The following is a 72,089-nucleotide window of genomic DNA, read 5'->3' on the forward strand; positions in this document are numbered from 1 at the left end:
TCAGGGGCTTTAGCCGAAGGCAGATTCTGAAGTTTGGTGAAGCTTGGTGAAGCTGTGCCCCCACCCAGCTGTTTGGAAGAGGATTCTCTATCGATTTCTTTCACATCATTACCACTTAAAAATCACCCAGTTTTCATGAGCCTTTGCAGAAGAGCTTACCAAAGCCATGTTCTCACAGGATACCCACTCTGGAGGCAAAGCCAGCTGAAGGAGCTGCCCTCCCCTCCTCAGCTCTCTCCTCTGCCTGCTTATTCCTGTCCCTGGTTCCTGTCTCAGCTGAGCTAGCTCAAGTGCTTCCAGGGCTGTTCTGAATTTCAGGTAACAAAATCAGCTCAGTTTAGAATAAATCCTTTTCAGATTTAGTTCTGGAAAACACTGAATGCAATCTTCAAGTAATTGTCCCAGCACAGCTGATTGTGCCAGCCAGCTGGGAGCAAGGGGAGTACATGGATGGCTGTGGGTAGTGAGGGGAAGAGACAGGAAAACTTTCAAATCACTAAAATCAATAAAAAAAAAAAACTTTCAAATCACTAAAATCAATAAAACTAGTATCTCTCTGCACTGCACCTGACTGTTGCAGGAATAACCCAGCAGCAAATTACTGTTCTCTGAAGCCAGGGAGAATCACAAAGATAATTATACTTACAAAAAATAATCTTTCCTTGAGTGTGGTTTGGCTGCTGCCATTTGTGCCAGGCTCTTTTGGAGGCAGTGGCCATCCCTCACGTTTCCCACATGCATGTAGAAATTGAGTGTGGGGCTAATTTTTCTGTAGGAGCAGCCTGGTAGGTTTGATGTGTGGCCAGGCAGAGCATCACAGTGTTGCTGCCTGCACTGCCATCACCTGTGCCAGTGGCTGAGGGGCCTGGCTGCTGGGACTGCTGTCACTGAGGCACAGGTCAGAATGAGTTCTGGCACGTCCCCATCTGTGGCTTCTCAGGTCCTCCACACCAGCCCAGGATGGAAAATGTCTCCTGGACAGAAACCCCAGTCCCCTTCTCCTAGCTTTTCCTCCCCATTCTCTCCATCCCTCTTTTCTTTCTCTATTGATTTTCTGCTCCCCACCTTTCCTGTAAGAGCTGGGATGTGACTGTCCCACCTGGTGCAGCACTGATAGCTCCTCAGCCAGAGTGTCAGGTCAGTTATTTGGCATCTCTGCCTTGGTGCCACACCTGTTTCATCTAAACCCAGACCAGCAGTTATATTGTGGGGTCCTAGCCCCATTCAGCCCTCTTCTACCCTCTCTGTGTGGGAGTTTAAGCCAGGCACTCTTGGCCACCTCAGCAGGCCAAATTTAATGACAAGGGAGAAATCACCCTGACAAAATGCATACACAGCTCCCTACACTAAATCACAGATGCTAAATCACACACTCTGCCAGTCAAGCTCAGGATGAGAATTCACTTCATGAGCACTCCCCTTGATTTAAATAGAGGGGTATGCCAGGTATTTTTAATTTATGAGTCCACCACAGGGTTGCTGCTGGTGGCCACTGTTTGTGGTATATTGCTGTGATGCACTAAGCATATACTAAAATTTCCCAGCACATCCTGTCACAGAAATTCTCTGTGTCTGTACTGTGTTACTTTGACAGTCATCACTTGTGTGGGGTCTGAAACTTGTCATTCTTCATCTTTTCATCAGATGAAACTTCAGAAAATTTATATCTGTCTAGGAGGTTGTAATCTTCATTATTTTTTGCAGGGTATACTGATGGCATAAACAGCATTTATGACAGACTAACTACACTAACAATTTAATCATGTTCTCTGCTAAGAAAGATAGAAGCTGAGTTTCCATCTCAGACAAATATGGTGAGTTTTTTTGCCACTTCAGCTGTGTCTGTATAATGGTGTCCTTAACAAATGTTTGCTTGTTAAGGACTGCACCTCAATTAACCCGAATGGTTTTCAAATTGAAACAGAAAAAGAAATGCATGAAAAGGCCACTTATAAGCAATTCAGAATGAATTGCTGCAATTTATTGCCAGCTTGAAAGTCTGAGATGGACCAAAGGTAAATCACTGCATTCTGAATCTAAGCAAAATGATCCGCAAATTTTTCCCTCCTTGTTGAATTTGAAGAGAAAACAAACTGGCTCCTGAATACATAGGAGTGTGCTGTTCTACCACCACAGAACATTTTTAGCTTTTTACAGACATGATTTTGTCCTTATGCTGATAGGCCTTCCCATCTTGAATCAAGAGCTGAGTCTCTTCAGAGACTCTTTATGGCATCTTAGCCATTGCTGAGCTGCAGACCCAGTATGTTCCCTCATCAGAGCAGCAGGAGCTGCTTCTGCCAGGGCCTTTTCACAGCTGCCTGGCTTCAGCACCAGGTAAAATTCACTCCAATAGAAGAGACCAATGTTCCTCTTGTGAGAGGAGTCTAGCTGGGGGAACCTGACACTCAAAAAAAAAAAATGCTGCAATGTGCATTAAACTGAAATAATTCAGTCCCCAGAGGGTCCCTTCAACCATAACACAGAGTTTATTTTGAAAGTCTTACTGTGTTTTAAGCTCTCATAATTAGCTCTGATAAGCAGTTTCCTGTCTGTATAAAAGCCACAACTGCAGGGCAACGAGGAGCAGGGCATCAGAGCAGGGCAGCCCCTGCTGAAGGGAAGATGGGGACAAACTGACTCAGTAGCTCCATTCCAATAAGCAAAGTGTGATCAAAACATGCAAAAAATTTGCTGTCTTTTTTTCAATTTGAAGATGGACATAATATTATTACTGTATTAATGTAATTGTTGCACATCTTTATTGATCAATTGTTGCACATCTTTATTGATCAATTAAGAGAAGCAAGGCACCTTAGAATCAGAAATGTAAAGCTGTGATGTCTGTAGCAACCAAAACTGCACTAAATATGCTAAAGATCTCAAAAGAAAATCTTTAATCTAAAAATCTTCTGATCTGGAACACTATGAGTTTAAGTTTTTGCCTACATTCTAAACATGGGAGAATTGGATGAGAATCAGATACTTTAAAAATATGTATAACTTATCCAAATGTACAGCACACTACTCTGCTTGCATGCAGTGGAGTCCTCCTAGGTAGGGTCAAGCTGGAATTTCCTGGCTTTGTTATGAAGTGCTGACCCATAAAACCTTGTTGATAATTCATGTGCTTTCAAGAACAAGTTGCTGCAAAGGGAAAAATCCCTTTTCCCTAATGATTAGACAGCTTTTCTTGAATGGTAGCAGCACATTTGCTCCACGGGTCTTTCTTTGCCATAGAATCCTGCTCACTAAATGCTTCCAGTTATCAGTTGGGTAAAATCCAGCTTTGTTATCTGGGATCCTACAGAACATCATTTTTTCTATGTCAGTTCACTGCTGTTTATTATAAGTTATTTCCAGACTTCCTTCTTGGCTTTCCCAAAAGATCCTTGCACTCAGCAGGAGCTGCCCCGTGTGACTGCACTGCAGTTACTCTGTGTTTACTGAGACAGAGAGGCGGCATGAGCAGGAAATGAGACAATAACAAAGGAGGAATATGACTTGAGGAAATTCCAGGAATTTCAAGGAAACAATGAGAAAATATTAATTAAAGAATGTCTGTTTGTCTGGCTCCAGTCAGATTAGCAAATAAACCCCAAACCTTGATGTTCTGATCTAGAGAAGAGAAAGGAGAAAGTGCAGATGGCTATTGCTAGAAATGAATGTTTAGTTATGAGAGGAACATAGGTGGAATTGGGTGGGATGTAATTTCAAAAGAAGTCAGAGTGAGAGAATTTACCTAAGGTGATGTACTACTACTGTGTACTAAGAATATACAGATTTGCTGCTGGGATTTTTCCTTGGGTTTTCCTTTTTCTTTTTCTTTTTCTTTTTCTTTTTCTTTTTCTTTTTCTTTTTCTTTTTCTTTTTCTTTTTCTTTTTCTTTTTCTTTTTCTTTTTCTTTTTCTTTCTTTTCTTTTTGTACTTAAAGGAGTAGGCAATGACTTCATAAGTGGTTTTTAGCCTTATTCTCCTCCACTGTTCAGACACTCTTGAGAACAAGTGCTTGGTAGTGATGGGAGCTGAAGAAACAATTATGGTCCCACAGCTGGAACTGTCTGCTGGGTGGCACTGAGGGCATCTGAACCTTGGAATTCCAATTGAGCACAGACACAATGATGAATGAGGCTGAGTTTGACACAAGGGAAATGCACTTGAATCATCCTCAAAACTAATCCTCAATGCTGGTTCTGAAGACCCTCCAATCATACTTCCTTTGTAGCTATCATGCCCTACTTTAATTTCTGTCCTCACCATCTTTCTCTTTCATTTTAACAGGAGTAAAGGAAGTGCCATCAATGGGATTTTGTGCATAATGCTAAGCTGCATAGCAAGGAAACAATGTCTAGGAATGCTGGACAAAACATGACCTTTCTAAGTAATCTATGGACATAAGAGAAACTTGGATTGTTGAAGTGCAGTTCCTGATTCTAGAACTGCTATTTCCCTGCACTTATGTTGCTGCTTTTATCAAAGTCTTGAGAAACAGTTAAGTCTGATGAATACATCTAAGTTTCTGCACAAAAAGAAAATAACTTCAATTCAAATCTTAGCTGGTGCTGATCACACTGGAAATTTCTGGCCTCAGAGCAGTACTGGTAGCTCTTGTCCCAACCAGTTTTGTATCTGTATTGTTTTCAGGTTTGGGCAAATGACTTACTGGGTTTTGTGTATCTTATGAAATTCTCTATCTGTATTTCTTCCCATTAATTTTACAAAACATTGGCAAATGTGGACACAGCTGTGCCTCCTGCTATGTGATGGTACATAATGGCATGTAGCCACTTCTAATTTCTATTAAAACTCAGCACACTGAAAAACACATAAAAGGCACACCAATCAAGACAGAGAGGAAGAGCAATCAAGTTTTGGCTAAGCTTGTTTTTGTGCTCAGTGTTGTTCCCCTCTGTGTTTGCACATTACTAATATTTCTAGTAGCAGATGAAGAATTATTAGATTCCTCCTCCCACTTTGCTTCCCCCTCATCTTCTTACTTTTGTCCTCTAAAGTCCAGAAACTGAGAGCTTTCTACCTTATTCCAGAAGTAAACTGTGTTACTGTTGGTGAGTGAGGCTTTGCAGCAAGCAGGCTCAGGAAAGCCATGGCACAGAGTGGATTCTTCCCTCTTTTTCACTGTTACAAACTGGGGAAATCCTTCACTGCTTGTGCTGAAGTGAAGGAAAAATCAACACCACATTCACTGCTCTGCATGGATCATCCACTATCTATTATGAGCTGAAAATACCATCATAGGAAGCATTAAGAAGGCACAGCTACTAGTAATGAGCATATATGTATCTCTATTATACCGATTTTAAGATAACAAGGTATAGTGAATGCAAAGGGCCTCACTGAGTCTGCCAGAAAAAAAAAAAAAAAAAAGAAAAAAACCAGTAAAAAAGTAGAGAAGAAAAAGAAAACCTTGCCCTAAGTAGTTATTTTTCTTCTTGAAGGCTGTTAATGAAAAGGGAAAAAAACTAACACTTGAAATGAAAGACATTGAGGACCTGCTTGTCCTTACACACATTCACTGTGTGCTGAAGCCTGTAACAATGAAAGGAAATGATAGCAGAGCAGGATTGCCCGCCCTCAGACTGAGAAACTTTCACTGCAAAAGCATTTTGAAAGAATAACCCAGAGTACAGTAATTAAAGCTGATTCGGTTTCTCAAAAGACGGCTTCAAGCTTTTGTGCTGAACCTTCACAAATTCCACAGGGCTTTATTATTAATTGTGTTCCCCCTGCACACTGCTCTCTTTGGGATGTTTCTGCTGTCACAGGCTCAGTATTTCTCACAGGCTTTCTGTACATAACTGAGACTTGTCAGGAGAGGGAATTGTTTTTCCAAGCATTTTTCCCCTTTGTCCTGCCTCTCTTTTGCCTTGTTCCCTTGGTAATTTTTTGTTTGCTTGCTTTTTAATTTTCTTCAACATTTTCTTTCAGAAAGTCTCTGGTGGAAAGGAATGACATTGGTGCTGGATGCTTTTCTTTCACCACTCTGAGATCATATGTCACACCCACCTGGGATCATTGCTCCTGAATGTCTGAACTGGTCTCTTGCAGGAGCTGCTTGACTCACTGCAGGGCAGGCAGTGGGTGGCAGATGAATGCAGCTGTGGGTGCAACACACACACCTGGCCTTGGATTGAGATTCTACCAGATATCAGGAGAGAGAGAAACAGAATTTCAAGGCTGCTGCTAGGCAAGGGAATCGGCATTGGGAAGCAATCTGTGCTGGAGGGAAGAATCAAGCCTTCAGGCTGTATTTCTCTCACAGCCATTTTTCTTATGTTTCTCTGTGTTCCTTTTGATTGGTTTTGTGTTTTGTTACTTTTTTTTAACATGGAGAAGTGAAAGGCTGAATTTTGTAGGATTTGGAAGACAGGCTCTGTATCCTGGAGTGAAAGTGAAAGCTAGCACTCTTTATTGTAGTTAAAGGGACTATAACATGAAAGGTTATAGTGACCCACTGTCATTTAAAGATACCCTAAGTACACATGGACAACATATACTCTTGCTACTTTCCAGGTAAAACTCCACTGCTAGTATTTCTTGCTTCTTTCTGTGATCACTCATAATAGATAAAAAATGTGGGGAAGAAAAAAACAGTTTCCAATTTTTTGAACTGGTGCTTGTGCTACTTTAACTTGTGACATTCATTGCTTGATGGTAGTCAGCAGATCACCTTGCAGGGCTAGACAATCTTCCACAGCAGTTCATGGATTTCAGCAAAACAGGGTAGATTAGAAGGGGACCTGACTGTGGACTGCAGTTCTTTCCTTCTGAAGAAGAATTGTTCAAATGGAAAGAAATAGGAAGTTCCTTTGCCATCAAATATATTATTTCATCCATCTAGATTTCCTGACTAATGTATGATTCTGCTGCAGGGCAAGGCTTCTGTTTGTGGAGAAACATGAATTTTATTATCATTGTCTGCTTGTCCTTGATGGCAAAGTTGAGGGTTCTTTAAGTTCTTTGGATTTATTGAGCCAGATGTAGGTATGTACATATAGGCATCTACTTGTGACTTAGTCATCTGCCCTTCCTTTACAGTCAAAAGGAGAAGAAAATTTTCCTGCACCTTTCTTGATTTTAATGAAGAAAATATCAAAAGAACTTATGCTACGTAATGCTCCAGAAGTGCCTGTTTGTTCCCATTAACTCCTCAGAGAGATAGAATGATCAGTTTAGATATACTAAGAAATAAATGTCACTGCCTATCTTCACTAGGGGCAAGAAGGAGGATCTGAGAGACTTTGGGCTGGTTAGCATCACCATGATCCCTGGGAAGGTGTTGGAACAAATAACCCTGAAAGCATTCCCAAACCTATCAGTGACAAGAAGGTTACTGGGAGTAGTCAGCATGAATTTAGGAAGGAGAAATCAAGTCTGACCAAACCAATATCATTCTATGCTAAGATGATACTGACTCCCACTACATCCATAAATAAACTGGTAATGTATGGAGCAAATAACAGGGCAGTAAAGAAGACAGTCAGACTCTTCTCAGTTATGTTTATTGGAAGGGCAACAGGCAAAAGGCATGAGCTAATATGTGGGAAATTACTTTTAAACATAACCATAATTTTTTATTATGATGTTGTCAAACAGTGAAACTGGTTGCCCAGAGAAGTTGTTGAGCTTCAGTCCTTGGAGATACCCAGGCTGGATGCAGTCCTGGGCAATCTGTTAAAGCTGACTCCAAAAGATATCAAACATATTAAATGATTGTTTGTTTGTTTATCCAAACCCAATGTGCTACCAGAGGACAAAAATTCTGGAGTTGGCTTCTGAGTCTTTTGTCAGGTTATTTGTTTCAGCTCCACTGTAGTGGAATCAAACCAATGATCCCATTGACTGAAAGCTCTGCCCCTAGGAATGCTTAAAAAAAATCAAAACCATTAATAGAGTGTGTGGCAATGCCTTGGATTTTTCTTGGCTATGAACACAAGCAATAAAGTGTAGTTTCTTTTTTAAAGACTGACTTCCGAAGTATCAGGTAAAGATCACGAGATCTGGAGAGTTTATCAGTATAATAAATGTTGCCCAGGAAGACACAGAGGCACATTAGCATCACATAGACGTGATCTAAGACTGGGTTTGCTCATAGCATCATTGACTGGGTCCAAGAGCAGTAAAAGAGCACACAAAGTGTGGGCTGAAAGAGAGTTTGTCCATGTCTGAAGTCAATATAAAATTTTCTCCCTTCTCTCTAGCAGAGACCACTAAGCAAGAGAATTGAACTAGTTTTTAATATACCAAAGTGTTTTTTTTTCTTCTCAAGGCCCAGAGGAAAACCAGACTTCTGTAAAGTGAAAGGAACTTGAAGAATTTCTTCTATTTCTTCCAATATCTGGGGAATCTGGCCTCATCTCTCATAGCCTACCTCATTTTGAGACCAGTGGTTACAGAATACTCAGAGAGATGCACCAAGAAAAATAATAATTCCCATTGTGCTTGGGCAGAAAATAACATCCTGTGTTCTCAGTAGCAGACCTGGGCATGTGGTCCAACCTCTGCAACCTCCAGGCTTCAGTACTGAGAGTCCCAACAGCGATGAAGCACTGCCTGCCAGGGCTTCAGCTGGTACAGACTGCAGGAGCATGTCATGCTTTGTCTCATGGGTCACTGCCCCTACTCAAGTTTCTGCCCCTTCCCCAGCTCCCCAGTGGATGTGGCGTTCATTTCAGTGCCTCCAGAGTGGAGTTTGTGCCTGACATTCCAGCAGGGCTTGCTGCTTCTGAGCAGTCACTTAGGCTAAAACAAAAATGAGTTACGAAGTGACAAGATAGCTCTAGACACACCAGTGAACTAGAAATAAGTGGAAAGGTCAGTAAAATATTCTTCTGCTGAGTTAGAATGTGTGTAATTTAAGAATACATGGAAATGGAGCAGTAGTTAATGCTTTGCTATTGCAACATATATTTTATTATACAAATACAACATATTTTTATATATTTCTTATCTCATTAGCACACTGAATAGGTGTTTGAGGAAGGCATGCACCCAAAAGCCCATTCTCTGCAAAAATAAAAGAAAGGAAATGTGCAGACAATAATGTCACAAGACCCAGATGCAGAATTTTCTTTAAAATCCCTTTATTTCTCTTTTCTTGTAACTTCTGATCCTGATCTTTAGGAGCAACATTTTTCAAATTTCCTGTGTCCTAGAAGCAGTATTAATAGAACACAGAAATGTTCTTTGAGCATGCACCAGGTGCAAGACTTTTAAAATCAGATCATTTTCAATTACTGCTGCATTTTCCCCTTTTTCTTACTGCAGCATAGACATCATTTGAACAGATGATACTTTATGAACTGACCCACTTAGAGACAATACCATGCAATGTTTGAAGCTGGTTTTCTGATCTGGCACATACTTGCAAGAGTTGGTGTCTCTTCTAATAGCCCTTTACCTCTACTGAAATCTGACTGCAACGGAAATGGGCGGAAAAGGCAATACTGAATGTGATAAATGCCTCTGAAAGCACAATACACAGCTCAATGTACATAGCCCAATGTATTGTGCTCCATCCCTTAACTCAGAAGTTAATGACAATGGTTCCAGGTGCTGTGAAAAGAATTGGGAACAGAATGGTTTATTAGGAAAATTTACCTAATGAGAGGGTCACAAAATCAGGACTTGGGCTTACTCTCCCTTCCTTGGTAAGTCTCAAGTCTTCCTAGAGGCACCCCTTCATTGTGTCCCACTTCCTTTCATGGAATGTATGGATCTCAGTGCTGTCCTACCCTCTGGAGTGATGATGGTGAAGTTTTCAAAAATGGTGGCAATGATAAGATTAGGAAAATACCTATAACAATTAGGTCAGGGAGAAGGATGTAGCAGGTATCTCTTCATCAGATGTTTTTAACCTTGCAGGAAGCAAGGCATTCTTCTAGGAAATCTTTGCACAACTGCTCTGATGTTTATCTGAGGGTGACATTCTGGCTAGCTCCTGTCAGAAGCTCTGCTGGTAGCTTAGACCAGTACTTGAGATATGGAGGATGCCCAAGCACTGAATCATGGTACAATTATAACACACTGCTGAACTGTACCAGAAAACATCTCAGTTTCAAACCATCAGGTTTCTCATATTTAGTAAATTTTACTGTAACGAGCTTGTTCGTCTAACAGACTGGAAAATCTGGTAGGAACTGCCAATTTGTACACATTTGCCACTAATAGGCTTCTCAAGCACTGTGGAGGTTTCTATAGCTGTGAAGCCATTCATGTGACCTCTCAGTCACTCTCTGGGGGTGGATGTTAGAGCCATCACACCCTTCCTCAGAGCTATGATTTGTGTTATGGGTTGTAGTGGCTAGCAAAATTGTCAGTATCCAGAACTGCACTGTGCTTTGGCTGTCCAAAACCAGTGAGAAAGTCATCCCCTCTCCCGAAAACAGCGCTCTTCATGAACAGAATGAAAAGTCACCAGCTGGTGTGTGTCTGGCAGCAGACAAGTGGTGGAGGAACAGAGTCAGAGCCAAGTCTTAGTGGATGAGTTCACCAGTGAAAGGGCAGAATGGGCACAGCCTCCAAGGCACATCACACTGGGATGGATGAAAAGTGTCAGCAGACTTAGATAATTAATTAATTGATAATGTTTATTATAGGTTCCAAGGAAAGTGCAGCTCTCTTTGCATTCTCTATACTTGCAGTGTGGTTGTGTCTGCAAATGAGAATTTGTCCAGTAGAGTGAGGCCACCTGTCAGGCTGCAAGGTAGCTTCAGTACACATCACAGCTGTGTGAGCTTCCCAGTACATGTGCTGGTGGGTTAGGGACAGCAGTTCCTTCCTTGAACCCTGGGCAAGGGTGCTACAAGTTAGACAAAAACTTTTTTTTTGCTCTTGGCAGGGTGAGTTCTTATTTGCTGACAGAAAACAATTTGCTCAGTGATTTGATGCTTCCTGACCGTTTAGTTACTTTGTACACTTAAGTAGAATGAAGTTTTAATCTGAATTATTCCACTTAGATGCAAGGAAAAACTCTGCAAAATAGGACTTTGAAAGGCAATATTCTCTCAGTTTTGGTCAGTTTTTATTCCAAGCCACTGGGCCTCAGGAACAGATGCCTGCTATCCCTGAAAAATACTGTCCTTCCTCTGCTGCAGATGGGAAGCAAATATGAAAGACGTTGCTCCATTTTGCCTGCTGGCAGGGGTATTTACCCACTTGTGCCTTCTCAATGGCAGGAAAAAGGCCAGGAGGATGAGAGTCACAAGATTGTCATCATGATAGACTGTGAATAGAAGCCCAAGGTTTAACAACTTCAGAAGGTTAACCCAAGGTCAGCAACCAGTTTATCAATATGTAGTCACTTATTCAATGTGGGATCAATCTGAGGATCTCAGAAATTACTGCCCTGGGATCTAGTTTTGGTAGTTTGATTACATTTACTTAAATATGCCAAGAGTGGAAATGAATAAAGCTGGTGCTCCAGAGGGCACTCCCTAGTACTGTATCAATTTTCAACACAGTAACAAAAGTGCTTGTAATTTATCCTTAAAGTCAATTAAAGCTAAATGCAAGATGTTCAATTCTTTCTATGCAATTTGTTTCTCTAATCTGTGATTTGTTTGTGTTCTTTGTTTTGTTTTATTTGGGGCTTTGTTTGCTTGTGTGTTTGGGTTTTCTTGTTTGTTTTCTTTTGGGTTTTTTTTCTTTGTAACATCATGGTTTTTTCCGAGTTTGTTAACCAATACAGCCAAACCCCAAAGGCTAAACCATGAAATTCCTCAAACGGTTTAAAAATAATGAGAGTTTTAAATGTATCTCTTTTTTAGTTGCTATTTGAACTGTTAGAATTTAGGATTTTGATCCTTTTAGATTCAGCATTTCATTTTTCCCACTGTTAGCAAGGACTGTCATTCTCAAGAATTCCAGGAGACAGTGCTTCTACCACCAAGCACTATATAAAGTGAGAATACAAATGGTATCCAGACTGTGATAGGAAAATCCTCCTACTAGAGGTGGATTCATGCCTGTAACCTGAAAATTGCAGGCAAGAAATTTCTGGTGTCCCATGATGCAGAGAAAGAGAATTTCACAGGATTCTGACCATTCAAAAGAAGTCATTCACATATTCAGAAGTGGTCTTATTCACCTTCATAACCATTATTTGCTTCATTTCTGTATGGATATGATTGCATATAGTGAAGACCTATGCCACATATTTATGTGCTTGCATTTGAGGAGATTTAGAAATTGCAGTTGAGTGAATCTTACAGGCATTAGGCCTTAGCTCTAAAGAGATACTCAGAAGTAGCTTAAAGCCTTACTTTTATTAGGACTCTGATTTTTTTCATTAGAGCTATGCATTAAAAGCCTCAGCTTTAATAGAAATTTGGAAGTAAATTGCTGTGCTGCTTCAAAGCTACTAAAGTGGAATCTCATGTAGCTGCAAGGACTGCTTGCCCAGTGCAACAGCTCTGCTTCTCACATTGCTTTTCATTTGTCCATTTTCTCTCTTGCTTAGCACCATTGCTCCCCTGACAGCCACTTGGATGTGCAGCTGCCATCGTTCTGTCACCTCTCTAGACAGACAGCAAGAGGTAGCATCAGTCTCTACTGAAAGACTGATAATATGGCATCTTATTTTAGCTTTGAGGAGAGCACTGCATAAAGGTTGCCTTTCAGTATTATCCTGGTGGTTTTCTGAGTGATTTCTAGAGTAGGAAAAGAAGTTTGGATCTCCCTTTAGGATCTTCTAAGGTCTGATAGGCTCCTGCAGCCTGTATTAAGATGATGAAACTCCACCTGGACTGGAGAATCATAGACTCATAGAATCATTTAGTTTGCAAAATTCCTTTAAGATCATTACATCCAACCATTCACACAGCACTGCCAACTCCAGCACTGAACCATGTCCCCAGGTGCCACATCTGTAGGGTTTTAAATACCTCCAGCCATGGTTACTCCATTTGAATGTAAAGATTTTTTCTTGTTGGTTTGTTATGTGTTTGCCAAAGAGAATGCTTTTCTTATAAACAGACAGCATTTTGTCTTGCTAAGCTGAGTTATCACAGGTCCAGCTCTGCTCTTTTTCCTGAGGAGAGGTGTTGTACCAGGGCTTGAAGTAAATCCAAGGATTGGCAATAAATTGTGAGAACTGGAACCAAGGGATTAATCCTAGAGGAAAATACCACTTAGGAATAATTCAGAAAAGGGTCTGCGAGCCCTGCATCCTGCGTGGGCTTGCAGCAGGGCCAGGCACTGGCTCCCTGCCCAGTGTGACAGACACAGTGGAACTCTGGAGGAAGGTCCAGCACCACCAAGGGCTTCAGAGGAGCAATCTCTGCTCCAAGAAATCAAGTTTTACAAAAACAGGACTTAAGTTTGTGAGACAGCTATTACAGTCTTTCTTCAAGCAAAATATTTGAACATAAGCTGGGCTGTAAGGGTACAGTTAGTCTGCCAATATCAGTGAACTGCATATACTTCAGCTTCACCTGCTAAGGAAAAGAACTTATCAGGCAATTGCATTTCCACATTGTCATTCTGTTTTCCAGTTCAGTGAGAAGAAGCACCCTGATTTAACTGAGACTTCCCCTGAACAAGCAACTCATCAAAGCAATACAAGGCTATATTATGCATGGAAATTTATATTCTTTCATGTTGTACCTTGGCTTTCTCTCTTAAATGATGATTGTTGGGGGTTTTATTGATGTTCAGCAGCTATATATCAAAGACAGCAGCTCATAAGATCAGAGAAAAATTATGATTATGTATTAGTGGATGGTTATTATTTAAAAACAAAGCCTATATTAGCTACCCCTCCATCAGACACACTCTTGTGGATATTTTTTAATGATTATTCCATTTTCTGAGTCTCACAAAACAATTTAAAGCTAAGCATAGTAGAGCTTATTCTGCTTAAGATATCAAGGGAATTTACATAATGACAAATTTAAACACAAATGCACAAATTAAATAAATTCACATGTAAAGGAATATGCTTCAAAAGTTAGCACATTCTTGCTGGCTGGGATTCAGAGGATAATTAAAACCCTCAACCCTCTTGCTGATCATCAATCCAGAAAACATGTAAGTAGGTTTATAGAACAAAAGGCGAAGGCCCTGCTCTCCGTATCCTGTCTAGACAGTGAGTTGACCTTATTTAGACTGGTGCACTGGGGGCATCTCCCAGGACTTGAAATCCATAAAAGTTAAGGATCTAATTGCTGGAGATCAAATCATAGTGTCCAATAGAAAAAGTGTCCAAAATTTGTATGTACTTTGGGAATATTTTCAAAGGGAAAATAGAGCCAAAGAACCCGGGAAGGAATACTGCTTAAACTACCATCTGCAATTCCTGTCTGTTGCTTGAGCTGTCTTATTCTGTGCTAAAGTGAATCTTTCCACAGTTGTGCTGTGAGCCATTTTGAGGAACTAAGCCAGCTGAATACTGAAACTAATTTTCCTTGGTTTGTTTTCCAGACAGATCAGTTCCTCAGTGTGATTTGGTCGTGGACAGCCCCAGGAATGATGCTAGGGCAGGAAGGAACAGCAAAGAAGCTGAAATGTGATTATGCCTTTGCTGACCATTGAATGCATTATTCATCTATTGCCATGCTGAGAAATATGTTTGTTTAGCAATTTGATGTCTTCTTTACAAGGGCATATAGGACAAGGGAGAATGGCTTCAAACTAAGAGAGAGTAAGTTTGGATTAGATATTAGAAAGAAGATCTTTGCTGCAAGGGTGGTGAGACACTGGAAGAGGTTGCTCAGAGAAGCTGTGGCACATCTCTAGAATTGTTCAAGGCCATCTTGGATGGGGCTTTGATCCTGGTCTAGTGGAAGATGTCTGTGACCATGGCAGGGGGCTGGAATAAGAGGATCTTAAAAGTCTCTTCCAACCCAAATCATCCCATGATTCTGTGATTCTTGACATCTAGACTGACAGGTAATTGTAATAAACTGTGATATGGCTTATTACCCCTCCTTTCTCTTTAGTCCAAACATTAGGACCAAGATGTTCAGCATAGTGCCAGGAATAGGTGAGAGACTGAAAAATTCTGTAAAAGTTACCTCAATATTTACCTAATTAACTGCTTAATTTGATGAGGCTAAAACCACATTCAAATTGGTTGTCATCTAGTTATGGTCTGTTCACTAATATTTTTATAATACTTCTTATTTGCATGGCATAACTAATTTTATGTGAATTATGGTGATTTTTAAAAAAATCTGTAATTGTGGGAATGTGTAAAATGATCATTTATTCTTTTTCTCTGTATCTTACAGTCTGTGTTTCAAAATCAGCTATAGAATGTGACGGTAAAAAATGAAGTGTTTATCACAAGGATTTGGGCTTCTTATGATTATTCTCTACTGGGCTTTGAGGTACAGCTAACCCTCTTGGTGAAAGCATGAATCTTAGCATGGTCTTATATAGAGTTGCTATGAAGATTAAATATCAATAGCAAAAGTAATGATCAAACTTTTCACTTAAAGAAGGTCTAGATGTTTTGACTCAGCAGAAAGCACAGCACACAATTTGAAAATAAGATACATTTTAATACCTTGAAAAGTAATTTATTTCAAAATGTGAGCACTAAAGAAGTGTATGGGTAGATGTATGGATATGAAAGTACTCTGCTTATATCTGATGTCTTGTAGTTAGATTAAGTCTTGGAAAAATCTGTATGATTGTTTTAGTTAATGTTTCTTGAGACAACATAGTTCTCTGTGGGTTAAGTAATAAACAGAAAACCCTGAAAACATGATTTTTATTTTAGGCTACTGAGCCTTGAGTTTGTGCCATAAATTCCATTAGTGTGGGATAGTTGATAGATTTAAACTTGTGAGGAACTGCTTGTTCTAGATTTGTGAGTTTTAGATTCTTTTGGAGATGGCATCATCTGAGCTGGCATCCTCAATAATGTCCTTTCTTAAAACCTCTTCTTTGAAAGCCTGATCTTTAGAAACATATAATCATTTAGGGTGGAAAAACCCTGTAAGATCCTGAAGTCCGATTGTTATCTTAGCACTGCCAGGTCCATCACTTAGCAGCTTTTAAGTGACCTTAAGTGCCACATTTTCACATCTTGTTAACACCTCCAGGGTTGGTGACTCCACCACCACCTTAGGCAGCCTGTTCCAGTGCTTGATAACCCTTTCCATGAAAAAAATTTTCCTTATATTCAATATAAACCTCCCCTGGTGCAACTTGAGGCTCTTTTGTCTTGTCCTATCTTTTGTTACTTTGGAGAATAGACAGACCCCCACCTGTCTACTCCCTCTTTTCAGGGGATGGTAGAGAGTGATAAGGTCCCACTTGAACCTCCTTTTCTCCACACTAAATACCCCCAGCTCCCTCAGCTGCTCCTCATAGGACTTGAGCTCTCTTCCCCACCTGCACTGCCCTTCCCTGGACATGCTCCAGCACCAACTTTATTTTTGTGGTACATTTTTCCACTGATATGGGCTTCTTACAAAGGAGATTTTTTACTTCATGAGCAAAAGATATTAGGAATTAATGCCCACACTCTGAGAAGTGAGACAGATTGCCCTGATTTCAGAGAGTTCAGTTCAATTATATGCTCTATCACAGACAGTGGCACCTTTTCCCTCTGAGCCATTAAGGCACTTCCCTAGCCACTGAAAGGGGAATATAATAGAATTTAAAAATCCACCCAGTCCTCTGTTCAGCTTTTTGTTAGCTAATTGAATAGGAGGTAGATAGTTTTGGAGCCAAAACGAGGAAACTCACCTGTGCTTGCCTTGACACACAAACAAGGGCCTGTCAAAAAGTGACAAAACACCCTTAATTCAGGCACTCTTTTTGAAATGGGGCAGCAGTGATTCATCTGACCATGTCAGGTCCTTGTACCTGCTGGGACCACTGCCTGCGTTCTCCCACCTCCATCATGTCCTTTTTTCTCTACTCTGGCTGCTGTCTTGGCCCTACATGCTCTGGGCAAAGGCTGTTTCATACATCCTTCTATCATTTACTCTATTGCTGGACCCTTACAGTAGTTAAGGTCCTTGGGGGATCTTTGCTGCATGACACCAAACAACCAGCTGAGGTGTTTAAATCTGAAAGCTTTTTCCTCTTCACTGTGTGAGCAATCAGGGGAGGAAGAGGAGCTCTTGCCTTGCCTTTACAGGCTTATTTAGGCACGTAAATTGAGTACTTGACTGAATTGCTCTCTCTCTTCATTGACCACATAGGGAGCCTCCAGAGACTTATGTCCTGCCTTAGGCATCTAACATCAGACAACTACAAATTGGCTGTGTGCTATCATGATTACAATTTTTTTCCTCTCTAGCTTTATTTATAGCTTTAATCATTTCAGTTATTGTTTGTGTAGTTTCTATGGCCTCTTCTTTAACAGCAAGATGCAATTTTTGCTTTGTTACCTTGACCATCTAGGCTAGTTTTCTTATTCTAATAATAATAATAATTCACTTCAGGGAGCCTTCATCCAGTTTTCAATCCACTTTGCAAGCTGCTTTTATTTGCATCCTCCAAAGCCCATATGAATCACAGAATCATTGGGATTCAAAGAAACCTTCAAGATAATTTTGTCTCCAACCATCTACCCAGCACCACCATAACCACTCCTAACTCTAAGTGTCATGTCCAGACTCCTCTTGAACACTTCCAGAGACAGGGACTTCAACAAACTCCCTGGTAACTTTTTCCAATGTCTGACCACTGTTTCAGTGAAAAAAAAACATCTAATATCCAATCTGAACTTCCTCTGGTGCAACTTAAGGCCATTTTCTCTTGTCCTTTCACTTAAGACATGGCAGAAGAGACTGATCCCCACCTGGATACAACCTCCTTTCAGGGTGTTGTAGAGAGTGATAAGGTCCTCCCAAGCCTTCTCTTGTCCAGACTAAACAAACTCAGTTCCCTCAGCCACTTCTCATAACAATTATTTTCCAGACCCTTCACCAGCATCATTGTCCTTCTTTGGATAACCTCCAGTTCCTCCATAAGAGTGACACCAAGAAGATCTCACTGAAATTAACTACATCCAAGATGAAAAGCATTGTCTGTTAAATGAAAACACTGTGAATATAAAACTTCACCTAAGTTCTGCCAATTTAAAAACATCATTGGAATGAGAACTGGATTTTAGCTGAGATTGTGGAGAAAGTGAAGCCATAGTTAAAGTTAATTTGGGGGAGTTGAATTACCCATCTTTGCTCATAGAAATGCTGTGGGAGCTTCACTGACTGGAGAGCCAAGATATCCCAACTCTTGATTGCTGGCTCTACACCAAATTGTCTCCAGACAGAATTTCATGTGATTTGCTGAAACTGTCTCCAGTTTCTGGTGTGCTTGACTTTTCAAGCTGATATAAAAATAAATCCCGTCAAGTTTCTTAGCACAGTGGAAAATTACCTAGTTTTAAACACTAGCCATTTTTAATAAGTTTTGTTTTCTGGACAAAAATCTGTATTTATTTCCCTAGGCTAAGCAGACAGGTTGCACACAGTGAAGCTACACTGGTGTCATGCATGAAGCACAGCTCCCAAAATTAGCGACTATCTGTGGATACAGCCCACTGCCAGAAAACCCAAGGAGCAGAAAATGCCTAAAATGCTTTACACCAAAGAAGTGATTGTAACTAGAGTGATTGACTGACTTTTTATTTACTGGGGATTGTCTTTTCCAGGAGGAACTACCTTCTGCCTTTGTGATTGCTACTTTCCTGATAAATGGAACAAGAAAATAGTTTTGCTTGAACTCATTCATTTTACCATCTGTGAGGCTCAGGGGGAGTTTTGATCTGCTAAAAGTGATTGATATCATTATATTCTGGATAGAATGCATTCAAATATTATTATTTAAGGTCCAACCAAAATAATGAGCTTACTTTTTTTGCACAATAAGATCCTACATCCTTTACACTTTTGCATTCTTTAAACTGTGCTTCTAGAACATTTTTAAAAAGTACCCACAGCTTTCAGTTTATTTGAAAAAATATTATCATTTTCACATACATTTAATTAAAATTTGAAGAAATTTAAATGGTGGCATGAAGCAGATTTCTGCTGGAATAGAATGTGAGAAAAAACACCCCCTAAGATGCAGCAGAATTTTTTTATGCTCCTACTTTGTCATTAATTTTCTATTATTTTTAGAAAGTGTACTCTGGTATGTATTTTCTTATTCAGTAATTATTAGAAGTACAGATCTATTTATAGAACTTCAAATAAAGAAGTTAACCACCTTAATCTGATCACTGTCAGCACTGGGGACAGCACAGACCCGCCACCACAAATTGTTCTTTTGCTCCACAACCTCCAAATTCTGAATATTTTTTATTCCATACAATTCCATGCCATATCATAGTTTGTATTCCATATCATACTAAAATACCACAGCTTGACTTCACTTCTGGTTTAAAAATTATCTGTACTGAAATAAGAGTTAGAAATGAAACCTAAGCATGAGAGACCTGCTCTGTTTCTTCAGCATCAAATCTGTTGATTGCAGTTACTACGGTAGATTTTATCTTCCTTCACATTTGGAGAATTAGTGTATCAACATGAATAAGTGATGGATCCTATTTTCTTTTTATTAATTTTATTCTGTGCTAAGTGTCACTGCCAGCATGGGGTAGCTTGTAATGACCACTAATTTCATGGTCATCTGCAAAGTCTTAATTTGTGATAGCAATAGGAAAGATTTAACAGCCAGTTGTGTTTGTAGGTCCCTTGACAGATCTTCTTAAGCCCACAAATCCATGCATTTTTCAATTTTTAAATAGTGTTCTGCTTCAAAGATGTAGTTTAACACTGCCAAAATGATATTTAATATTTCAATATTTAGATTTTAAATTTTTCTCTTTTTTTTTCTTTTAATGGTACAGCTAATGTTTTATGGTTTTAGCATAAGGAGGGTGAAGTTGAAACAAGACATGTATGATTGAGGTTTGCAGTTGACCTTTCTAACATTTTTAATTTGCAGAAATTCTACTATCTTGAATTTTATCACCAACGTGTAATGGGAAGAAATACCAGAATTTCAACAATCAGTTACAAGATAAGAAAAACATTTAACCTGGCAGACTATGCATTGAGCTGACAAGGTTAACCAAGGTTAAAAGCTAAGAAAATTTGGCTGAGTGGTGGTTGCTGATTAAATATACAAGGATGATAAATGTGTAATATTATAATGGTGGTTTTATATACTCCATTTTAAAAGAGAACTGTAGTTTAATGAAACCTTAATTTAAGCAACAAAGAATTAATTTCTTGTATTTTTCTTCCCTTCCTAAATTTACAGGAGCCAAATAAAATTAGAGCCTTTCTTTGAACATTTTAAAGATTTTACTAATTTTGGACTGCCTGGATACTTGCTTTTATTAATATTTTATCCTGCTTCTTCCCTTGAATTGCATTTTTTGTGGCACTATTTTAATTAAAGGGAGCTGAGAAGCAGAATTGTTCTTCAAATCTTCAATTGAAATAAAATGGAGTTTGGTGCTGTCAACGTGAGACTGAATGGTTTACTCTTGAGGTTTAATTTATATCAATTATAATTGACCATTCTGCAAGTATAACGTGGATAAATGTTAAGGAGAATGTAACTGCTATGATTTTTCATACCCAGCACTGTGTAGTTTGCAGAGTCTTTAATGTTGTGTAGCTAAATAAGTATTGATATGGTGTGGCAACAGCCACCTCTCCAACTCAGGTTGCAACATGCCATCCTCACTAACTCCTGTATGTCCTTCTTGCAGGGGAGTAAAATGAAGGGAACATAAATACATCTGACAAAGTCATCAGGGATTAGAAAACAGAATTCAGCAATAAATATGGTAATTAGGCAATTTGAGACTTTAAGCACAGGGTTCTTTGAAAATGCAATTTTGGGACTGAGAACCAGCACTGAAATTTTTACCATTAAGGAGAATTATGATAGAACTGAAACTTTTTAATGACATTTAAACATTTTTTATTGGGAATTTAATAACTTTTCTGCTCATGCTAGGGAAATTTTAATGATGAAGCTACGTATAGAGAGCTTTCTGTGCACACCCATCCTCCCTACTCTGTCTAATCTCCAGCAGCTGAATTCTTTCTATTGCAGTATGATGATGGGAGACTGCTTAGCTAGCTATGAGAATGTGGAGTTTCATGATTAACAGTAATTTTGGACAGATAACACAAACTAATTTCATGTATTTGATAACCCTAAGTAAGCTTTGCCATTTTTCAGTATTATGTTCCTCATTAATATCTACATACATTTTTGTGGTCAGTGTTTCCCATTATGAAAACATGGTAACAAAGCTAATATCTTGAAGCTTTGTAAGTAGGTGATTCCTATTAAAGAAGGCTTGATGACTTTTTAAAGTGGAATTTGAATAAGCCAAGATGCTAAGTCTGAATCATGACAACAGTAATATTTCTTTAATCCATGAGATTTTTCTGTCATGTCTCTCTACTCCTCCCCACTCTCCAGTCTGCCATCAGCTGCTCCTTGGCCCATGGGGAAATCTCTTGGTCTTTCAAGCAATGGCAAAACTCAAGAAAGAAATCTGTGCATGGCATCTTTGGGGAATGTATGATGTTAACTTGGTCTTGGTGATGAACCATAAATTCAATGTCACACATTTTGGGGACCAAACCAAGAAATTTGCAGACTTGCACTCTTTCAATATTTCAGAGTGTGAAGGGGTGGTAGAATATTTTTCAACTGTTTCTGCAGCAGTGTTATGTTTAATTAGGGACCATTACAGATCACTAATAAAAGCCTAACGAAGCAAATCTCACTGTAACTTGCAAAATTATTATAACTAGCCCTGAAAGCTGAGGCAGATGGAGGCAGCTGAGGCAGAGGTAGATAATGATCTATGCTGGGCATCACTTGCATTTCCCCTGGGCTTGGCTAAGCAAAGTGTGAGGTGCTCCAGCCTGGGGAGCCCTCCCTCTCAGCATGGCAGGGCAGCTGTAGAGATATAACATCATCTTTTTTTTGCAGGAACAGTAAATGCAGGTGTGATGGTAAAAAAATCTGTATGTGCAGGTGAGGTGTTCTGTGCTGCTTTTGAAACTGTGCAGTTAAAGATGAACACTCTGTACTGCTTCCTAGACCCTAAATCTGTGCACTGAAAGTATACAGATACTCAAAAAGGTCAGGAAGTTTTGAACCCTTTTGCCAGAGGCAGAATAACCAGTATATCTATCACCCCAAAATATTTCCCATGTGGTTGCAGCGCAGGAGACAGGATGGAGAGAATTATGTGCTGATAAAAGTTAATGAATACTTTGTGTATGCCTCAGAGAACAAGCCCCCTTGATTTTTAAATCTCTTCTGTGTCACTTCAGCTCCCCAGACTGATCAGTATCTCTCAGACAAGGCTTTGTCATTGGAGTGCAGCCAAAGCATATTTTGGCATAGGCAATACTAACAATCTGCCACTCTGTGGATAAATAAACATTTGCATCATTGTGTGTTTAAAAACTAATCCTGAAAGGCATTAAGTTGCATTTGCAAATGTCCTCAGTGTCAGTCTGGGTATTCCTGATGTCCTCAGGAGCATTTTCCAATGAGCTCCCTTTCCTGCATTGTGTGATTTCCATCTGAGCACTGGGGCATGCTCACTCTTCTTTAGCTTTTTTTTTTAATGTAAAAATTCCCAAACTGAGCCATGCCAGTGTCACTCAGCTATCTTTGCTGTCACTGCTTTTGTGCAAAGTTCACACAAAGCTAACAATGATCTCAACTGGACAGCAAATCTACAGCCCACCTAATATTTTTGGATTGCCTTTTCACACGAGCAGTGCAGCCCAAAGCAGATGGAACAATACAGCAATGAGAGGAAATACTCTTGCAGTGTATATATCTACTGCACCATTACAGTGTCCAAAGGGGCAGACCAGGCTTTTCCATTAAAAGGGACCATTGACCTTAACATCCCAAAACATTTCAAAGCCCTAAGTAAACCCATTTCTATCCTGAGTTCATGTATTGCCTTGCAATCTAGTGCCTTTTTTGATGTTTATAGGTAAATGTTTTACAGTAAGGATAACAAACCCAGAAAGAAATGAAACAACATCAATTTCAGAGCACATTTGCTTTCCTGGAATAAATCCTTGTAAGCTGGTACACTCTGATCTTGTGCTGCATTTTGTCCCTCAGTTTTAGCAGCACTGCAGTTTGGATTGCTATATCCTACTGTCTCTGTGGGACTTCAGGTTCATAAACCAGTGAATGAATTATATTCATCCATTTGTTTCGTTTTATCGTCTGTGGCAGATAGGATAAGGAAAATAACTTTGTGTAATAAGGAATCTTTGACTGATGCTGTGTAAGTTTGAAATATATAAGTCATGGCTGGCCCTGTGTATGCAGCTGAGCCCAGTTTGGTGTAAAGAAATCATAGAAATGCACTGATTTGTGGCCTTTCTGCAGCCTGTAACTATGGCCACACTTTAGGACCATTTCCTTCTTCTTGGTGCTTTCTAATGCTTCCCCCTCTCTCTGGCATTGTTTGTTCCCACTCAGCCACACATCTGCACCTCCTTTCTGTCTGTAGAAAAAGGCAGGAGTTGCTGCAGGACCCAAAAACACATGTCCCCAGCCATGTGTCTCTTGTCCCAGCTTTCCAGTGGAGCTGGATCCGGGTGCAAAAGCCTTTTCCATGAGCAGCTGCACTCATCCCCCATTTAAGAAATGGTTTTGCTTTGGAAAACAGCAGGAATGGCCACAACTGGTCCCCAGAGAGACCCTGGAGCCCAGGGAGGGCTCCATGCCATAGCAGGAGGATATTTCTTGCAGGAACTGTGGCCATGGAGAGTCCTGGCAGGATCAGCTGTCCCTGAAGAGCTGTAGCCTGGGGAAGGGTTTGTACTGGAGCTCTCTTCCCTGCTGCATGCCACAGATTAATCCTGTGTGTTCAGTGCCGTGACAATAATCAGTGGTGACAGGTTACTGTAGGGACCATGATGTCTCCAGTGGGAACCCCAGTAGCATTTGGGAAAAGTCTAAGGGATATTTTGAAGTTTAAATTTGGAGCATGTTCATTCTACTTAATATTACTTAATTACCTAATAACAGTTTTTCTATCACAGAGACCAGCTGAGCCAGAGCAATAGCAGAAAATGCACAAAGGTCTGAAAGTGATGTTGGGGTTTGGCTATGATGCATTGAGAATTGTAGGTGCATTGGGAACACTTGGACTAGCTTGTTAACACAGTTTTGACTCCCTGAATGAGATTTAAAGTGACGATGAGATGAGAAGTTCCCGTTTGACTCTAAATACTGACAGGAGGTTGTTTATTTCTTTTTTTTATTCTAATCCATAGTTCCAGGATTCTGTGACATTGTTCCATGACTTTGCTGTTGAAGACTGGCTCATTGCTGGAAAGTCAAACCTCAAACCCAGAAACTCTAGCTCTAAAGAAGTGAAAAATGTAAGTACTAATACAATGTATTTTATAGCAATTCCTGGAATATGAGAGCTTGGAAGCACAGTGATCAGCCTGGAGGCCAGTATCCCTTGCAGTTCATATAATAAAATTAATCCTGTGCATTTTGCTTGATCTCCAAGCATTACTCCAGCTACTTGTCATGAGGAGAGTAACACAATCCATTCTGACCAAGCCCAAATGATCCAAGATTTTATAGGCTAAGACCAACACCTTGGTTGCTATCTGGAAGGCAAATGGCAAGCAGCAAAGACTGTGGGTTTCTAACTTTACCATGTCTTCAATGAACCACTTCATTCAATAACCAAACTGCATCCTGCCTTTGCCTCAGTGCCAAGCAGTCCCAGAGCAGGGTCCCCAGTGAAGCACATTTCAGTAGCCTCACTACTTTAGTTAAAATGGAGGAGGAGCTGGTCAGTTAAAATTAAAAAAAAAAAAACAACAACACCCACATCACATATTACTGTGTATAACTTAGATGTTAAGGATGGGATTAAAATTTGCAAGAGCTAAGACTCTTCAATATATTTGCATATATTATGTAAATGTCCTTGAAAATATATTGACATATATTAAACATGTGAACTCTGTAATTTGTGGTACAATCTCTTACACTGAGAAAGTTTCTGTATGGAAACTAGTGAAGTTTAGCTTGAAAATATGCATGGTAAATGTTTATATAATTAGCTAGACATACAAAGTGTAAGGCTAATTACTTTAATTGATTAATTTCAGTTGTGTAGACCAATTCTTAGAGTAATTACTTGACAAATCTTAATTGATTAGTTTGCTTTTTTTGAAGGCATTATTAAAGCTACCATTCCCTGGGGGGATCTTCATTTCCAAGAAAAATATATATCATATATTGCTAATGTCCTGGACACTGGCACAGCACTTGCTGTTCAGGGACAAAGCACTGCCAGCCCTGGAGGTTTTCTCACCAGCCAGTATTAAAGGTGTTCAGATGAACAATGTGGAAAATAGCTGCCCCTGCAGAGAGTAATCCTCTAATATCCAAGTACTTGTCTGAGCCTGGAAATGGCTGAGGAAAGAGCAGGAGCTGCTGCTGCAGTGGCATGTGTGCAGAGGATGTGGAAGCATGGAAGGCAAAAGCTGTATTTTCTGCGTAGGAGCAGTCTGAGCTGCATAACTTTACTTAAAATGTAAGGTTTCAGGGAGCTTCACCAAGGAAACAACACTTTTTCCAGCAAAGTCATCAGGAAAATATTCCAACTATTTTGGTGGTTTTGGTAGGCAGCATTTTGCCTAAAATCTTTGGGTCATGGCTGCATATCTTCAAAAATTAAGGCTGTGATCTGCTCCATGGATATTTGTGTGTGTGACTGTATTCTAGCTAAAGAGGCAGGATAATAAAGTTTCTGGTTTGCTTTTGCTGTGATTGTATTAGCTCCAAGTTTTTTTTGTGTCTTTAAACTAATGTTTCTGAAAACACAGAGTTCAAAAGCCAGTTCTACACAGAAAGGTTGATACTTTGTTCACAGTGGTTGTATTGTTAGTGAGATTAACTCATGGATTAGAAATAGTGAACCTGCTAATTTAATTCCTCCCACCACAATCTTCCTACCAAAATGCAACACTCTTGTCCCAAATACAAAGATACAAAGACTTTACAAGAAAGAAATTACCTTGGGAAATGTATTTATTTCGGGGGGGGGGGGGAGGGGGTTGTTTAAATTGTTTTTTATGTTTTTTTCATTCTCAGAAGTAACAGAATAACGTACTGAAAACCAGGGAGGAAAAATCAATCTGAGGCAAGAAGCAAGCATGAAATGCTGTAGCCCAAGTGGATAAAATGAGATATAAGCAACTGAAAACAGAGACTTAGCATGGGAAACGTTAAGCAACCTTATCTCTCTGTGTTGCTAGCAGCTCCATCTGTTACACACAGTAAAAATACTGAAACCAGAAAAGCAAACACAACAACGATCAACTTTATTTATTGAAATAAAGATGCATAAAACAACACTCTTATATCAAAATGTCCTAGAGGAAGAAAACCAATCTCACCAACATGCTTTCCCAGTACTGGAAGAACTATGAAGGGAATTGCTGGAGGCAGAGAGCTGCTTTCTCTGTAGGTAGTGATACACCCTGAGATACAGAGGACAGAAGGGTTTCTAACACAACAGAGGCTTTATATAAATTTTTCCAATTTGCATTTTCTATAGCTATATTAGAGACCCTGGCTATTCTGTTCTCTTTTTTTGAAATTAATTGTTCTGAAAGTATACTGGTCTAGGCAACTTACCGTTTCCCTAGGAGATTATAAAGAGGGAATCTATTTTGATGGTTAATCATTAAATGGAGTCCTTTCCATTTCCAGGAACAGAACAGCTCCTAAAAGAAACAGTGACTGAAGTGAAATACTCTGTATTCATGCAACCTTGGGTTGTAAATAAGCTGAAAGTCATGCAAGCAATGGCACATGTGAGTCAGGTACTCTCTGAATAAGCAACTGGAACCATTCTGTTTGCAAACAGTGAATTGGCCCAAATGGCACCTTAGGAAACAGGATGTTATCATCTGAGTGATCTAAAATATATTTTCTGCTACGCTTGCTGCAGATGACATTTTTTTAGTTCTGTGCATTCCTAGATAACTTACCTAAATTGAAAACTAACTTATGATGTCAATAATCATACAAAAGTATAATTTTTGTAGGTTTTTTTTCTGTAAAGAGGGAGTCAGCATTGTAGTTAAACAGACTGATCTAGCTCCCTTCTCTAGGAGTGTTGAAATGAGGATGCAGAATCTGTAATAAGCATTGATACTTCCATTTGCAACACCTACTGAAGATTCCTTCAGTCAAGGATTTAAATCAAATGAAATCTTTGCCCAAAGCAAAAATCAGTCCTACAGAGACAAATATATAATTGCATTTGATTCAGGCAACTGCCCATCTTCTGATCAAACAAAAAAATTATTTTCTTTTTAACCAGTTCCTTTCTCACCCAGAAGTTGTGTTTGTATAAAATACCACACACAATTATGCTAAATTTCATGACATCTGCTTAGCTGAAGCAAATTTAGTAACTTTTTTTGCAGAAATATACGGTCAAAGAAATGTATCTGGCTTAAATGTTTGCAGGATTAGTGCTTATGTATTGATGTATGTATCCTTTTCCAGAGAGTTTTTAAACAGAGCCTCTGAAAAGATCTCTGAGTTCCAGTACAACACACCAGAATATGCTGAATTACTCAGCTGCATCACCAAGCATGGCAAGTGTGTGTGGATGAGGATGTGTTTTTGTAATTTCTGTCAGATTAAAAACAGGAAGTAAAAGGGGTGAGGTTCTGCTGCACCAACAGATGCCTGACTGTGATAACCCTGCTGACCACTTCACTCAACTTTCCATGTAGAGCCCAGGTGATGTCTTACAATGAGTGCCAGCTCTCCACACCTCTGGGATGTCCCTCTGAAGGCACTCCATGCTCCTTTCAGTCTCCTGGCACTGGCTCCTACTCATCACAAAACAGGCTCAGATACTGTGCTGCAAATGAACCCAGCCTGATTTCCCTGGAATGTGTTCCCAGCCTGAAGGGGCTCTGGTGCTGCCTGGGTGCTCACAGACAAAGCAGTGCCACGGCACACAGCCATGCTCTGTCCCACAGAGGCCCCTTCAGTTCCATGATGAGCACAACCCTTGGTGTGAGCTGGCCCACACCAGGGAGAGGTTGCCCACAGATTGCCCTGGCAATTGTTTGGGGCCAGCACAGAGCAGCTGTTGTGGGCTTGAACATCTTGTGCTGAGGACAGGGGCTTGGAGAGGGGGAATTAGATGTATGAATATAAAATCCATGTTATCACTTTGCTTACTAGGACCAGAAGAATGGTCTCTAGGAGGTTTTATCTAGACACATAATCTGAAAGACATGAGCCCAGCTCTTTTTACATGCAGCTTCTGAATCATTAAGCTACAAAGCCCACTTAAAAATGAAACTTGGGACTTTGCTTCCATAGTGTTTTCCCTCTCAGCATCATGAATAAATACAAACTAAGTTTTACTTTCTATTACATCAACAATGTTTGGCTGTGCTTGCTCCTGTCATAATTCCTGCTCTGTATTTTGGAAGGAACACAGCTAATGAATGATCTTTGTTGCCAGGGTTTCATTAATCATTTTCTGCTCTAGGAAGCTGCTGGGAAATGTGAATGTGCCATGATGCTCAGAAAGCCTTTATGCTCACGTACTGCTTGTGTCAGGTGCTGTGGTTGGTCAGCAGCAAAGATCTGTGTGAGCTTGCATGGGTTGGGGAGGTTGCTAAAACTATTCCTTTTTCTCCCCATTTCAAATATGAAGGCATATCTTTCTCATGTCTTCCCACTGTGCCTGAGCTCTGCAGATGACTCTGCTTCCCTGGCTTTAAGAGTTTGTGCTATTTGTTTGATGGGGTTTTGTTTTCATTTCCCAGCTATCAGTGATGCCTGGTCACTATAAAAGTGTGAACCAATTTTTTCCTGAGATTAGTGTTCCTACAAATCTTCCAGGTATTCATTTAATAGAATGATTTACAGAATTTCCTGCACTTACCTATGTATAGTCTGCCCCAGTTTTGTAGGGATTGGTTTAAACTTGTCTGTGCATCCATATCAGAGAAAATATCCCTTTAGATGCTGATGAATCTATGGTGATAATTTAATATAAATAGCTTTGATGTGATAGGAGGGAGGCAGGCAGAGAAATTATGCCTGTGACTTTGACCCCTTGTTGAACCTGTGGTGCCTGAGGGAAGACATCTCCAGTGCTGAGAAGTGCAGGGGATCCTGTCTGAGATCAGGTTAATCTCAACCCAAGTAAAATGTTAAAGAATCTTTCCTGGCTTACTGCAAAATTTCAGGGTGTGTGAGCCCCACTTAGCATTTGCACAGACAGGCTCCTTCTCCTCAGTTGCCACATACACCATGCTACATTTACAGAACTTTCAGCTTTTACCTTCCATTTATAGGACACCTTCAATCTGGGGACTGCCATGCTTATCAGATTTGTGGTCTTCTACCTTTATAATTCTCAGAGAGGTGAAGGGTCTTGAGTTGCTCTATGCATGAACTTGCCAGGCTTAGTGCATGGAAAAGGCTTGTAAATTGTTTTTTTCTTTTCCACTGAGTTTGTTTTCCCAAAGACACCATTAACAGGTACAGTACAATTTTACCTTTTCTTTTGTGGTGGGACAGATACCAATGCAGTCACATGGATAACATCCACCTGGGTAGGAACAAGCCCATCTCTGTAGATGACTGGCTCAGCCTGGTGCTCTGGTATGAATGGTTACTGAAGAGTGAAATGCAGCATCTTTAGAGCCTCCATTAGAACTAATTAGTTTCATCATTGCTTTGTTGGTTGTGGTTGCTTTTATTTGCAATATAGGGTACATTGACTCCTCTGCCTTTCTTTCTCAAAACAAAAAATTACCTTTTCTCCTTCTCTGTGTTATCTGAAGGTAGGGACCACCCTCAGGGAAGATGCCAGTTGATGTCTGCCACCTAAGGTCCTGCCCTTGACATTGATGTGATACTTGAAGATAATTCACATCTACAAGTTCATATCAAATGAACCCTTACACAACAGACAGAAGAAGCTGGGGCATGACTCATGATTTTCAGAGCTGGTTTTATGTTTTACTTTTTTTATTGAGTCACTTTTTATGTCCCTTTGTGTGAATTCTGACTGCTGCTTCTGGCATTAGATAGAGCATCTTTTGGTCAAGTTCTGCTTCCCTTAGTCACATCAAGCCTTTGAAATCTTTCATCACTGACACAGTACAGCTGCACTGAAGCATGGTCTCCAAGTAATTTCAAAGCATTGATTCATGTTGACTTTTTTTGCTCTGGTATTATTTTTCTCTCTAACTTCCTCATTCTATTGCAAAATTTGAAGATGCCCTCAGTGCTGCCCAGCTTTGGGCATACAGTGCTTTGCTGAGAACTTTTACAGGTCTTGTGGACAGATGGTTCCTGGTTTCTGGGACTGCAACAAGGCACTTCATAGGGCGTTAACATTTACTGCCACAGATAGTGAGAAAATTGCTTTCTGTTTATCTTTATCTATGATCTTATTTGTGAGAAAATAGTGGCTCAACCTTTTTAACCTTCTGAACTTCCGTATGCTTTCAGACAGCTGCTATGTTTCACTGTCTTTCTTTATTATAATCAACGTGTTCATGAAGTGTTATCTTCTGTTCTCAAACAGAATTTCATTCCTCAAACTACTGTGACTGAATTCAAAACAGATAATATTTAATCTCTGCCTGTATGAGTAACAAACAGAGTATTCATCTATCACTGGTCACAGTGAGTGCTGGATGTACAACATGAGGATTTCTTTTAAACAATGGACCCAGTTTGAGGAATGTGAAATATCTGTTATATTCTTTTCACTCTGAACTTCTGCTTTGGATCAGGATAAGTAAATCTTCTTTAGATTGAATGACAGAAATACTAGTAAAATGAAAAAAAAATTGAAGAGAAAAAGCATTGCTGCACATATACAGAATTTATAGTAGGCTATTAGACTTAGGCTAATCTTTTTTTAGTGTCCAGCATTTTTTATTCTGTTTTGCCACTCTGTCTGTTTAATAAGTTATACCTAAAAGGTTAAGTAATGCTGCACCATAATATTGTGGCTTGTGTACATCATAGTATATCACAGACCAGATGCTCTACAGATGTAAATCAAGAGGGATTCAGTGGCATCTGAGGAGCAGTATTGGTTTATTAATCAATATATCAACTGGAGATCTGTCACTTTATATGCAGACATACATTTATACATAAAAGAACTATAGAAGGTATGTTCATTGAATTGTCAAGTTCCTGACACTTGGAAAGGAAAGCTGATAGATGAGGTACAAGTGTCCAGATGATTTCATGGAACTGCACTTTTATTTTACAATTGACAGCAGAGAGAAACAAATTCAGCAAAGACTCTGCTCCAGAAGTTTAATCCTGACAAGAAATGTGTGAATATATTACATTATGTGTGCATGCACACAAATGTGTATTTAGAGTGAGAATATGCATGTGCATACATGTGTGCTATGCAATGTATATATAATATCAATTACAGTATCTGCTTCCCTTACAGCTGAACTGGGAACATGAACAGGAGCAGAAAATGTGTGAAAACAGCTGTCTCCAAAGAATCCCTCTTCTCTCCTGACTGCAGGTTGCCAGTGTTTCCTAGAGACTGCACAAGCTACAAAGTTGTGCATTATTTAAGAGAAAGGCACATAAATCCCTCATGAGGATTCAACCCGAATGTGTTCTTTAAAGAGAGAGGCTGATGCTTGATTGTACTATAAAGCTGTGCACTTTTCCATGCCAGCAGAGAATGTGCACTGAGCAGTCATTCAGTGCCTCAAAAACATCTGTGGCAAGACACCTGATTCGATTTAATTCCTTACCTTGCCAGGAGTTTTGCAAGGCTTTTCATGTTGAATACAATGGGCTCTTCAGCTTCTTTCCTGAAACCCTTGGCAGCTCTGCCAAGTACTCCATTGCCCAAATCTGCTGGGGGGTATAAGTTACAACAAAGAATACATGACAAAGTGTACTGTAGTACTGCTAATCATCCACACTAAGCAAACAGGGACTTGGTCTATCAGGATTCTTCAGCATTTGCTATATGCCAGGATATTCATGGTGGAGAATGGAGCTGGAGGAGGTGACACTGGGGCACCAAGCTTAAGGATGCCCAGCACAGCACATTCAGCACAGCCTGCTGCAGGTGCAGCTCTGGCTTAGCAGCCCTCTTTCATGTGGTGCTGTTTGACATGCTGCTGAGAAAACTGCACAGCCATTTTGAGGCTGCCAGAACCCAAACTTTACCTTGGGGGCTGAGAAGTCTCTTGGCTTCCAGGGTCTGTTTGAGGTCACTGTCATTGTCACGTGTGGGGACAGTGACAGAGGTGTGCTCTCCCTGGCCGTTGCCAAGGCAGTGGTTCCGCTGACTAATCAGTGAGTTTCTGAAATGGTTGTTTTTGTACATTTTCTGCTTGGAGATTAAGCTGAGCAGAATGACAGCCCTTGATCTGCTCTCTGCTCAACATGAGGGAGGCAAATTAACACAGACGTGGGTGGAAGAATCAAGAACTGAAGTCTAAATCAAGAGGAAAGACAAGTTTTGAGAGGGGTGATAAGTGATACAGCAGGTTATGAGCAGCTAGGAAAGGAGGATGAAGGAGCACGAGAAAGGCCACCTCAGAATGATTGGTGAGTGCTCACTTTTTTGGGGAGGGTGTTTTTTTGGCTTGTTATGACCTCCCCTCTTTGCTGCATTGCTAGGACATCTCAAAACAGATGTCCAGTTCACCATGTCCACTACTAGATTTGATGTACTAAAGCCACTGAGCACCAATGCATGCCAGATCCTGTTTATGTGCTAGACTAAATATCTCCATGCTTCCTAGAAACTGATTCACCCACAAGGGGGGAAGAAAAATGTTCACCAACACTGCAAGGAACTGGCTACAATACTAAATTAATATCAATAGAGTGAAAGTGGCTAAGGTTGGAAATACTGAAATACTCCAGCAATCAGTTTGAAACATTAATAAAGACAGACACATGAAACCGTCTTTATGGAGTAAGGGAGTTAACAGAGAAGTAACTCACTAGTGGCACAGAGATAAGCCACTAGGCTATCAGCTCATGGTGTATTCATCAAGCCATCTCAGCTTAGATATGCTCAGTAAACCTTTATCTTCATAGAGCTTTACAACCTATGCAGTTTGTTTTGGCTGTTTTTTCAGCACCTGCTGCTTTCTGAGGAGTTACAGAGAAGAATCTACTCCAGTCTGTGACCTGGCTGTTTATATTGTAGCTAGAGGTCACCTCTATGCTTGAACAGAATCCTTATCAAGCTAAATGCTCTTTTTTCCCTCAGGCATCAAAATTTTGGCATGATAAGATAACCTGAGTTGAAAGTTCATATTGATATGAACTCATATGAGTTCATATTCATATAATAGGCATCATTCAAGCAGGAAAAATAAGTTGTATCTATTGTTTTCCCATGACTAGAATCCCATTTTGTTTGTGGACACTGGAAGTAACCGGCTCCACTCAGTGGTAATAGTAGTGATGGCTCTTCTAACATTTAACCATAGCTACTAGAGTGTAAATCTAAGTTAAACACACCAGGGTGAAAATGTGGTCTCTATAGATTTCCACAGCAGATACAGTCTTACCCTGCAGTAAAACAAAGCAAATAATTACTAACCTAGAGGATCTCTTTCTGTTTGAGTATATCAAAAGAATGAGGAGAACTGTAACTACCATTAGTGGAAATAGAGTCTACCCACATTCTGATATTTACTCCTTGTTCTTTGGGTGAACGCAGGGTTGGACGTAATCTCTGAGGCCCAGCAGTCTCCTTTGCATGAGACATGAGGGAATTGATTTTGGCCAGTGCTGCTTAAAAATCACTGGCTGCCACATGAGAACTAGGGACTGTGATCAGGATGTGGAGCTGACATTCCAGGGGTGTGTGTGCCACCTGAAATCTAGGGCTCTCCTTTAGCCAACCTGCTTTGAATTTTTAGCTAGAAGGTGAGAGAAGACAGGAATCACTCTAATGTAATATTAAGCACTTGTATAGGGATAACATGTGCAGCTACAGAGCTGTTTACTCAAAACTCTCAGCTATCCAATTTCAGGAATTGCCTTAAATCCTTTGTGCTGCATTAGGTAACTGGACAACTATTTGCAGTAAGATAAGCCTGGCACTCCTGATGTTCATGGTATTTCTTATGCAGGCAAAGACTGCAGATACAGAGTTTACCTGTTTATCTCTGGTTATATTTAGTAATCTTAAAAGATGGTGAAACTCAATGATAACAGTCACACTATGCATCCATATTGTAACTAAAAGGTAAAATGTTTTGTGTTTATCTGATTGAGATGGAACAGCTCCAGCCCAAGCTTGTCTGTGACCGGAGTAGGATATATATTTACTTTCTGTTGTAAGCTCTGTAGTGACCTGCAAACAAGAGTCAAAATTCTGTTCTCCTGCATGTGGGAGGTTAAGCCTTCTTCCCTGAGCACTGTGCAGGGAGTGTGCAGCTCAGTAATGCTCATGCATTTTACATTCGTATCAGCAGGATTTTGTTTCTCCACCATGCTCAAAACAGAGCTGAAATGGCACCTCTGGGTCAGAGAGATCCAAGGGCACAGCCCAGGCTGGAAGGAAGGGATCTGCCTGCTCTAAGGGCATTGCAGAAGTAAACGTGAGGCAAAATGATCCTTCAGGGACATGTAGGGAAACCCAAATGCAGATCAAGGGAGGCTCTGACCAGTCCCTCAACTGGTGTGTGGAAGGCTAGGGTCTTTGGCTCATTTCCATGAGCTTAAGATGTGACTGTGACCTGACATATCTCTCAGGTATGATATTTAGTTTGCTGAACCATGTGTTAACTACTTAACTACCAGCTTCTATTCAAAACTGTATAAATATTATTATGTGATCCTTTTGTGTCCCTTGCAAATCAGAATATTCTGTGATTCCATGATTCTGTGCTATTATCTGATATGGTTTATTTTCAAAGCCTTTTACTAATATGAAGTAAATCAGAGTAAGTCAGATGAAACTCCTCTACGCAGTATAGTCATAAAAACAGTGAGAGAGCAGAATCATAATTTGCTCTGTCAAACTTCCATGATTGGATTTATCCAGTGTAAGTGTGGGTGACAGTCTTGGATTCAGAGTGCAGCTTGCAGGGGACTGTCAGCACATGCACACAAAAATGTGTGTGGAACACATAGACTCACACAGATGTGTATGCACACATATAAATCTTTCCTTGTGTGTGTGACTGTGTGTCTGTGTACACATACATATCTATAGAGAGAAAAGGTAAGAGATTGAGTACATATGAGCAAATAATTCAGCTTTCCTAAGATCCAAAATGCCCTCTGGATGTGTTTGCCTCTCTTTGCTAAGTACTGAGAAAATCTAGGGAGGCTGAAAAAAGGCTATTTTTAGTAATACATTTCCTAGCTTCTGCTACTAATTCTGAGGTAATTTACTACACTGAAAGGTGTTTGGGATTTAATTAACTTGGCTTTTAATTCTGATTGTTTGCTTTGTTCTTTCTTCCACTGTAGGCAGGGAAAACGAACTGTGGACTTTCACCTTTATTACCAATCAGTGCCCAATCACTTCCACTTTTGCATTCTCAGACATGTACACAGAGCTTCTGTGCAAGAATACAGACATTTCTCCTGAATTCAAAACTCTTTTTGTTAGCAGAAAGAACTGAATAAATAAAAATTCAGGGAACCTTGTCTGCTTTGAAAAACAATATATTTTATACTATCTCTGTGGCTTACATTTCAAACTATTCAAGTTCAATTCTGCCTTTAAAACTTATTGTTTAACTTATTTCTGGTCTTAGTCCGGGGAATCTGCTAGTCTGAGGTCCATGCAGAACACTTCATTATTTCTACATAAAAATGGTTCTCAGTGCTGCAAGGCTGAGCCAAACAAGGGAATTCACACCACCCAAATCTCCTTTCAACTCCAGCCAGTCCAGACTCGTTTTTGCATACTTTGCAAGCCCCAAATGCAGAAGATGGTTTGTCTTTCCACAATAGGCACAGTGACACTGAGTACACAACAGGGCACCTTCTCAATCTTCTACTTTTGTAGAAGATTGTTGACATTTTAACCTCTTAATTTAAAGCCATCGCCTGAGATGACTGCTTCTTCAAGAATGAGGAACATTTGCCCAGTTCTGCCAAAGGCTGTTGTTATTTAGTACAGAAAATTTGTTTTGATAAAACATTGTTTAAATCAATGGCAGTATCTACCTGTTGATAAAACTGTTGTAGTAGTACATCTCAAAAGAACAGGAGAAACATAAGTGCATTTAGTGACTATTTGACACATGAAAACAAAGGTGCTTAGTTGCCCCCTTTCCTAGTTTCAGGGCAGAATCAGTCACAGGAAGGCAGTGCAAGAGGCCGAGGAAAGAATTTAACTCTCTTGTTCCTTATTCATAGCACTCAGCTTGTTATTCAGAACCTGGTGTGTTGGTGAGAATACCTATTGATGAGTGTTTCAGTTTTGTGGAGTTTTAGCCAGGGAAATTGTGTTGAATTGTATAATTGTTAATATTTAACTGGAAAAGTCCAGTTTCTTCCAAATGTGAGTGTTGGAAGAGCTCCTTGATCTCATATCAACTTTCTGTATGAATGGCACAATGCTGCTCACATTATCCATGGTCACACTTCCATGCAGCCACTGGACAAGACTGACCCTTCCTCGAGCCAAAATTTTAGTTCTGTGTACAGATCTGCATCTTATTTGCTCCCCATTCCACTTTCCAGTTTGCAGATGATCCTTCTGCAAGAAACTTGAAAGAAGAAAACCTTAATTTCAAGATTGCACTGGATTTAGTTCACATCAATATAGGATCTTTGACTCAGAGAGATGAAATACTGGGCACTGCTATCAATAAATAATCATAGCTTCCACATGCCCTTTTCTTGTAGAAGTATCTTCCATTTGGCCTGTATTAGAACATACCTCTCTCTTTGGCTATGCTGTATTTTTGTTTCTCCACCAGAGATTTTGAAGTGTACGTTTGTGCCTGAACAGAAATTGCTCTCAGCATTGCTTGAAACAGACTCTGTTTGCTAAGTAAACAGTTTGTACTAGTTATCACTAGCCTAAAATGATAGCAGACTTTTGAAAACTTATCTAAAGCAAAAATGGCTGCTTGAGATCAAAGTCCAGATCATAAACTTCATTCATTTTGGTTTTATATACCAGGAATAATGATTCATATTCTCTGTCTCTGTTTCTTTTCATGCACCACAGTAGGATGTCTCATTTGCAGCCAAAAAGAGAATAAAGACCAATGAATGGCAAATTAAATTCTTGAAATTCAGTTTCTCTGCCTTTCCTCAAATTTGCAAAACATTATTGCTAACATAACACTTTAAAATCTACAATATATATTTTGCCCTATTTATAGGTGGGCTTCTTTATTAAGTCACAAAACACTAACTGCAGTATCCTATAATAATGGTCTTAAGTGTGGCAGTAAATTGGCAGGAAATTATTGTAATTTCCCTTCTTGAAAAAACAGGCAAACCCATCCACAAATTCATGTTTGTGTGAAAATACCCAAACTCCTTTTTTTCGATTTAAGGTCTCTATTACCCACTCTAACATTACACACCCCTTATTTGCATTACACATCTTGTTTTTCAGAAGCTACATATAAAATTATAGTTTAAAAATATAAACCAAAAGTTTTTTACAAAATATTGAAATTCCCTCTAGAATTACATTTCATGACACAATGTAAGCAATCACCCTATTTTCATCTTTCAAAACAACATTCCAACCTGGCACAACATTAGCCTGCAGGAAATATATAGGACATCAGCAGAGCTGGCAGCCTGTTGGGACCACGTTTCCTCAGTTTGCTCAGTTTGCAGTGCTCACATTGCTTTAACCTTTGTACTTTTGCACAAGTGCACGAGGGATTTGAAACCTCTCACACCCTCCACAACCACATATTGCCAATCCACAGAAGTCTTTGCCTCTCTGGTTACCAAGCTAATGGAAGAGGAAAGGTGGAATGAGAAGTGGGTGAATGAGCTCTCTGCTCAGATTTGGATGACAAGGAAGAGGAAAATGCCTGGCCTTGGGAAGAGTTAATCCTGCCTAGCCCAGCCTAGCATGACAAGCTGCGTCATGGTGACTTCCCTTGCAGCACTGAAAAGTTTGACAACACTATTTATTTAGGGCTGTGTCCAAAAGCACAGTCACACCCTATCAGGAGCTGCAGCTTTCCTTGGGTGCCAGCTCTCTGTGCAGTCCCCAGGGACCAGCAGGGAGAGAATCCCCTGGTGAGGCAGAGCTGAAGCAACAGCAAACATTGAGACAAGGCTTTAACACTTAATCATTCATTTTCAGACTCTTGATTCAGAAGCACTTTTTGGGTGTAGGCTTACAAAGAAGCAGGAACTTCCGCTGAGTGTCAGAGTGTTCTTTCAAGTGCACTTCCCTCCCTAACAGGCTTACACATTTCCCATCAGCTCGGGGCTTACTTAGCTCTAAAACATGTTTTGCTGTAACAAAGTGGAAAACCTGAATTTGTCAAAAATGAAGTGCTTCCAGGCCTACCCACATTTTTAAGTAAGGTTTCTATTCTGTTATGGCTCTGCTGTTGCAATTTATCTTTATGTGCATGTTTCAGTGCTTGCAGACATGAATTCTATGTCTACAAGCGCCCTGTTTTTCAAAGGCATGCTGTGGAGACAAAGGTTGAAACCCAAATCACTTCACAGCAGTCTGCAAGTCTGCCTCTCTTCAGAAGCTGTAAATGTGTCTTAAGCAAAAAGCAACAATTCTCCCATCTGTAAATAATGGGCTTGGGTGAAATAGCTCAAATACCTGAAAAAATCTGTATTTAAAACAGAGAAGGAAATTCTGGTTCTGGGCAGTAGCCTGGAATACTTTAGGGCTGGATTAGTATGCAGGAAGTAAAGAAATGAAAAGGCAAAGGGTGGTTTAAAAATGTCATTGCACAAACATGCATGCATATTCTCTCAGGCCCTGCTTGGTGGTTCAGTAATGCAGTAGGCAATGATAATGATACAATTTCATAGCTCTTCTAATCCCAGAGGATGCACAAAATGCTTGACAAACTGATGTTCTTTATAAACAATAGTCTGGGCCTCTCCTTCTCATCTGTAGAGGAGTGGAAAAGATTACAGTACAAATATAGCAAAATCTGGTAAGCTCAGAAGCAAGGGGAAGGAAAATATATTCCATTCAATGAATACATTAAAATTTGTATAATAAAGAAATTAGGACAACTTTACACTTAATTAGCAGACAAGCTAGAACTGTTCCATTTTGGTTTTGGGAAAGCATGGTGGTTATAGAGAACAGAAATCACCTAGAAGACACATAGGCCATTTGTACACATAAACCTCTGATTCAGAAGAGAATATGGAGGTCTCTGATCTCATTACATGGCAGAGAGAGAAAGATACAGCCCTGGTAAACTTTATTTATGAACCTTGTAATTTCCCTTACTCTTGACTTTGCTTTTTGCAGTTTGCTTATTATCTTCTAAGTAGATTTTATTTAATTAAATAACACCCTATTAGAATCATGTAAAAATTCTTCTGAGGAAGGAATCACCACACGTGAATGAAAGGTTTTATTTGAGTGGGAAGGTGAGGTTCAGTAAATTAGGTGTTGTTTCTTGTTGAAGCCTATAAAGACAGGCTGCCTTTAAAGGTTTCTCAGTTGGGTGATGGGATTAACTCTAAGAGTAGTCTGTCTTTTATCACAGACAGGGAACCCTGTCAGACCAGATGCATCATTTGCCTGCCTGACATCAGGCTCACAAAATGCTCTCCTGAAACACAAATGACCAAATTCAGTGAGTTTCTTGATTTGTATTAGAGAAATCTTAGTGCAATGTAAAGTTACATTCTAGCAGGCAAAAAGGATTCATAAGCTTAATACATTGATACACCTCAGCTACTAGTAGACAATAAATGGTTATTTATCAGGACATCAAAATCTTTCACAGAACTTCTTCCAACACTTTACAGTCTTTGGAGCAAAGCAGTCCAAAAGTCCAAGAAAGAGCATCTTGTGCTTTGAAGATCTTGATGCAGACTACACATCTGCTTTGCAATGTTATCGTCTGTTGTTTCTCTGTGGCGTATTTAGGCAAGTATCTTCAAAAGGTGTTTGTAATCTCAGTGACAATTTCTTCTAAGAAAAGAAGAAAGAACTCTTAAGGTGTTTTTATTGTCACCTTAGCTACAGTCTATTCCAGGAATAAAGCAGCAGCTAAAGAGCATTGGTTATTTCACACAGGAGGAGCGCAGAGGTGGGATGCTGGCACAGATCCCCAGGCCCAAGGAATGGTGTCTGTGCAGAGGAACCTGCCAGACTGTGAGGATGAGACTGCTCAGTTGAGCAGTGAGCAGTGTTGGTGCCTGTGCTGGGTGGAGATTCCTCACCTATCCCTCTCCCAAAGGAGAGCTGGTATCCCAGGGAGAACACACAGCTCTAAGAAATCAGGCGAAAAAAATTCATCATGGGACCACCTCTAGCAGCTGCAATGTCATTTATTATTTAAGGTCTATCAGATGATGAAGGGACAGATGCTGTGGGCATCCTCAGCATTGACAGGTTGTTCATCAGTGTTATGAATTTATATATCTCCTACAGGTTCTGCTATCAGTTCTGACCCAGTTAAATGGGTCAGGCAAGGAAGTACATTCCCTAAAGGAATTGCAGTCTCCTATACCTCAAAAACTTCAGTCACAGAGGAAATATCCTATTTTGATGTGGTTCAAGAACACAAGAGAGGAGAGTAGAAAGGGAGAGGAGTAGAAACTTTATAGCAAGACCAGTTTGACTCAGAAGAGGGACTGTGTGCTACATATTCAAGACTCTTTGGGGTGAAAAAAACGGGAGAGAAGAGCAAGAAAATGTTCTCAGTCTACATGTAGAAATTGTTAAAGGCGTATAGAGTGAGACATTCTGATAATCTCTGTATTATTTGAAGAATGATTCTTTTTATAATGCCTTTATTCCCACAACAATGCTTCTGTTCCAATAGCTCTGTCAGAGCTACTGAGTGGTGAGTTAACCCTGCTGCTGCTCTGAGAGAAGTGGAAGCTGCTGAGCTAAAGCAAAGAGGGTGGATAGACCTTTTCAAGCTGGAGAAACCATCAACTTAGAGGAGAGGAAGTGACTGAAAAAACAGGGTAAAGGAGACCTAATAGCTGAAAAAACAGGGTAAAGGAGACCTAATAACAATTTCCTGAGGAAAACTGCTGGTCAGAACAATTAGCTATGAATCTAGGAAAAGCCATAACTGAACAAAGAACAGAGGATTTATTTTAGTTTGGTATCTGGGAACACTTTGGATGGAAACTAAAAGCATACTTTCTCTTTCTAAGCAGATCCCTAAAAAGAGGTGACCAGGGCTGCCTCCCAGCTCCAGCTCTTCACTCTTCATTATGGCACATAATGGGACAATTGGAACAGTAAGTATGGTGCAGTCATTATGCCAGTCACAGCTATGCTCTGTAAATGTGACTGCATGGAGTATCTGGTTTCTAACACAAGCTGTGAAAGGATGTCCCCTTTTTACCACGGTCAGGGAGGAGCTGATAGGCTCAACAGAGACTTCAAAAAACCTCAGCCTTTCAGTTAGCATGGAGCTCAGTGCTCTCATGTACTCAATTTTCTCAAGGGGAATGCCATGCAATATTGCCCAGAGTAGTTATAAGGCATTAGCTGCCATCCCATTTACAAAAAAAAAAAAAAAAAAATCACTCCTTTCTCTGCTGCAGTTCACCAGTGATCAGTTATCCACAATACATCCTTGATCATGTCTCAATGGAAAGACTTCTTTTTCATTTTGCTGGGCTTTATGTTTAGCTTGTGGGAAGCCACGCCAGTTAACAGTGTAATGTACTTTAAAAAGGAATGTGATTACTAGGAACTATTTTTCTCCATTAAAATCGGCAGAGAAGTTTACTTAATTCTTCGTCCTTTAATCAAAGCAGTAAAGAATTTCAACAACCTGTAAATCTGGCTGTAAAGAGTTACAAAATAGGGAAAATTCACAATAGTGTCATTTTTCTTTGAAACTCTTTTATCTCAGTGAAAGATATTTGAGCAAACCCATCACAACACACACTGCTGTACAACTGACTGATGTTCCTGTTAGGAATTCTTGCCACAGGTTTTGCAGCAGAGGGTAAGGGCAGAGCACCATCATGTTGAAAAGCATTGGTGCTGGTGGTTTTAAAAATCACTGCTCTTTTTCTAAAACCCCAACTTGTGTCTTTACTAGCCTGTACCATGTGACACATACAAGCTGTGTTACATTAAAATGTTTAATTAGAAATATGAGTTATGCCTTGCATAGTAACAAGAAACCACCATAAAATAATTTATACTCTGATAGTCTCAGACTATCACAGCAGTCATGCATAAGTTCAAATCCTTTTCAGTAGGACATTGATTAATTCATTCTTTGATGAATCTAGGCCCAGGCATTCAGCAGCTTCTTCCCTTTCTCAGCATGAGTTTAGTTATGTGAAGCCAGAAATGGCCTTTGTATGTTTAGACTTTGAGAGCACATTCAGCTGGAATCCTGCCTCACACCTAGGGCTAGACCTCTGCAATAATGCAGCTCTGCTTGTTCCAGCTCTGAACAAAGACAAGCAGGGCTGTGGAGTTATGTTACTCACTACAAGTTGAGGAATCAGCTTTCCATGTGGCTTTATCCTCCCACCCCCTTTCCCACAGGAATAACACAGTGTGAGTTAAGCTTGTGCCTTTGCCATTATCTTGCTTTAGTGGCTCAGTTCCAACACACAGCCATGTACCACCTCATTATTTATATCCTGCTAGCATCTTATTTAGTACCTCAGCTTCCATCACAAATATATTGGGATAACTGGATAAAAGACTCATTATAATTGCAGCTTCTCTGCAGGGGTCAGCACCTCCTCCCCATGAATATGATAAGGTGCTCCAAGTGCCACCTCACCTGCAAATGGTGTTTTTCCCTGAAGACTCACTTCCCACAGGCTACAAGCTGCTAGTGAATTTCTGAAGTAATATTTTAATAACTTAATTTAAGATTTAACAGCTTTCTTTCCTGTGCTTTGTTGTATAATTAATCCATGTGACGGAAACTCATCAGACTTGGGGATCTGAGATGCATCTGGACATGCAAGGGTTGTAAACAGCCCTAAAACCTGTGTTAGGGCCTATTTAAGGAGGGCAAATTAGAGCTGTGTGCAGAAAAAATAAATTATTTTATCCTTGGGTGTAATCAGAAACTACTTTTGATAGCTGGATGTGTCTTTCAATAATATCTGTAGTTTGCTATAATAGTAGTAAAACCAACAATTTTTTGTCCACTGACATTTAAGGTGGAATCCTTGACTTCCTTGGCTGAGAAAATCTGGCCCAACACCTCCAAACAACTTGCATGCTGGTGTGCATGCCCATGAGCTGTGTGCTCTTCTGCCTCCTGAAAACATACTGCAAGCAGATACTACAGAGACCCTTTGAGCCTGACACTGAACAGTCCACCATAGGATTTTATCTCTTTTGCTTGCTTAGTGCTGTGCTGCTGTGTTTATCACATGGAAGAGATGAGACTTGTCACTGCCATCCTGAACTGCTGAAACAACTGAAGCCTTGGGATCCCACTTCTCCAGAGTTACTTCTCTGTAACTGCAAGACTTCCATGAGGTTTCTTGTTTCCTGCTGGTAGTGCTATTCTGCTTTGATATGACTCAGAGAATGCAAATGGGTCTGGCCCTAAGCACTGGTTAGAGCATTTGCTCAAGTTTAATGTCCAAGACCATGCTCTGGATTAGACACAGCAGAGATTTGAAATCACTTCCAGGAAAACATGTCTGAGTGAGCTGCCCATTTACCTGTAAGCACGACGTGGGTATCTCATTTCTTCAGTTTGCAGTGAGAGCTGTGGAGCCCAGCTCCAGGGGACAGGTTGTAGCAGAGAACACATGGCTAAGTGTGCACACCAGTCTGCCCCAGTGCTGAATATTTCCCTCTTCTGCACATCCCTTTTAAGGGTGCACTGCTTTCTTGAGAAGCTGAGGTACAAAAGCATAGAAAACACAAAGACAAAACAACAACATGAAAGGAGTAACACCTTTGGGCATCAGGGATGTGTTCCTCACTGCGTGCTGAGCTTCCCAGCAGAGCACCTTTTCCCCACTGGACATGAGCAACAGCTCTAATGAGAGCTTTGTAAAGGAGAGTGCTGCCAGCTGCCTTCTCTGGGAGCTGGATGAGTTGAGTGCAGAGACCTGTTTTCCACAAACAGGATTTACATAAGCTCTGCACACATTTCTCTGTGTGCTGTCAGGGTGCCTCAATCCTTCTCTCTCTCAAGGCTCATCTTCCTCTGTACAATTTCTGTGGTGAGCCAGGTACACTTGTGTACCTGTTTTGCTCAATTGAACCTTTTCCATGGATGTGAGTCATCTATTTCATGGTCCAGAACATGCTCATTTCATTTCCTCTGCCCTCTGGTTATTGAGTTAATGAATACTTTGTAAACACCTGGAGACCTCGTCACACTAACTACTGTACAAAGAACAGGGCTTGTCTCAAAATGATTCTTCTGAATAGGACAGGACAGAAGCAGCTCAGGAGAAAGGAAAAATTAGAGAGCACAGACTTTTATATGGTGCTCAATTCTTAATAGTCCCAGTTAATTTCTGCTGACTGACTAAATGCAAGCAACAAATTCTGGTTTCAACATGGGGGCTGACCACAATTCTCAGTGACCTGGGGTGACAAATAAGCCTCACTGAGCATTTAGGTTTCTGGCAAGCTCCAGACCCTTTCAACAAGCTCTGGCAGATCTTCCTGACCAAGGGCTGCTTCGAGTTCTTCATTTCCACTGGACTTTGGATCCAGTGTTTGGAAGAGACCTATGTGGTGGCTGGTCCCGGCACACAGGCAGAAGTTTGTTGTGGCTGACAGGGGCTTTCACTTGTCCAGAAGGGGCCAGGAACTCCATTGAGAGCAACAGAGATGGTCAGCAATGGTGGTGATGTGCCACTGGCATCCAAGGAGGGAGCAGCTGCAGAGGGGCTCCCAAAGAGGAGGTCTGGAGAAGAAGGAGGGCAGGAGGGGCTGCAGGCCAAGAGCAGAGATCCTCCTCAGGCAGCACCTCAGCTGGAGCACAGACACTCCTGTAGCCCAGGGAACACCCTGTGCCAGGACTGGGTGAAGGGGAAGGAAGGGGGAGCAGCCAGGACGGGCTGGGAGAGATTCCCCACAGCCCATCTCCACCCCTACACCCCTTGGTGTCATAGGGAAAAAAGAAGAAAGGTTTGTTTTAATTTCTTTCTTTCTTTCTCACCATTCAAACCTATTTTAATTGACATGTAATTTTCTCCATTATGTGTCTGGTTTGCCTGTGACAGTCATGGGTCACTGATCTCCCTGCCCTAATCTCGACCCATGAGTTTTTCCATCTTCTTCTCTTACTCAGTAAGAGTGAGAGAGCATCTGGAGGGTTGGGGCCCTTGCCACAGGGAGCACCCAGCTGTGCAATCTCAGGCTGCAGGGTGCTCCTGGGGCTTCTTTTCTGCAGGTCTGTGCTGATGAAAGCACCTCTGTGACCAAGGGAAGGAGCTGCAGCAGGAGGTCAGCATGCTTTGGAGCTACACAAATGATGGAAAGGAGGCTGACTGGATGTTCTCCTGGATACAGGGGAGCCTGACCCTCCAGCTGAAGGAGAGACAGACAGTCTCTGCTTATGGGATTGGAAAGCAGAGAATGGTCCATTCCTGTGTGCAAGAAGCCAAGCAGAGGTGTCATGGATGATCAAGGGGTCCTTGGCAAAACTCAAATACGAAAAACCTTCATCACATAAGTGATGAAGTGCTGCATTAAGAAATCCTCAGTCTCCATAATTAGAGTTATGAAAAATAGAACTGGATTCAGCCCTGAGTAGTTGCATGTGTTTTGAGCAAACAGGTAGATTACAGGATCTCCAGAGGTCCCTTCCACCACTATGGATTTACCATGACTATGCAAGTCTGCTGTTCCCTCTTCCCTTCCTTTCCCCTCTAGCCCTTGTGCACCTTGCCTTTGGCCACAGGCACTGCCTCCTGCCACAGTGCAGAGCTCTTTGGAAAAAAGCATAAGGCAACCACTCTCAAATTGAAATTCGGGCATCTTCCTTTACAATGACAATGGCAACGTTAGTGGTGGGCAGTAGGATTTTATCCTACAGAGACCTGAGCAGAATTTCACTGAAGAAGGAACTGAAGAGAAAAACTCTCTGTAGAAGTCCAGTGCTCAGAGAAACCAGCCAGGAGTGCAGAGACCTTGACATAATCCATGTCCCAATACTTGCATTTTAAATTACCCTATTTCTAGCTCAGGTGCATTCTGACATAAAAGGGCAATGCAAATATCCTCTTCAAGATGCTTCTTTTTGGTATCTGATGTCACAGACATTCTGGAAGCAGCCACTGGGAGGGAGATCCAGAAAGCAAGATCTTCCTCTCTATGGGCACAGGCTGTGAGAGAATACATGGACTGCTTTGCTTTATGTGCCTGGAGAAACTTCAGGGAAAAAAAAAAAAGGCCCAGAGCCTCAAGAAAACACTATGGTGACTAAATAAACACACGTGCACAAAGAACAGGTCAAACTATGAAGCTTCAGAATTCAGTGGCCTCCAGTGCTAAGTGATAACTGAGCAGGGATTTTCACATATTGATCCAGGCACCCAATCACATTTTTGGTTCTTCATGTTTTCAAATCTAGTATCAGACACCTGAAAATTCAGGCACTCTTGCAGTCACATAGAGCACAGCTGGGTGCCTCATACATCCTGTTCAAAGTCACCTAAGTCCATACCAGAGCTACAAATTTGATGTTATAGTAGATTCACACCTGCAGCCTTGAGCCTTGAAAGCTGCTGCGTCTGATATAAAAATTTGTCTCACTTTCTCACACCTGTAAGACAGCTGTCACGGACAGCTCCCACCCATAGAAGAGCTAAATCTCCACTGATACTTTCAGCAGAAGTCTCATCTTGTTACAGCTAGATTTCCTCAGGATAGTTTCACTCAAAGAATCCTTGCCAGAGCTGACTCAGTCCTTTTGTGTGAGACTCAAATAGCTCCTTGTGGTCAGGACCTTGAGGACAAGTACAGCTTGTTGGCTGTGTCACTGTTTTGCCATTGTGAATATGCATCCAGCAGAAGGCTTTAATGGATTAAGAATGGTTATCCCATGGGTGTAATATTTCCCCACAACACACAGCCCTTGTCACCTTGATTAAGCAATGTCCCTAAGGCTGGTGTGGATAGAACAATGATCTCACACCAGCCATGGATCTGCCATGAGACAAAACACACAAACTGAACAGTTGTACAGATTTCCCCCAAAAACTCCCTGTGAGTTCTGTTCTCTCGTTTCTCCCTCTAGCAGACACTACATCTGTTCCTTTAGCAGTTGCTGGCAGAAAAGACAAGCCCTGCTGCCAGCTAATACTATATGATCTGCTGCTGAATTAATTTTCCACTTAAAAATTAAATTATGGGCCAGATCCTCATTGGATTTAATACAGCTATCACCTATTAGGCATCTGATGGTCTGGCCTTTCATCCAGGTTATTCTTCCTCTTTAGAACACAACCAAAGAGTTAGATTTTGATCTGATGAGTGAAGGCAGTGAAAATATTGTTTTGTGTCTGATGTGTCCATCATGAGAAATTATAACTTTTTTCCAAAAGCTGGAGAAACACACGCTATTCAAAAAAACAAAAGAAAGAAAAGTTGTAAAAGACACTATAAATCTTTTATTTCTTTTGAGTTACTATGAAATGCCCTTCATTTTGAAGGAAATGGTACAATCAATGATGTGTACTTCTTTCTCAGGAAAAGAAGATATTTGCACTAACAATTCAACATTTACTGACAAAAGACAGCTTACAGAAAATGGTCATGGTGGAAAAAAAATCATATTTGTGATTATACTTCTTATTGTGGATGATTTCATGAAGTGTTACAATGTTAGGAATTTCAAGTGTGCATTTAAAGAAAGCTTCTAATCCAGTATTAATGCAAAGGAATTTAAACCATCTAAACCACTGGTGTTCAAAATCACCCTGATTTCTTCCTATTCACAGTTAAAGAAAAAGCCTAATCTGAAAGTCTAAGCCCATGATATAATACTCCTTGCCTTATCACTGCACACTGATTTTTAAGAGTAGTTAAGCATACTCAATTAATTGTAGATTTTACAAATAGAAACTGTGGTTGGAAACAACGTATTTCCTACCTCTACTTACTTACTAGTCTCTGATCTCTTATACAAAACTAAAATTTTGCTTTCAAAAAATACTTGTTCCTACATGGCTGTTAGCTTTATGGTTGGCTGCTGTTAATTGTCAGAAAAGCACAAGTGGGAAACCACTCGACAACACACTTCACATACCCAAGGACAGACCTTTGGCAAAACTTAACCAAAGGAAAAGAGAAAAAGAAAACCACCATTACATTCAAAATCTGAAACAGATTAATCACACAATATCACCTATTATAGTACTGAGTGGAATAGTGAAATCAAATGAACAAAAGGAGTTTGCCTATGGTTTCATTTATACAAAACGATTTAAAGTTTACTTCCATAGTCTAGAATCCTTCAGTCTGAAGAATGTATTTTTCCAAGTAAGAAAATACAGATTTTGAAGTAGCTTTTGGGAATTTTCCCCGCCTACTTGGCAACTGCCTACCACATTGGCCAGAGGAGTTCTAGAGTTGCTGTAATCAATACCTTGCATTCACAGAGAATCAGGGATAACAAAATAGTCTTCAATTTATGTCTTTGTTCACTGCCACGGAAGGTGAATGTCTAAATTGTGTTTTTAAAATTACTCAATCAACGGATAATTGTAGGTTTTACTACAACGCCTTTTCCAAGGCATTATTTGCATCAAACACACCAATACTCCAGGGAAATAAGACTGCTCATCTACATTTCCTAGCTGGAGCTGCATTTACACATCTGGGGCTCAGCCTTGCCAGCCTTCACATGTGCATATTGATATTCACAGGAGTAGAGATGCCCAAATGAGTCAATTCATATAGATTAATGTTTGCCCAATCAAAGGGCTTTTAAAACAAATTATATTAACTTTAAATGTTAAAATGCAAGGGAAAACTCAAGCATGACGAGACAAAGATACCGGAGGAATCTGCAGCAGTTCACCAGCTTAGCTTACAACTGCTGGGTAACACACCACTCACCAAATCAATGCAGCTCCTGCATTTCCAGAGGGAAACTGAGGCCCAGGTTTGGGCTGAGTTCCACAAGCTCTGTTTGGACAAGAGGCCCTTTGAGAAACAGCTTTCAGTGACCTACTTATTCTCCCCTGTTGATTATGCAACCTCAGAAGCTCCACGCCCCCACCGGAGACATCATATTGAAATTCCAGACCCTCATTCATAAAGAAATGTAAATATACACTTAATTTCAAGCACAAGAATAGGCTTACTGATTCTCAAGGGGCCTCAAGTAGGTACGGTCTACTCAAAACTTTAAACTTAATCTAGACTTAAGACCTGTGCGGAAGCATAAGCTCTGCAGAAGGAGCACACCTGCATTTCTCGATGTTAAAGCAGATGCAGAGAAGAGCACTTTATCTATTCCCTTCCCCTCTCTTTTGTGATCCATGTGAAAGTCCTGAAGTAGACACAAAAGAGTCAGTTTTCCTGGGAGATCTTTTTTTTTTTTAAATCAAGCTCCAGAAATCCCAGCTTACTCTGCAGACAGTAACTGAGCAAAGAACAGCAAAGACAAGAAACCAAGCAGTTGAGATGTGCTCCTACAGCAATTTCTGTTCTCACATCCAGGTCATTACAGTTCCATGGCTTTAAAACCAGACTGCTTAGAAATGTGTGCAGTGGTGTTTAGTAGCACCTATTAAATAACACTGCCTAATCAACAAGTAGGGGAAAAGGACCTGCCTGTTAAAGATTCAACAGTTGCATCTTTATCTGCTGGAATAAGAAATCCCTGTATGGAGGTAGCCCTCTTTCAGACAAAATTTAAAAAAATGCCAAGCTTTCCACCCTCTTTTACTTTTACACATAATGGAATGTCAGGGGACAATAAATTCCCAAGCATAGCTTGCAGGGAAACTTTATGATTCCAAATATCAAACACCTGTATGCCAGAGGAGCACAGAGGTTTTGTAACACAGCAGAATGCATGCCAAACTCTGCTGTGAAGCAAGCTCCTCCTTCGCTCTCTATCCTATCAAAGCACTGCAAGCTCTGGAATTCTTTGCTAAGGCCTGGTGCCTGTAGGGGAATTTATCCCAAAAGGCATGACTGGTACAGAGAAGCACCAAGACCAGCACAAGACAAGATTTCAGTTGGTCAAAGAAGCTTTGCTCTCCATTCCCAAGCAGATTTGGTCCTTTTTTAATTAAAACAAAGAAAAGAAAACCACCCAAAAAACAAAACAAAAAAAGAAAAAAGTGAGAAAAAAAAGAACAGAAAACAAAGGCAAACTGTTCAGGATATCTCAGAAGGAGAGAAATGGCTAAGTGTCATAGTTCTGATGTTTCAGACACAAAGGAAAAATATTTTCACAACTAGTTTACTGTTTAGTACCCTGTAGATACATAATATTTGACATTTATAGCAGTTTCAATATTTTATGACCTAGAATATTCTTTAGATCATGAATGAAAAATAAACCCATTCAGAGAACTGGAAAATAACGTGCATAACAATTTACTTTCAAATGCAAGGTTATGAAGGGTTTTTTTTAAACTTCCAAAAATATCTCTAGGAAAATATTATTTTACATAGCTATATTACACAGTGAAATAAACTCTGTTATGTACAAGGTTTCAGTAGGAAAGAAACCACAGCTAGACATTTGCTCATGGTCTAGATAATCTGTTGTCTCATATCAGTCAGAAGTACAACAGAGAGACTCTCCTTCACTCTTTTTCAGACTGTCTCAGTGATCACTTCAGCTTTCAGTAGTTACTAGTAGTTGTATAAAACCTGTGTGCAGGCATCCACATATTAACCCTATCCCAATCAGATATGGGTAGATATGCTTTCAAACAAGGCCAGATATGGGTAGATATGCTTTCAAACAAGGTTAGACATCTGCTTGACAACCACAGTAACCTGAGAATAACTCAATTGCATATTGGTGAAAAAACACACACTTAGTGTAGGCACCTGAGCTATAGCATTCTAAGGGAGCGTGGTATTAAACTCTCCCCTGGATTTGTGTTTCACAGGCCAAATCCTAGCTTGTATATTTTAGGCAGAAAACATGAGACCACAATCAACTTGGCTCAAATTGGCAAGGTTGCTTCATACAGTCTTAACTAATCAAAAGCTTGTGTCTACCTATTCTTAAACAACAAACTTTGCTCCTGTCACAGAGGTGGAAAGGACATGGAGTACTTTGCTATTTGTGGTATAACTGTAAACAGCTTCGGGGAAGACCATATTAATTATGCTTCAAGTTTACATCACACTGTTAGTTTCCATTACTTGAACTCAAGCTTATCTTCAAGTTCACATCATCATACTGGGTTTTAAGGGGAAGGAATTTTGAATTAGAAACTGCCTCCAAATCAGTGCTTGATCACACACCCCAGATCCCAGGACAAAGATCTGACAGTGCTGCCTGTGCGGGAGATCAGTTCAACAGCTGAATAAAAGTTCAGGGAATATTCAGGGCAGGCAGCACTGCACACCCCCTTCCTGAGGGACCTGCACAACTTTGGAGGCATGTCCTCTCCTCTAATGCTATAGCTCAGCTGCATACCATAGAAACTAGCAAAAAAAAAAAAGAAACACGAAATCCCTAATGAAGAGGAAACTGCTTTGGAACACTCAAGCCCTGTAACGTCTTCCAGCCTGTGCTCCCTTCCATCACAGCTGTGTTCACTGTGGTGCAGAATCTCTGGCATGCTCACAGCCAGAAGCACCCAGCCAAGAGGGTGGGTGCTTGAGGGACAGCTTACTCAAGACATACTCTTACACATAAGCAACCTGCCTCTACTGCCTCATGTGTGTATTACAGACATGATCAGGAGCTCTGCTACTTGCTTTAGGAGAAGTCAAGGCAGCCTGTAATGAGCCCTGACACAGCATCTGCCTGTAGGAGTCCCAACACACACCAGAGTACAACTGGGGTGGCAAACTTCCTTCCCTGGGGCCTGCTGGCAACAAATTCATCTTCTGTCCCCAAAGCCACATGCTGATGGCAAAGGAGAAGGTCCCCCAGCCCACCTGCAACCTCCTATCAATTAAGAAGGCACCAGGCACATCAAACCCATTTCATCAAAATCAGTGGAGATTTCTGCCTTACACTTTCTAGGGAACTGGTTACCAAACCCACAAAGCCTTGAACCACGCAGGAGCCGCTCCTTGCGATACCAACAGAAGCCGCAGCAGAAGATAAACAGTAGCAGAGAAGGGAAAACAAAATCCTCATGTTCAGAGCTACACGGCCATGTCCTGGAACTTGTTGGCTACTTCTTAATGGCATTAAATACTATTAACTTCTGCTGATAAGTAGATGTCCAAGGCATTTAGCATGTTGTAGGGTCAGGCCTACTGGCAGATGGTTGAGGAAAAGGCTATGTGCGAATATGGCAGAGAGGAAGGGAAAGAGAGAGGAGAGGGGTAGAATTGCCCTGAGTTTTATCCTCTACAAATAAGTCAGGGGTTTTATCATCAAGCACTGAAGGAGTTAAGCACTAAAGCACAGACACTTAAGCAGCTTTCCCCCTTCCTTTCACATGTGATTGGAATGAAGCTGCACCGAAGCAGCCCAAAGGGCTTATAACAGCTCAATTTCGCAGCCTTCAGTTTTAATCCCCATCACCCAGGCTAAGCAGAATGAGTGGTGCTGAGGCTGCTACTCCACAGCAGTCTGAGCACCTGGATGATGATGGACTTCATCCTCCTCTTCCTCCTCCTCTGCAGCCTGCAGGTGGCTGGAGAGCTCCTGGATCACAGCAGCTCTACCAATCTGGTCATTTCTCCTCTTCTCCATGATCAGATCCTCCAGGCTCTGAAACTCCAGCGTGTGGCTGCGCTTGTCCCCCAGCCGGATCTGCAATCGGTAGGGCTGCTTGCCTATGCGCAGCTCCCCGCCGATTTTAAACTCTCGCTTGCCGTATCGGCACCAGGCAGCAAAACACTCCGAGTTTCTCCAGCTCAAGTCCCGATCCTTGCAACCCACCTGCTCCAGGGCATTGCGCACCACCGCGGCCGGGCTGAGGGGTTTGTAGCGGTACAGCTGGTTGGCAATGCGGCCGCGTCTGCCCTGGCTGGCGTCGGTGAGGAAGCTGTTAACCACCTCCAGGCGATGGAGGTGCACGACTTGAAAATCCCCCACATAGACCACCCAGTGCGGATACTGGGCTTGGCACACAAACTCCACCAGGTCACCTGGCTTACACCTATTCAGCAAGTTCTCGGGGGTGTAGGTGCTCAGATGCCCCCCACCTCCTCCATCACCCTCTAGCTGCGTGTCCTCCTCTGAAAAGCTCTTCTGGTAAATACACTCATCCCGGTAATAGACTGAGCACTCCACCTCGTGCAGCTGGGGATCGTAGGGCTGCAGGGCAGGGTTCTCACCGCCCAGGTCATGCACCGAATCCTGCTGCTGCTCCAGCTCATCATCATCATTCGAAAAGATGTAGGAGACCCCGATTCTTGGCCCTTCATCTCTGTCCATACCTGTCGGGTCGGCCGTGGGAACTTCCTTGTAGTTGAGATGGGTCAGCTTCTCCACCTGGTTCCCCATGCCCGCTGCAACGACAGACACACGGCGGGGCCATGAATGAGGGGTGAGCGGCTCCCGGAGAAGCAGCGCGGGCACAAGCGCGGCTCCCCCCTCCGCAGGCGTCCCGGCTCTCCCCGCTCAGCGCAGGCTCCAGCAGCGCCCCGGGGCTGCGGGAGCCCGTCGGGGACGGGGGGAAGGGGGACACGAGACTTCCCTACCTGTATGGAGGAAGGCGCGGCGGCACCACCACCTGTTAGGCGGCGGCGAGGAGAAGGAAAGAGGCGCAGGAGCCGCCGGGGAGCGGGGCAGGCACCGAGCCACCTGTTAGAGAGGGGCTGCGAGCGCCTGGGGAGGTGGAGAGCTCCGAGCTGGGGACGGCAGAGAGCGCACCCCCCCGCCGCCCAGGTGAGCCGCGCCGGGCCGCCGGCCAGGTGCGCCTTCCCCGCCCTCCCCCGGCACCGGGCGGCCGCGAACTTACCCCGCGGGGCCGGCGGCGGCGCCGGGAGCGGCTCAGGGCGAGCGGGCGGCGGGGCGGCGGCGCGCCCGGATCATGGCCCCGACCCGGCGCGGCTGCTGCTCCCCGCGCAGCGGCAGCGCCCGAGCGCCGCGCCGCCGGCTCCGCGGCTGGGCATGAGCGCCGGGAGAGGCACGGCCGAGGGGAGGGAGGGAGGCTGGATCCGCCACGGACGCCCCGGCAAGCGCTCAGCCCCCAGCATTTAAAGAGGCAGCTCTTTTTTTTTTTTCTTTTCTTTTTTTTTTTTTTTTTCCCTTCCTTCCCACCCCACCCCCCCCACCCTCCCGGCTTCCTCCCCCTCACCTCCCTCCGCCCCGCACCTTTTCCCTCTCTCCGCTCCTACATGCCAAGCGCTCTGCTCCCCGCCGAGGCTGGTGGCAGGCGGAGGTTGGGCGCGGGCTGCCGGCGCCGCCGCTGCGCAGCTCTGCGCGGGCAGCGGGCGTGCAGCGCGCTCAGCCCCAACTCGCCCGGGCGCGGCGCCTTTAAGGGAGCGGTGCCACAGCAGCCCAGCCCGCCGGTGTGTGCGGGGGGAGGCTCCGCAGCCGGAGTTTGCCCGGGACGGCGCCGAGAGGCGAAGCGGAGCCGCGGTGCGCGGCCGTGCGAGCGCCGCGGTGCCCGCGCAGAGGCGCGGAGCTGCCCCGGGGGCAGCGCCAGGAGCGGCCTCCCTGGGGCCGCGCACGGTGACAGGGAAGTTGTTAAGTGAGCACAATCAAAGCGCCCCGTTCTCCTGGGCTGGCTTAACGCCTTCGATTCCTCCATGCGCGGAGTGTGTAATTAGGTTTATTAATTCATTTTCTTTCCGACTCCAAGAGCTCAGTCTCTTTTTCAATATAAAAGATTATGATTCTTTCTCCCCTGGAAAGGCATTATGAGATCTGGTGGGAATATTTTGCTTTCTGTGTTTTGGAGAACACAAAACAATATTTTGCTTTTTCATTAATGCCTAGTTAGTGTGCTAGGTGGGTTTACTTTTCATACTGTTTTAACAGACACTGGTAAATTCACGCTGTTAAAATAGACTACAGAGATAATTTATGGATGTAGGAGTAATGTCTTTAATTTTGTCTCATTTATTCCCTTTGTCTGTTGGCTTGTAATTGATAAGCCCAACTGCAACTGCTGTCTGAGTATCTACTAAATAGCGGCAAATGAAGGAACAATTGTTGTGTTACCAGGGCCCTGGGCACTGCCCACAGGCTCAAAGAATACGATTGCCATCAGATTTTAAATCTCTGTGGTTTCAGACCTGCCCTTTGGGGTGAGAAGAATTGCTCCATCTGGGACTGGGGAGATGAGCACTGCTTGGGATGGTGGGGCATTACAAGCAATTGCAGCAGTGACAGACAGCCAGATCAGGACCTTTATGTTTTGGATTCAGCTGGTGGCTATGTCCATGGGAGCATTTTTGAAATGAACCTCCCAAACACCCAGCCCTGACACACATGCACTTTGGTTTGCATCCCAGCGTGTTTTCAAACAGTGCACGTTTCTTTCACATCCCACCAAACTAGGTACCCTGTGTACCCTGTGTGGCAGGGTTGGATCAAGGCTAGTTGAGCAAATATCCAAAATGTATTGAATGTAAATGTGATTTCTGGGCACTGCATGTTTCTCCCTGCAGTTCCTCTCCTCTATAGCTGCTGTTGGACAAAAGAGGGCCCTCCTTCATAGTCAGGGCATTGTGAAATTGCTTTGCTAATTAAAGATGGGCATGTGTGAGAGTATCCTAAAACGAGGAGCTAAACTGACATAGAAGTGATTCCCATTTCCATTGGAAGCTTTGTTTCAGCACTGTATCTTCCTATCTCTGGACCAGTTATACTTCTTCGTAAAAATGTTTTGCAGCCCTGTGTTCAAGGCCAAGTTTCTTTCTGAATCTTCTGCAGTGTGTGGAAAGATGTGTCTGTGCATGAGTGGAAACTCAGTATGGCCCAGGCAGTCACTTGTGTGTTCGTGCACATCCACAAAGATTTGCAGCTCTCTATCATGTTTTCTTTTTCTTGTCTGCTTCATTTCACCTCATTGCTTAATTTTCTGCACCTTGTCTGCTGCTTTAATCTCTGATCTCTTTGAGCTTCCTTGCCATGACTGCTCCATGGAATCCATATTGTCTGTTCAATCTGCTGCTTTCTAGGCTAAGAAACCTTTGGTGAGTATTTTTGTATTGTAAACCATATCCATAATGGCTTACTGCACACATAGGTAAGGAATTGGGTGGAAAATCCACAAAGAATCCACAGTGTGTATATATCACTTTGATAGTGCCTAAAATTATGATGGTTAAAATTCTTCATGCTTAATCTCTAAGCCTAAAAGCAGCTGTGCTTGCACATACACTGAAGTCAACAGGAAAGCCCACACTGTTAGGTATGATTCCTCCCTGGGGTCACTCCCAGGTTCCAGTCGTTTTCTTGTGCAGATTGCAGAAGTATTTCTTCTTTGTAAATTCTCTTGGAGAGAAAGCTCCACCCCAGACAAAACACAGCTTTGCTTCTGGAGTGGGTTCATTCCAGCAGCTCCCTTATCTGAGTCCTTTCAAAGACTGCAAGGAAGCAGGGTTCAGTCTGTGTGAGATCTGTCTCGCTCAGCTCTACAAGAGCCCTCCAACATTTTCACAGCTGAATTTCACATCCATATGCTCTCAATCTATTGTTGAATTCAGCAACACATCTACGGGTTCTTGACGTAAAAATACTGTTCTGGTGGGTCTTAAGATGGCTTGTATGGTATCTGATATGCCTGAAACTTTGATAGCCCCTTTTAAGGCAAAAATACCTGCCATGCTGGAGGGCTCTCTGGAAAACCAAAGCTGCTTGGCCATATAGTCCATTATGCATACAGAGGGCACTGCACCTCTTGGCGTGGAGACTGTGGGACATCTATAGAGCAACTGACTTCTATTAATCCATGTAGCTGCTATCATCCAGGGCCTTTGTAGTGCTAGTTGTGGTTGCCTTAAACTTAAAGCTAATTTTGAGAATTAGATGTAACTGTTACTTTTTTGTCCCAACAGTATATCATTTTGTTGCTCCAACTGCAACCTTACACATATTTTACACCCAGAAATCTCTGGATGAAAAGGTAATATTGATTTGAAATCACAATTCATCCTTACTTGGATATGAAGTGCTGTGGTCATACTGTTATTGTTATTAAAAGATATCCAGAATGAGAAAAAGAAGTCTTGCTATGTGGTTTGTTTTTTGTTTTTTTTTTTTCTTAGCAGTGTTTCTGAGTAAGACAAGGTTTAGTGTCATATTCTGTAAGCACATTCTGTTTCACAGGTATTCAGCCAGCTGATGGCTATGACACCCTTGAATTATTTAATAGCTTCCATTTCTTTTTTGCAGTAGAGTTTTATGAGAACTGAGATAAACTATGCTCCATTTGGCATGTAAGCACTCTACATCATAGATCTAGTGAACCAGAGTGCTTAAACACCATGGTGGAATTAGGGGCACTGGAAAAACAAACCACTTCCTAGTGAAGTCCATGGAAGTTCTTCATGGAGTTCTGTAGAAATCATTCATGTCCTTAACTGAGGGAAGTGTATGACCTGGGAGTCACTTGATGGATGGTGTCCTTCCATGACAGTCATGGCTAAGTCCTCCAAGGATATTTGGATTCAGAATAGTGATGTTTCTTTTGTGACCTCTGTCCTCCAGTGGAAGTTGCATCCCCGTGTCAGGCACCAAGGTCCTGTAAAGTGTCCTGTAAAGCCAGGAATGCCACCTAAAATGAGATTCCTCCAACCTGGCATGCCAGCACTAGATGGTAGGGAATGGGACAGAGAGTTAGTGTCCTGACAGCTGTTGCAATATGGTGCTTCTTGTGTCACTTGTGTCACCCTAATACTCTCCCAAGGTTAAGTGCTTTAATGAGGCTGGATTTTCTCGCACACAAGAGGAAATGGTGCCACATCAGTTAATAAAAAGCATTAATATTTAAGATTGCTTCCTTGGGGTATGAAAGACCAAGGCTGAAGTCTCTTATCTCACTGAAGGAATTTGAACTGATATCTCCCAGGAGGGTACTGGAAGCCACCAGACTGTAAGCTCTTTTTGAGCAAGTCTTGCTTTCTCTGTCCCACTGAAGCTGTTCAGCTTTGCATGGGCTCATTAAATACCCATTCAGTCTGTCTGAAAGAAAAGAATGACAGCATCTCTTAGATCAGATGCAAGAAGGGGATGAAAGTGCTCTGAGGTCCTCTCTAATGAATATTCAGATGTCTCACAATCATGCAGTATCTTCATCAGGAGCCATTCAGACAGACTCACCAGAAAGATCTGAAAGTTTTGGTTTTAGGATGTGATCATGAGAGTTTTTTTCATGTCTACACTGGAAAAGATTGGACCTCTGGGTCTCACATGTCCTGCATGACTGGTGTAACCCAGATGCTATTAGATATCAGCTCCTCTTGGTTTCTGTTGTGTTGGAGCCCTCTCATTCTGCTGTCTCTGCTGGGCCAGGCCTCATCAAGGCAGAAGTGAGAGTTTGTGACATGAGTTTGGGCTTCTGTGAGAAATATGCTGGGACTACTCAGTGGTTCTGCTTGTGTCTCCAGGGGAAATATCAGGAATTTTGAGAACCAGAAAATTTATGTACCTTAAAATGTTGAGAAATATTGTAGAATGTTGGTATTTCTGAACCTTGAGTTTCATATTTGACATGAGACAGATAATCAGCCTTTGGTGTCAGGAAGATTTTATCTGCATTTAGCCTATAAATCTTTGATTACATTGTAGAGAGTTTAACATCTGTGTGCTTCTACACATATGATCTTTGCTGTTCCTTGTAGTGTAGCATGGCTCACCATATATTCAAGAAATGAAAGTTAGACAAGCTGCAGATAGAGGAGAGACCCTCATCAGAGAGAAAATTCTGGTTTTTTTCTAAAACTCTTACTGGAAGCCTTATGGCTCTGTTATCTACTTCCGACACTCTAATTTGTGACTAAAAGTGTTCTGTGGCAAAATAAATTGCTGTAATTGCCAAAGCTACAGAGTTTTTAACTGAGACATCCAAGCTGTATCTCAGAAGCTCTTCCACTGTGAGTTTTTAATTGGTGCATTTCAGCAAATGAAAATGAAGTAATTCACATGTCAGTAGGGGCCTGGATTCATAGGAATTGCTATCAAACCAACTTGAGCAGCAGGAAAAGATTAATTAAAATGTAGTCCCTTTTTTTGGGGTTTTTAAAACCAGAAAATAGCAACTATATTTCAAACATAACTTAACAAGGAAGGAGGTACAGCACACACATCCTTCCAGCATGAGAACTGCTCATCCCTTGCAACTCTCATCTCTCTCATGCTGAGCTTCTGCCCTGGGAGCTCCTCCTGTGATGTGTCTTTTAGCACGTCACAGGACTGCTGGCTGCCTTGGTAGCACAGAGTGTCCCTGCAGCTGGGAAGGCGTGGGACTTCTGATGGAAGAAACTTCTGATGATTGCTCCTGGTGAGCAGTACCTGAGCAGAAGCCATTAGTAAAGGGGAAGAGTCTGTTCTTTGGCTGTTGCCTTACTGCTGATAAAACATTACTGTGAGGTAAACACATCACTCTTTCCAGCAAATTTGTGATGTGTCTGCAGGTAACTCAGAGAAACTGTGGTTGCCCTGCCCCTGGAAGTGTTCAGGCCTGACCGATGGGACTTCAAGCAGCCTGATCTAGTGGAAGTGTCCCTGCCCATGGCATGGGGTTGTAGCTTTAAGGTCTATTCCTGTTGTCATCTTATTGCAGGGGTTCCATGCTGTTGTCTCTTTATCACAAAAGTTTCATTCCTTCCTGATGTTTCTCATGGGCAGCTCCTCAGAGCAGTGACCCTTTCTTCTTCACATAGCAACCAACTGACTCCACTTCCCTTCTCAAGCAGCCACCCCACTCTTTTATAGCCCTCTTCTTCTCATTGGTCACAGCTATGGCCTGGTAAAGTCAGACCTGTTCCTAATCTTTGATAATTGGCCCAGCTGCAACTCCTTAGGAGTAAGATTACTTTCTACACTGTCTTTATTTTCTTATATTCTATACCCTTACATATTCCAACCCAAAGCATTCTATAATTCTATGGCTGTGTGTTTATGCCCCCATTTAAATGGGGTGGAGCAGAGGAAACACGAGCAAAGTCTCCTGTGGGTGGTGTCTGTGCTGGAATGTGAGGCTGGTGGGGTCAGACCCTGTGACCATACACAAGGTGGTAACACAGCTGGGAATGTGTGGGGTCTATGGGGTCTGCTCTCCTCAGCCCAGCTCTGGATGTTTGCTAACTTGACCCAGAAATGCTGGCCATGGCTGCTCCCCACAGCTGCAGATCCATGGCAAAGTCAGGAGTGATAGCTGACAGATAATCCACTTTGTCATTCAGCCATTAGACTGAGAAACAAGTTAATATTTTTTTCTTCCATAACCAATGGAAAGCAACAGAGATGCAAAGCTTCAAACCATCTGTGGAGGTGATCTTTAGGGCTTTCTGCTGGACTTGTTCCAAATCCAGCAGAGCAGGACCTGGCCCCTGTCTGGTCTCACTTGCTGAGGCTGCAGTGCTGCAGAGGCAGCAGCTGTGGGGTTGTGCACAGCCACCTGCACCAAGGAAGGCCTTGGGCTAACCTGACTCATGGTGTGTGTGTGTGGAGGGTGGGAAAGGGCTGGAGCACAGCTTGCCCTCCATGTAGGCCCTTTTAGAGCTTCCTGTCACATTGCTTATCTCCCACAGCCTTCACCACAGATGGATGCACAGAATGAACCCACATCAGCCCCAGGTGTGTAAGGGGTATGCCTGTGGAAGGAGGATTTGCTGAGCAAAACAAGGAGGAAGCTGAAGGATCTGCTCTGGGGCATTAGTGTTGAGTCAGAGCTGGGGGAATCTCATGGGCCTCAGTTTGCATCAGTCTGAGGCAGTTTTGCACATACCCTCATCAGAGTGAGGCACAGCAAAGCTGGATGTGAGCAGCAAGGCACCCTTGAGAGCACCAAATGTGCTTTAGCAATGAATTTGGACTTCTAATGAAATGAAATGGAAAGATCAATGCTTTCAGGGCTCTGATCTCTATTTGTGAATAGCAGCAACTCCTACTTGTTGCACTGAAATGCTGCAGTGATTAATAAAACCATTAAGACCCTGAGGTGCTCAGAGTGCCTGCTAACAAGGCCCATGGAGGCAGAGAGGCAGATTGCTAGGTAGGTGACATGTTTTTCCAAGGAGCAGGAGTATCCAAATCTGAATCATCCTGCTGATGTCCACAGTGCTCAGGGTGGTCCCTGACTCCTTACCTGGGCCTGCCTCTGGAAATGACTGCAGGGAATTCCCTGCAGCACATGCACCAAACACCTTCCAGAGAGGAGGTTTACAGTCAGCTGCAAGCATCCCTCTCCTGTAACTCACTAATGATGCTGCTGAGTTGCTGTAGGCTGCAGGGGACCAGCCAAGCCCAGGCAGGCTGGAGTGACTCCTGTGGGTTCATTCATTGCTGCCTGCTACCAAGAACCATTTTCTACCTTAGTTAAATGCACACACTGAGACAACCTCCTTGGCTCGTAGACAAATAGCAGGTACAGAGAGAATTGTTTAACTGTGTTAAACAATTGCTGCCCCTTGGTGGAAGGTGCATAAGTGTGAGGAAATGCTGCTGTGCTTCTTCTTAAGAAAACATCAGTATTATCCTTATCTTCCACTAAGCCCTTTCTGATAGTGCCTGTGGGAGGAAAGCAAGGAGCAGATGGTTATTCCTTCAGTCCTATGAACTAGTTAGATGAAAACCATATTCCTAGTAGAATCTACTGTCAAGGAAGCTTCTGGCCTGTTGGATGGCAGTGCTGGGTTGGATTTATAAAGTGGTCTCTGGATAATAATGTGTGTGTTAGTAATAATGACTTTCATCCTTGTTAGGACTGACAGCCCTATGTGTTTGTCTTTCTGGAGACAGATGTTCTCCTGCCTGGTTATGTGGGTTGCTTCCAACTGGGGAAAGAGGACAGCATGAGCAATGCGCTGTTCATTGTTATTTCATTCCTTTTTTTATTCCTTTCCCTCCTTTCCTCCCTCTTTCCTTCCCTGGGCCGTCTTTTGGGCAGGAGCCTGACAGATCACATCAGCTGCTGCAGGGAAGCCCCTTGGCCATCTGAGTTCATCCTCCTCTGCCATCTATCAGAGCACAGGAGGAGGCTCAGGCAGGGCTCTGAATTTGTCTCAGCTCAGCAGCACTCCAAGCAGTTTGATGATGCTTTCCATCCTCACATGTGATACCAGCTGAAGACTGGGCTTGATGCTCATGCTTACAGGCAGTGCTTCATCTCAGACAGCCTCTGTATATCTTAAAGTTGTCAGCTTGACACCAAATCCCTTTTCTTGGCTTTTTCTGCATAACATGGTGTTCTCTTGCTCTGATTCAAGTGTTATGTGGTTCCACATGAAGGAGATAACAGCATGAGCAAAGCTGTGGGTAAAGATAAATCGTCTGTAGGAGAAGATAGAAATGCTGTTTTTTGGAAGGCAGCAAGGCCACCATGCCAAGGGACCAAAACACTTTCTGTAGCAAATGTCTGCAACCATCAACTTAAATCTCTACTGCCTTAAATTCAAAGTGATTTCAATGCAAAGCCATTTTTCAGTGTACTTTTTTATCAGAATGAGCTGTACTAAAAACATTCCTCTATGGAAGACTCAGATTCTCATTTTTCACCTGACAAGTCCCTCATTTGTTGCTATAAAGTAAATCCAGCCCATGGTTAACTTGACAGAAAAACTCCAAATTACTTCAAGGGAAGAAAAATTAAGTTGTGTGCATTGTGCTCTTTCAGGGATACACTGATTCAATCGTCTAATTCTACTGGGTGTCTCTCTTTTCAACAATTACAACATACTGATCCTAAGAGTAATCAGAAAGAAGACAGTGTTATTTTGCTACTATAGAGTAGATCAGGCAAAACAATTCCTACAGTCTGTGCCACTTCTTTGTTCAAAGTAACAGCAAAATACACATGAAGGTGATGACTTTGGGAGAGATTGATGAACTGGATCTTGGTTACAATAGAAAAAAACTGACAAGTTAGTCTGATTTTGGATCTTCTAAAGAAGTTCCTCCATGACTGTGCCACATAGAATAATTTTGTGTATTGATGAAACTCAGCAAGACTCACCAGTCTAGTAAATATGGGGGGGTTTCTTGGTTTGGTTTTTCAGGGTTTTTTTGGGTTTGGTTTAGTTTGGGGTTTCTTGTTTGGTTTTGATTTGGTTTGGTTTTTTTTTTTTTCATTTCACTCTTCATCCTTGAGAAACTTTGAACAATTTGTGGCCTGAGTCACAGTCTCTGTTGCACTTTCCTTTATAAGTGGAGAGGGGAAACATTTCCAGTTCTAGGTTTCCAGTACAGACTAATTAAAGACATATAATAGCCAGATTTAAAGCATGTTCTTCCACAGCAGACTGTGTCCTGGGCTGTATTAATGAGTGTAGCCAGCAGGTCCAGCAAAGTGATCTTTCCCCTCTGTTCAACACTTATGAAATTGCATCTGGAGTGCTGCTTCAGTTCTGGGCTCCCCAGGAGAAGAAGGACAGTGACAGAGCCAACAGACACAAGCTGAAATCTGGAAAATTCCATTTTAAATATTAAAGGGATGGGGGTTTTGGTGGTTTTGGGTTTTTGTTTATTTGTTTGTTTTTGTTTTGGTGGGGTTTTGTTAGCAAGGGAGTGGTCAATTATGGAAATAATTTGCCCTGAGACATTGCTTAGTCTTTGTCTTTGAAAGCATTAGCCTCATCTGGATCCATCCCAGAACAACCTGATCTAAGCAGACCTTCTTTGCAAAGGGTTGAATTAGATGACCTCTGCAGGTCTCTTCAGGACAAATTATGATTTTATGATTCTCACAGGTCACAATAAATCTGCTTATTAATAATTCCTACTGGATCCAGTGAGTATAATTTACAGCTTCTTTCAATTCCATCCTAGAGTCTGATTCAGTAAGAACTAGATAAAATCTTCTGCTCAGAGAAAAGAAATATTTAGACAAGGAGAGCCTCCTTGAGGCTCTCCTTGTCTAAATATTAAGTTCTGAATTTCCTGGACTTCAAAGGCAGAAGCACATTTCTGCTTGGAAATGTCTTTTTCTGTGGATGCCTGAGAATATAACTTTCCTTATCCTTGCAGACACACTGGGTCACCTAGCCAAATGACCCCAAACTGCTCCCCTGATTCTGCCCCTGCTGTTTGGTTGTTGTAGAGCTGTGTGTGCACCCTATCCAGGCTACCTTGGGTGGTGCCCAGGGGACCTTGTCACCGCCCTAGGATGGGGCTGACAGGCTGCAGCAGTCAGGGGTTCATATGGTCAAGGGCTTCAATTCTTCCCCATCTGAAATTCTGGCATATTGGTACTGGTGGGTTTAAATCCAAAATCCAAGCTCAACACAGTACTGAAGTGACTGCAGTGCCAGGTCTTATGAAAGATGGGCATTACAGATCCCAAATAAATGCATGGTTTAAGGCATGAGGGTGCTCCCCTTCTTGACTGATCTAAGCAGGCTTGTGAGAAGGTGCTGCTCCTGCAGGCAAGGCCGTGGGAGCTTGGCTCTCAGGGGCTGTGGTCTCCTTGGTACTGCTGTGTTCAGTGCTTGTGATGGACAGCTGGGTGGCATCTGGGGTGAAGCCACTGAGAGCTGTGCATGTCTGGGCTCCTCTGGCTTGAAGCTGGCCTTATTCACTCCACAAAAGAGGCTTTGAAAAGTTGATTGCTTAGGTTTTAACTTTTCCAAAAAGGTTTCTCTCTTAAAAGCTTCTGGTTAGAAATACCAAACCCTGTCGTTGCTAAGATTAAGGTATTTGTTTCTTAGAAATGGCTTATAAGCAGAGACCAGCACATGGATTATTTCTCCTTCTTTAGCCAAGTGGAGCGAAGGTGCTTCAAGTAAATTGGGTTCCAGGAGGATCAGTTTTGCATGTGATTTTGATAATGGTTTTGGGGAAGGAAGGGTCAGATCTAATTTTTCATGTTTGTAATTCATATGGAAAAAAAAAAAAAAAAGAAAAGAAAGCAGTACTTACCACTAACATATTTGAGGGTTAGGCTGTTTTAAATGAAGATAGCAAAACCAGCTACTGTGTTTCAGTAAAAATTTAGAATGGGTTTTATTTTTGAATACTAATGAAAAAATGGAGTATCATCAGATTTATGGGTTTTGCTTTTCTGAAACAGTTTTTTTTTCCTCACTTTTTTTCTGTGGTTCACCACTGCCTCCCTCCCCAAGGCTAATGTCATAAGCAAAATAAAATCTGACTAATTAACAAGACCTCAGGAAGATTGTAAATACCTGTCAGGGAACCAGAATGTTTTTTGCTGTTGCTAAAAATGACCTTAACTGCGACCTGGAAAAATTGTGCTTGTAGTTTGTGAATGAAGTCAGTAACCATGCTGTGGTACTGCTGGCCTTATTATGAAATGCACATCACAGATTGTGTCTAATTGCACACAGTGGTTTTATGGTATCTGTAGCTACTGATCCAAGACTCAGATGTCAGCTATCAGCACTCTTGCTATAGTTAAATGCTGCTGCCATGTAATAGGTTCTGTTTATCTCTCTTCCAGCTTCCAAATTGCTGTGTCTTGGGTCAGTGGCCTAAGTTCAATTTTTGTAAATTCCTGACTAAAGTTATTAGCTCTCCTCTTTAAAAACCAGGATGAATTAATGTTGCATTATGCCCAATTCAGGGAAGTGTGGCCCCAGCTTTTATCATTGTCGCTGGGCTTGCTTGTGCTAGGTTTCAGCAGAAGGAGATTGGTGGAATTCCTTCAGGAGGGTGTATCCATCCCTTTCCTTACATGAAGAGGGAAGTTTTCTGCTGATGTTCACAGATATTGCAGGATTGCTTTATCCCTTTGGAGGCCTGGAAGAAGATAGACCTATGATGTGGAGAATAGATATATCCTCATTTCCCCCAGCCTCAAATGCACATGAGCTTGAGATGTACTTACAAACGAAATGTACAATTAAAAAAATGGATATTCATGTTCCTAAATTCCAAGGGTGCAATGCTGATGCCTCAGAGAGCACTGAGGCACTACCACCACTACCTTACCATCCTTAGTCCTCTTGGTCAGTCCTCCCTGTGCCTAGCAGATTCCAAACACCATGATCTGCTTCTGTATTGCCAAAGGGCCCTCGTGGTGCCCATGCCTGGATGGAGCCTTCTGCAATGCCCTGCCTTTCACCCTCCCCTTCAACTTCACACCAATAGCAGTGGTGTCTTTCCACCAGTGCCACCAGAATAGATGCTGCTGAGAGGGATTGTATGGGTCCTGTTCTGTACCTATTTTTCAGACAATCAGCACTGCGCAGAGCCACTTTCAGTCTTTGGCACATATGGTGTCAGGAAAAGGACTGAAGTGCTGGGCTCCTTGCTGCACTTCATTTTCATGCAGCTCTGTACTGCTTCCTGTTTTCAGTTTCATAACAGTTTTTTGCAGAGTGCTTTGTTCTTCCCCTATGCACTTGGAATTGGCAGTAAAATGTGGATTGTTCTCAATGTTTAGCATCAAGTCCTACATGTGGGAAGTGATTTATCAACAAGATTACAGGCTGGAGTACTGTGAAAATTGGACTCCAAGGTGCCATAATTCTTTGGAAAATGCCAGCCACAGTAGGTTTTACCTCCCAGTGGCTGTCCATTATTGATAGCCTTATTCTAATATTATGTTTATGTTGTAAGCAGTGACCAGCTTCTCAGCTTTAAACTTATACAGGTGCAGCTAATTCAAATTTTGATCTTCATATTCATCTCTATTCTTTCATGTCACTCCCCTCTTCCTCTGCTCTCGCAGTCTTTTTTTTTTTTCCTTTTTTTCTTTCATTTTATGCAAGAAAGCTGATATCTCTTAAAAAAAACCCAAAAACAAAACCAAAAACTTTCCATGCAAACTAGTGCCATAAGAAGTCATAATCACTAAGATATACTTCTGGAAACATGGAAATGTCAATACCTAAAACATTCTGATGTGACAGATGAGACAGGGCCAGTTGTACAGTACTATAGAATCTTCATGTCATTGATAGCTCATGCTGCTGCTCAATGGCAGAGAGAAAAGAATGTTGTAGTTCTCCTGGGACATTTTTTAATTACTGGACCTATGGCAAGGGAAAGAAATAATTAGCACAAATGCCCACTTTAAGATATCCAGCCATTGGGGTTTTTTTTCACAGGAGGACTACAGGCTGTGTTACAAAATGTGCTCAGTGGGGTGATGTGGCTGTTCTTGAGCTGACAGCAAGGAAAGAAGTGGTATTTCCATCTGTCTCTCTGCCAGCATTGCCTTCTCTTATCTTAGCTCCACACCAGAGCTTGCTGGCCCATAAACATTGGTGATGCTCTTAGCTGCTAGACAGCCAAGCCACTGAACCTGGGGACCCTAAACTCCTCTGGGCAACATCAAAGGTCTCAGAGACACAGTTGGTGGGAGGAACAAAGAAACAGAGAAATTTGACACATGTCTCACATGACCCCATGAAACTTTGAGAAGTGCCAGACTAAATTGCTCTTTACATTTTTTTGCTTTATATACTCTTTTATCTGCCTGTCAGGACATTGTCTCTTTCCCTGAGAAACTAAAGAACAGCAGGCACTGAAAAAAAATCAAAGTGCTTGGAGGCTGCAGTCAGTAGTCCCACTAAAGCTGGAGGTATGGAGACTTCTAAGACAGGCTGTTATCTAGAAACTGCAATAAAATACCTGAGAAGTGATCAAGTGTAAAGTTTACCCATAACTGTGCCAGCTTGTTTTAGACTGGAATTCTTTGATATTGAGATAGGTTTCACAAACTATCCATAAATATTTTGGAACCAGCAAGTTTAGGAGGCACCTGTGATACAAATAAAAGAAATTTTGAGGGTCATGAAGCAAGCAAAATTAGCAGAATTCCTATTGATTCACCAGGAACAAGTTTGGGCCTTGAGTTATTTGGCTGATAAATTTTCAGCAAGACTGAAAGAAAAAGGTTCTAGGGTCTAGGATTTTTTTTATTCTAAGATTTTATTAATGTCCAACCAGGATACTGTTTAATCTTCAAAACAAATACCAGCACTCAGAACACATCAATTGTTTGTATTCTGAGCTCTGTGTTGCACTTATTCATGGACAGGGAAATTGCAATGAGAATAATCATTGTCAGAATACTAATGTGATGTAAACCAGTGTAGAGATATTTATTCAATAGAATGCAATTACCAGCAATACTCTATTTTCTGAACAGTGTGACTGTAATCCAATTTAGGCTGTTTAACCCCTGGTGATTTGTTTCCGTTTGTATTGTGATAGGCTGAAAACAGGCAGGATTGCTGGGGGCAGCAAAAGGGAGAGTAAGGGGAAATAGGACCCCATGTAATCTTAGATCTTAATGACTTTACTAAATCTACATAACTACAGGGCTGTTCTTCATGGTTGTGCTGCTAATTGAATTTTAAAATAAGGGTAGATCCTACACTCACTTTCTCCCAACACAATTTCATTTTCTGACGAATGCTTAGTCACCAGTTTAAAAAATTCTTTATTACTTCAACCTGAAGTTACATCAGACCCTGGATTTCAGATAAGACAGGATTCTCAGGTACATGGTGGAGGCAAGTGATTAAGATATTCAGGGTGACTTTCATGACCAACTTCTTTTGCAGATGTGCAGGAATTGTGGCAGGATCCCATGGGCAAAGGGCAGCTTCTCTCCTTCAGAGAGAGGGGCATCACGGGAAGGACAGAGCATGGGGACCTTGCTGCAGGCAATTTCTGAAGACTAAAAACCTTCATCTAGATACTGGTACACTCATTAGCACAGAGGAGTCCCCCTGAAACTAGCACAGTTTCTGTGCTTCTGAAACTAGCACAGGATATCTTATCAGCACAGATAAGAAGTCTTGGGATCTGGTCTTTAAATAAAAGAAGTGCCTGAGTGATCTTGTTTTAGGTACAGAGGGATATTTTGTAAACACACAGAAATAGGTAGGGAAGACCTCTGTCCATCTGATACAGAGTTTGCTAATGGTCATGGCAATTTCTCCAAGACAAGCAACATTCAAGCAGAAACCATTGTGTAGCTGCTTGCCACACTAGAAAGCACAGGAAAGCAGTTCTCTCCAGAGAAATGGGCCTTGGATGGGAACCTGAGTAAGACTTCCCGCTTTAGGGCTTTTGCACTTCCATTCAGGTTTTTGTGTCACTTAAGCACCTGCCTTGGGCAAAAGATGCCACCTGGGTCTTGCCCACTTATGCTGTTGGTTCATCTTGCAATATAAGAGGGAAGCAGAAATGAGTGGGTAAGAATTGCACAGTCAGGACAGAGAGGTCCTAACTCTCAGGGATTCTGCATATGGGAAATTTGCAAAATTAGTCCCTTAGTATTTCCAGCAGCCATTCAGCCATAAAAGCAGTGACTGAAAAACACACAGTGCAGCTACTATTCTTTTAGGTCCCAGTCAAGCTGTTTATTTTTTCACTTAATTTTTAATATAATTTGTCTTGTGAGTTTGTATGAGGCGTCTCTCCCCAGCCATTTACCAAGAGTGCTGTGGGGATTCCTGACAACACAACTTTTTGTTGTCACCACATCAGTGAGCTGAGGAAGAAGGCATTTCTGTTTCCTACAACAGTTCTTACCTGGGCCCATTTGGATTCAATCTGCAATGCAGTGGGAGCTTTGTAAATCTGTAACAGAAGAAACACCCACAGAGCAGACTGTCAGGTGACAAATTTCTTCTCTCTGGACTAGCTCTCATCTAAGCTGAATTCTCTTTGCCAATGTTCACAGCCCATGATACTTTCACCGATGTAAGATAAGGGGAATCAGAACCTTTCTTTCCTTAAGAAAGGAAAACTTTGGGAAAACTTTGTCCAGCATGTGGCTGCATAGCAAACCTGGCTGCACAACGCCCAGATACCTCCTTTTCCAGTGCCATTCCCTCTAAGCAGTCTGCTCATCTTGAACAAGTTGCAGCACATGGCCTCTGTGAAAAGCCAGACCCTCTTTGCCTTTACTCATACCACCAAGTTTTGAAAGAGCAGTGTTTTACAGGGAAGTGGAATGTTGGTTTCTATTCAATACAGATGAACTATGAAGTGAATTGTAGTTCCATCTAAGCCAGTTTCTACTGACCATGGACCTTCATAATTCCTACAGATTGATTATAGTAATTTCAGTTGATGAAGATTCTATGCAAGATTTTGAGGTAATGTTTTTGGCTATGAAGGTACCATACCATTTTACCTGGGAGAAAAGACTGACCTCTACCTGGCTACAACCTCTTTTCAGCTGCTTGTAGAGAGTGATAACGTTTCCCCTGAGTCTCCTTTTCTCCAGGTTAAACATCCCCCCTCCTCAGCCACTCCTCATCAGACTTGTGCTCTAGTCCCTTCATCAGTTCCCAAGTTGCCTTTCTCTGGGGGCTCCAGAACCTCAACGTGTTTCTTGCAGTGAGGGGCCCAGAACTGGACAGAGCACTCAAGCCTCACCAGTGCCAAGCACAGGGGGACAATCACTGCCCTGCTCCTGCTGGTCACACTATTGCTAATACAAGCCAGGATACCATTGGCTTTCTTGGCCACTTGGACATCATCATCATCATCTGCTGGCTTATGTTCAGCTGGTTGATCAATATCCCCAGGTCCTTTTCTGCTGGGCAGCTTTCCAGCCACTGTTCCCTGAGCCTGTAGTGCTGCTGGTTGTGATCCAAGTACAGGACTCAGCACCTGGCCTTGTTGGCCAAGTTGGGCTATTGATCCCACCATCTGTTTTGAGTGGGAAACCCTAATTCCTAGGTGACCATTCTCTGAATTTCTGTGGTTTCTATCACATCAATAACCCTTGTGTCTTTGCTGGCACATGGATCTCTGTCTATACCTCCACTGAGACAGCAGACTGAAGGCCCTGGCTAGCACACGGTCCCTCAAACACTGGCATGATGCCAGGTTTATCTCTAGTGATCCTGGTTTTATCCTTTTCCCCCTTCAGCTCTAGCCTGAAGTTCTTTCAGTGAGCCCTGCTATCTCCTGCACAGTTCCTTTTCTCTCCTTGAGACAAGCATACCCAATATTGCCAGCAGGCCTTGTGTCATGTAGACCGGCTCACAAACAGAAAATCCAAAATTCTGTCAGTGACAGAAGGTTCAGAGTCAGATATTGGGCTGCTATTCTTCCTGTTTCTTCCCCCATCACTCCCTGCAACTGGAAGGATGGAGGAGAACACTACTTGTGCTTCAAATGTTCATCTGCAACCTTACTGTAATTTGAAGTGATTAATTCCTAGAATTTTTAGAAGTAAGCATGGAGACTAAAATCCTTATTTGAGGGGATGCTAGGAGTCATATTTGGCACCCAGTCAGATCTCAAAGTTTCATAGTCCAAGTAAATTTTGTGCCTGAGGAAGCCAAGTGTTCTGCAGAGGCTTAAATGGGAATGTGTGATAAAGAGCTTTTAGAGAAAGAGTTCAGTAGGCAGAAGAGAAAAGAAAAAGTTATTAACATTTCAGATTGTCCATGTAGAAGCAAAATAAGGTGGGAGAGGAAGTTTCTGTGTACTGATCATCACTGTCATTGTCTAAAAGGTCCTGGTGTGTGCTGTAGGCCATGTGAGGAAGCTCTCTCCACCTGTATCCAATATTCTTGTTCCAGGACAGTTCCTCCTCATGGTTTCCCTTGTTACTGACAGTGTAACACTGCAGAAACAGCTGCAGGGGAAGTGTTTGCCACTCATTTGGTGACAGGATTGAACACGGAAGGATCCCATACTTTTGCACCAAAAGGATTAAAGAAATGCCTTTCACCTCCTCCTCCTCCAGCAAAAATAGTA

General features: G+C 41.8%; 1 protein-coding gene and 1 long non-coding RNA gene across 3 annotated transcripts; one reads left to right on the forward strand and one right to left on the reverse strand.

Moving 5' to 3' along the window:
- Window positions 1-32,476: 32,476 nt before the first annotated feature.
- Window positions 32,477-47,891, forward strand: LOC118700866 (uncharacterized). Its single transcript, XR_004982355.2, has 3 exons — window positions 32,477-32,631; window positions 41,371-41,454; window positions 45,567-47,891. It is a non-coding gene; the product is annotated as an uncharacterized LOC118700866 (long non-coding RNA).
- On the reverse strand, window positions 39,828-54,827 carry LRATD2 (LRAT domain containing 2). 2 transcript variants are annotated; one of them, XM_036405421.2, is made up of 3 exons: window positions 54,597-54,827; window positions 52,913-53,788; window positions 39,828-40,168 (listed from the first exon to the last, which is right to left on the reverse strand). In XM_036405421.2, the coding sequence occupies exons 2-3, from the start codon at window positions 53,781-53,783 to the stop codon at window positions 40,134-40,136; spliced, it is 906 nt and encodes a 301-aa protein (XP_036261314.2). In that variant the 5' UTR covers window positions 53,784-53,788; window positions 54,597-54,827; the 3' UTR covers window positions 39,828-40,133. The 2 variants fall into 2 exon arrangements, with proteins under 2 accessions (XP_036261314.2, XP_036261323.2); XM_036405430.2 differs by lacking the exon at window positions 54,597-54,827 and adding an exon at window positions 54,241-54,336.
- Window positions 54,828-72,089: the final 17,262 nt, after the last annotated feature.

The sequence above is a fragment of the Molothrus ater genome, chromosome 1 (assembly GCF_012460135.2).
Source record: "Molothrus ater isolate BHLD 08-10-18 breed brown headed cowbird chromosome 1, BPBGC_Mater_1.1, whole genome shotgun sequence".
Lineage (NCBI taxonomy): Eukaryota > Metazoa > Chordata > Aves > Passeriformes > Icteridae > Molothrus > Molothrus ater.

Excerpts from the sequence above, each read along its gene's own strand:
- LRATD2 (XM_036405421.2), bottom strand. The coding sequence starts at position 53,783 with ATGGGGAACCAGGTGGAGAAGCTGACCCATCTCAACTACAAGGAAGTT. Across the intron at positions 40,169-52,912 it reads TGAAGTCCATCATCATCCAG|AAGAAATTGTCACTGAGATT; the intron begins GTGCTCAGACTG and ends TTCTTTTCTTAG.